This window comes from Urocitellus parryii, chromosome 7 (genome assembly GCF_045843805.1).
Source record: "Urocitellus parryii isolate mUroPar1 chromosome 7, mUroPar1.hap1, whole genome shotgun sequence".
NCBI lineage: Eukaryota > Metazoa > Chordata > Mammalia > Rodentia > Sciuridae > Urocitellus > Urocitellus parryii.
This window is the reverse complement of record NC_135537.1, coordinates 147329070-147399845: the sequence shown is the minus strand read 5'-3', so window position 1 is coordinate 147399845 and position 70776 is coordinate 147329070. Positions and strand designations below refer to the sequence as shown.

General features: G+C 42.3%; 4 protein-coding genes and 1 pseudogene across 4 annotated transcripts; 4 read left to right on the top strand and 1 right to left on the bottom strand.

Moving 5' to 3' along the window:
• Positions 1 to 31314: 31314 nt before the first annotated feature.
• On the bottom strand, positions 31315 to 32814 carry LOC113175899 (C-C motif chemokine 4). Its single transcript, XM_026380265.1, has 3 exons — positions 32679 to 32814; positions 32058 to 32172; positions 31315 to 31472 (listed from the first exon to the last, which is right to left on the bottom strand). The coding sequence occupies exons 1-3, from the start codon at positions 32752 to 32754 to the stop codon at positions 31385 to 31387; spliced, it is 279 nt and encodes a 92-aa protein (XP_026236050.1). The 5' UTR covers positions 32755 to 32814; the 3' UTR covers positions 31315 to 31384.
• Positions 32815 to 39559: 6745 nt separating this feature from the next.
• LOC113175897 (C-C motif chemokine 3-like 1) lies at positions 39560 to 40862 on the top strand. The gene is made up of 3 exons (XM_077800957.1): positions 39560 to 39635; positions 40317 to 40431; positions 40772 to 40862. Exons 1-3 carry the CDS (start codon positions 39560 to 39562, stop codon positions 40860 to 40862), a joined length of 282 nt encoding a protein of 93 aa, XP_077657083.1.
• A 3682-nt stretch (positions 40863 to 44544) lies between these two features.
• Positions 44545 to 45840, top strand: LOC144255898 (C-C motif chemokine 3-like). Its single transcript, XM_077800967.1, has 3 exons — positions 44545 to 44617; positions 45297 to 45411; positions 45750 to 45840. The coding sequence occupies exons 1-3, from the start codon at positions 44545 to 44547 to the stop codon at positions 45838 to 45840; spliced, it is 279 nt and encodes a 92-aa protein (XP_077657093.1).
• A 12618-nt stretch (positions 45841 to 58458) lies between these two features.
• On the top strand, positions 58459 to 59737 carry LOC144255902 (C-C motif chemokine 3-like 1). Its single transcript, XM_077800988.1, has 3 exons — positions 58459 to 58534; positions 59193 to 59307; positions 59647 to 59737. The coding sequence occupies exons 1-3, from the start codon at positions 58459 to 58461 to the stop codon at positions 59735 to 59737; spliced, it is 282 nt and encodes a 93-aa protein (XP_077657114.1).
• An 8554-nt stretch (positions 59738 to 68291) lies between these two features.
• Positions 68292 to 68780, top strand: LOC113175903 (succinate dehydrogenase [ubiquinone] cytochrome b small subunit, mitochondrial-like; annotated as a pseudogene).
• Positions 68781 to 70776: the final 1996 nt, after the last annotated feature.

Below are 70776 nucleotides of genomic sequence, written 5' to 3'. Positions count from 1 at the left end.
CTTGAGTAAGGTGTCCCTGCTCAAGGACCAGGGTGGATCTGGGTTTAGGGAGGATCCTGCTGGATTAGGGTGGGTGCAGGTTTAGGGTGTATCCTGCTGGTAATAGGGAGTATCCTGCTCCTTGGTTTTAGGGCGGTTCCAGGTTACTGGTGTACCCTGCTGGGAATAGGGAGTATCCTGCTCCTTGGGTTTAGGGCGGTTCCAGGTTTCAGGTGTACCCTGCTGGGAATAGGGAGTATCCTGCTCCTTGGATATAGGGTGGTTCCAGGTTTCAGGTGTACCCTGCTGGGAATAGGGAGTATCCTGCTCCTTGGGTATAGGGCGGTTCCAGGTTTCAGGTGTAACCTGCTGGGAATAGGGAGTATCCTGCTCCTTGGGTTTAGGGCGGTTCCAGGTTTCAGGTGTAACCTGCTGGGAATAGGGAGTATCCTGCTCCTTGGGTTTAGGGCAGTTCCAGGTTTCAGGTGTACCCTGGTGGAAATAGGGCGTATCCTGCTGCCTCAGGCGCTCCCACTCCTTGAGTTCCCCTTGAGTTATCACAGGATTCAGAGAGTATTTTGTGATACAGAGCCCTGGGGAGACGTGGATTTTGCCCAGAACGTGGATTTCCCCCAGAACGTGTTTGTAGAGTGCCGGTGTGAGTTCGGGAATAAAGAATTGCTGTTTGAATCTACAAGGCTGTGAGTCGCTCGTGATTTTGTGCCCAGCCAGACTGCGGCATTAAGGGAAGAATGAGAGCAAGCCTGGGCTGGAAAGTCCAGATACATCTTATCTTGAAGGACTCTGGCTTTCTCTTATGCATGCCAGGAACTAGGGTGAGTTAGTGTTATCTGTAGAAATCTACTTTCTTTCATGTACCTCAAGACAGTTGCTCCTTGATGCTGGTCAGACAGCAAACTAAGGAAGCTGATGATATTGCTGCAGCCTACCATACAAAACCCCTCTGTGAGTGGGAATGGGTGTGGAGCTGAGAGCACTGTGGGAAGGATACCTATCATTCATCCAGCTGGCCACCACTGGACACAACACAGTAAGGGAGAGGAGGCACTGCTTGGCAAAGCACCATGAGGGACTGGGGTGTTATCTGTCAGCCTGTTGCTGCTGAGCTCTTCTTGGAGCAGTCTGTGATCTATGTAAGCATTTCCAAAATAAACTGTATACCTCCCATGCAGTCTGCAGGTATTTCTTTTGGCCTGTCAGCAATGTACCCCATTGCTTGGTCATGACTGCACTGCATATGAGACAGACCCTTTATAGAAAAAGTTCCCCAACTGTTGGTTAAAGCAAATAAAAGAGAATACAGAAAGAAAAAGAAATGGAGACAGACCTCAGTAAATCAGCAATGCTTTATTAAGCAGCAGAAGGACACATTTTCAAGAGGGAAAATGGCAACTGGCTACAATAAAGGTCTGAGTTTTATACGGTTTAGAGGAGCTAAGTCGTAGAAGGAAATGTGTTGGAGGGAGACCTTGGGCAGTCGGGGGAATGGTTGTAGATTAGGAAAATTGCAACATGTTCACAGCCCATTTCTCCCTTTCTCCTTGGGGGTTGTTTTTCTCCATATCCTTCCTTCCAGACTCTGAAGGGGGACAATGAATAGGGACATCAGTATCATATCTGGATGCTTCCTGCTGAAAAGGGGTGAAGTAGGGGGACCTAATCCCCTTAAGAAATCCAGGAGAGAATACAGAGGGATGGGGTGTCTTATACTCTTGTAGGATCCAAATGGTTGAGGCTGAAGAGGAGTGTACATGGAAGGAGCCTTGAGGTCATCATAGGCGCCTTTTCTTTGTTGTGGTTTCAGGAACTCAGATTGTGAGCGCAGAAGGAGAATGGCTGGGAAGCAGTTTGAGCTAAATGGGTCACCTAACGAAGAGGCTGTATGAAATTAAGAATACAGGGAAGAAAGGTTATTATTAAAAAGATGAATATTAAGGGGGATATAATAGGAAGTTACCAGGAGATCCGTTGTTTTAGATCCCCCAGTGAGGACCACCAAGAATCAGCTGGTTCTCATCTCTGCTGTTCCAGGCAGTGCCTGAGCTATTGAACCTTGTCTCTTACCAATCCTGGTTGGTTTACATAGAAACAGCATTCTCCCTGAGGAAGAGGCAGAGTCCACCATGTTTGGCGGTGAGGAGACCTAAGCCCCAACATTTTTGCAGTACAAAGATGCCAAAGAGTCCAATTGGTTTTGTAAAGTCAGTACTGAGTCAGCCACCTGCTGGATGTCTTCAAAACCTGTTTTAACAATTTTTCTTATAGTAGTGAATAGAGGTTCTTAATCCAGCTGCTCTTGTGCCAATTCCAGCAGATATCTCTAGCCCTATGAATAAGGGAATACACTGAAGGACTCTCTTGTGTCTGGTGTGCACTTTTATCTGGATAGGCAAATTTTGGTTGTTAGGTAAAACATCCATTTGAGGAGTGAAAAAGACCAAGGTACAGAGGCCAGTCCAATTTTTGGTAGGCAGGGGTAAATATGAGTCTTGCAAAGAAAAAATGCCTCAGATTTTGGGGGACAGCATAGCTATGGGAAGTGTGTGTCTTAAGTTCTATTAAAAGAGCTATTGTCTTTTCTTTTAAATGCTCAGGAATGGCTGTACGTTTGTTATAACTGTTTTTGTTAGGTGTTTAAGACCAAGCTGGTCATATTGACCTTGTTCCTACTGAGTTCCCACAGGGGGTTACTCTTGGGAACTGGAGAGCAGCTTCTTATCTCCTTTACTGCCATCTTCCAGGATGGATCAGGGTATCCTTGACCATGTGGCTTCCCTTGGAACCATCAGGGATGTTGCCTTCTCCAGCAATCCTCCTCTTTGCAGCATGTGCACTGGTCAGCCTTCTGTTCTCTAGGGTCTCATTAATCTCCCTGATCAGTAGGTCTTGTGGCCCAGAGTCACAAAACCCTTAGAGAAGTCCCCTTGTTCCCTGGGTTCAAGCTGACCTCAGAGGGCAAGACCAAATGTTGCCTATTTTCCTTGTTGGCCCGTTTATTTCTTAACTTTACTCTCCAAGTTTTGGTCTGAAATATCCAGCAAGTTGGTTTCACCAGTCTTTAAGTAAGAGTATTGGGTTTTACATTTAATGTCTACAACTTTACAGTTATTTACTTTTTTAATTTAATTGTGGTCAGTAGTAGTGCTGAAAGGACAATGATGACAGCCATAGGAATAGCTGCCCCCAGTCAGAAGCCCTCGTGGATGAAGCCATGGGGCCCTACTTGGGGGGAAGAGAAGGGGTTTATGGAGGAAGTCCAGCCAGCCATAGGAGGCCCATTGGGAAGAACGTGCTGACCCTCACTGGACTTTGCAGAGAGCAGGAAAAGGTGACTCTTGGCAGAAAGAAATGGACCCAAATAGAGTGTGGCTGTAAGAATGAGTCAAGAATGGTCAGCAGCCACCTGCCTGGACACACACTTGTGGTCTCTTTGTGCAAAGATGCCACGTGCTTTTTTCTTTCTTTCTTTCTGGTAATTGGTTTAGAAAAAAATATTCAGAACCATGTAGATAGTAGAAATTCATTATTAGTTCAATTGGGAGACAGCAGGTTTGCTAGAAAGTGTTTTGGCTTTGGAGGCAGAGACAAGCTTTGCAATTTTCCAACTGCCTGATGTGAAACAAGACGTTACCTCTCTAAGACCAAATTCCCATGTATGTTAAATAAGGATAATAATTATTTCAAAAAGGTGCTATGAAGATTAAAGGTAAAAGTATGAGATTTACAGATACTTACTCATCTGCTCTGGCATGGATTACCAGTATGAGTGGAAAGGTCATGCACTGGAGAGTGGTAGCCAGAAGAAGGCGCAATGGGGCAGGCTGCCATCTCTGCTTTGCTCCTGAGCCAATTGCCTGAGTTCTGCTGGAGGGAGTGGCTGGCACCAGTTTAGCACAAATTGAGGGACATTGTTAGGTAGGGTTAAAAAATTTCAGGGAGAAGCCATTGATTTGAACTAAGATCCTACGCTAAAGCTAACAACCAAACCATTATGGAGTTTAGCTATAGTGAATTGCTGGAGACTCTAGAAACAAATTAACCAAGGAAGTTGTAACCAGTTATATTGTTTCTACATGGTGCTTCCTGCTTCCTATAAATGCTATCAGATCACTTTTGGGGTTGGGGTTCTCTGAATCCTCTTTAATTTGTGAATTCTTTATTTTGTTCTAGTTTGTTTATAAATGCTCAAGTAAACTTTATTAGTCTAAGATTTTTCCTGTGGACACTACAGTGTTCTCCTGGTGTCAACATTTGCAGTGCAGACCAGGTGAGTCCGGAAAGAGGGTAGAATTCAATGATAACAATGTAAACAAAAGGAAATAGCATTATGCTTATTCCTCAGTTTCCTCATCCGAATAATGGGGTGATATGAATATCCACATCATAGAATGTCCTCAAGGTTAACAAAATAATGTTTTCAAAAAGATGTAGCACAAAGAAGTTGCTTGATATGTATTCTGTCATACTTTTCCCCATCTAGGGGTGCTAACTTATTGCAAAGGATTGTTGAAACATTCCCTAAAAACAAGTAAGTATTTCAGGAATATAACTGAAGTTTTTTTTAAAGCATGTGATTTAAAACTGTAAACTTATGTAAAATTATTATTGTCATTAGTGAAAATTAAATTTTATTCAGCACTTGAGGGTTGAGCAAACTTTTGGCATGAAAAATATATTCTCTTAAAAAACATTTAGGCAGTTTATCTTTGGATGTAAAACAAACAGACATGCATGCTCTTGAAGCCAGAAACATTTCAAGGAATATTCCCTGAGGAAACAATCAAGGATGCATGGAGATATTTTAGTTCTATGAGAATCTCTTGATACCTAAGTTATTAGAGAAGCTTAAATGTGCATTGGTTAAGAATGCACATAAAATCTTCCATGATATTTTTTTAGGGTAATGGGGATTGAACTCAGGAGCACTTGACCACTGAGCTATGTCCCCAGCCCCATTTTGTATTTTATTTAGGGACAAGGTCTCACTGAGTTACTTAGTGCCTCACTTTTGCTGAGGCTGTCTTTGAACTTGCAATCCTCTTGCTTCCGCTTCCTGAATTGCTGGGATTATATGTGTGTGCCACTGTGCCTAGCCTTTTCCAGGATTCTAATACTTGAAAATGTTGGGTAAGAGTCTCATGAACAGGAAGTGCAAGAGCAGAAGGAGATCTCAAGCATTTGGATATATTTCTGTCACATTTTTGCACGGTCACACAATTGTGAAAATTCAGATAGCACCAAACCCTTAATTAGTTTCAGGTGGGTCTGCCTCAATGGACAGGGGAACGATGAGGCCATAGTCCTTCCTGTGGTTCCATTTCTTTCCCCTACAACCCTGATTTTTCTGGACTAGTGCACCAGGTGCCTGACACAAGGAAAGTTTTTAATTTCATTAAAAAACTTTTAAGTCTTTTCTTAAGTATAAAATAAAAAATTTCAATATGTTTTATAATAACGCAAAACCCATCTATTACCTAGGAATAAATTAGCAAAACTGTGCAGATTTGAAGATTCAATACTATAAAGATTTTGGTTTTCCCAAAGCTGAACTATAAATTTTGAATAATCAGCCAAATCTTAGAAGGATTTTTTTCATGAAGTTAGGCTGATTCTAAGATTGAAATGAAAATTCCAAAAGGCAATAATAAGACAATCTTAAGCAAAGTTGCAGGACTCAAGTTACCCTTTACTAAGACTAATAATGAGACAGTTAATGGGGACAGTGTGGTGTTGGTGCATGATGGCAGACTAACCAATGTGTCAAAAACATGCAGTCTCCTAATTTATGACAAATGAACCACTGCAAAGCAAACAGATGGGGAAAGAAAGCCCTTTTTAATCAAGGTGACTGGATTAAGTGCATTGTCCACATAAAGTATATCCACCCAAAAGAACCTTGACTCCTATGCCAAACAAAAATCTGTTCCCAACAGATCATGAAACTAAATGTGAAAGATAATATAATCTAGACGATAGTGTAGGCAATAGTTCTAGTCTTAGAATAGGCAAAGATTTATTAAATATTACAGAAACACTATTGACCATAATAATAGATAAACCAGATCTTATTAAAATCAGGGGATTTTTCTTCATTGAAGGACACAATTAAGAGAATGAAAACAGAAGACCCATTGGGGAAGTGTTTGTGATTACAGGTAGACTACACTAGTTGTATCCAAAATCCCTTTTAAATCAGTAGGAAAATTATAGACAACCTAAGGAAAAAAATGTGCAAAAGGATTGAATGGATACTCCATCAAGGCAGAAGGTGGAAGTTGTTAAAATACAGAGAGTCTGGGAAGACAGTTTTGATTCTGCAATGTGGGCATGATTTTTGAGCCTTCTAAAATCCCCCTCCCCCATTAAAAACATGTAAAAAAATTAAAATAACAAAATCCAGAACACATAGACAACAAAATTAGAGGCATAGTATCTTCTCAAACTCCAAATTATGAATGGGTGGGCAGGGACAAACCACCAGCACCCATCAGAGCCAAGAGGTCTCTACTCGGGGGAAACTTGAGTAAGAAATGAGGTGGTATTGGAGAAGACTGGATAATGTTCCCATGAGAACTTCCTGAAGAATCTACTGGAGACTGAGCTTCAGCCAACCAAAGCAACTGGTGGGAGATCAAGAGGGAACCAGTAAGGCCTTCAATTGTATATTTACTACAAAAGTAAGACCAAATAATGTTCTAAGCACAAAGTATATGCAACATCTGTATGTTCTGACTATCTAACTGCAACATACCTATCAAAAGGTGGGGGAGCCAGGCGTAGTCATGCACACCTGTAATTCCAGCTACTAGGGAGGCCGAGGCAGGAGGATCACAAGCTTGAGGATAGTCTTGGCAACTTAGTGAGACCTATCTCAACGTAAAAAATAAAAAGGGCCTGGGCTATAGCTCAGTGGTAAATCACCCCTTGGCTTAATCCCTAGTACCTGAAAAAAATATTCTTCTCACCATGATTTTAAGAGTATTAGCTTCCCCTGTTCAGGTTTGACCTCTGGACACAGCTGCTGGGAACTCCCACAATTCATGGTGACTTCGACTGACTCCATTTGCCTCCGTCAACTGTTTTGTTGCACATCTTTCTTGACCACATTTGGATGAGAAGGGGCATGTGTTCCTGCTGCAGGGAAGAAAAAGTCATGGGGTGAGCTAACCTTGTGACAGACTCTTGGGAAGTTCAACTCTATTTTTCCTTTTAACAGAAGCAAACCCCAAAGAAGGAACTGTTGTTCTTTTCTGCATGTGTGTTGGGGGTTACTAGGGATTAAACATGGAGCTTTGCACTTGCTGGGAAAGCACCCTACTATTGAGTTACATGCCCAGCCCCTATGCCTATTTCTTATATGAGGAATTTAAACCTTAGGAAATATGTTCAAACTGACCATGATATCAAGAAAGAAATACCAGAGCTAAGATTTTCATTTTTATTTTATTTTTTGAAATTTTTAATCGTAGATGGACACAATACTTTTATTTTATTTATTTTTATGTGGTGCTGAGAATTGAACCTGGTGCCTCACACATGCCAGGAAAGCACTCTACCACTGAGCTTAGATTTTATCTCTTATCTGTATAACTCCAAAGTCCATGTAACATGGCCTTTTGAGTCCAGTTGAGGAGTAGTTATGGGAAATACCTGCCCTCTCAATAGATATTTTTGATTAAACTTTGGATATAGAATAGTTTTAGATTTACAGAAAAGTTACAAAGACAACACAGACATTTCTCAAATTCCCCACACCCCATTCATAGATTTTTTTTGACAAATTCCATAAAGCAATTCAGGCAAATTTGATTATAAATATTTTTATTTTATAATAACTCAAAATCTCAGATAGGCATATCAATGTTCCCAAATTGTGTGTCTTGGAGCATACACTGGGGGTAACAGTGACCAGGAACTTGAAGGGTGCTGGATGGAGAATTCAGTTTGACATGGCAGTTTGACTTCCAGATTCTTCCACATTTCAGGTTTTCTTTTTAAGAATTTTTTTAGTTGTAGATGGATATGATACCTTTATTTATTTGTTTGTTTTGTATTTTATGTGGTGCTGAGGATTGAACCCAGCATCTCACACGTGCCAGGCAAGCACTCTACCTGGCACTCTCCCAGCCCTCCCACCTTTCAGTTTTTAATGAAAAGCTTTCAATTGGCCTTTTCCTTTTCCCCAGGGCCTCACTAACTCAGACATGGTCCACAAAGGCTGGGACAAATCCAAGGTGCAGTCTTCAAACCTGCTCAGTGTCCACCTCTCTAACCTCAAGGTCTCATTGCTGGGCTCAGCTTATCTATGGAAATTTCCTTGTTCCTTTGGGGTAGATCTATTCCCATTTGCTCCTCATTTCCTCAAGTCTAAACAGCACCTGGCAGAACAACTTGACTGCCTACTTTGAATGAATTGGGTGAGGCTTCCTGGGAGAAGTAAAGGATGACTAGGTTAGAAACAGAGAGAGATGGAAGACGTGGTTTTCTGCCCAGGGTTCTCTAGTGCATACCTCACCCCTCAGAACTCTGTCATTTTGTCTGTTTCAGGCTGTTTCTTCCCAGGACATCATGTGACAAATAGAGTGAAGATTGATGACAATCAGTGCCATCATTGCCCTTGAAAGGTCTTGCATGTTGGTGGCACCTGGAAAGAGTGTGCTGGGCTTGAGCCATTTGAGCAGACCACATCAGGTCGGCCATGTGGGAAGAACATGGGTTGGTCTGTCGCCTTCCATGACTAAACACTCAGGGTCACTCCAGGTGAACTGGGCTGCATGAAATAACCACGCAGAGACAGACAAATACCTTTTTCTCTGAGTCCTGTGATGGCTTCTCTGACTTTAGGGGTCCATAGAAAGAGAGAGAGACAGAGCATGTGCTGAACCCTTTTATTGAGGAGAAGCCATTCAAATGAAGCAAGGGGTCTGGTTTCAGGGAGTTGAGTCTAGCTTCATGATGTCTGCTGTCAACAGATTGACTGACATCTAGGGAGGCCAAGACCATCTCATGAGCTGTGTGGAGATCATGGCAGAGCAAGTGTAAAGACCACAGCAAACTCACCCAAACAGAGGAGCAACGTTGTTCAGTCCACTTTGTGTGCTCAATGCTCATATTTCAGATACACACAGCCCATGGCTGGCTTGCCACATCTCCACAATCTCATCACTCAAGGCTAAGGGGTGCTTGTTTCCTATGTGGCCTCTCCCGACATTGGTCTTGTTCTTGAACTGTCCTTAGAGATGCCCAACATATAGGTGTAAGAGAAAGGAGTTAAGGAAGAGTCTGAGCTGGTATGAGATGAGAACTAGTAACCACAAAATGTAAGTGTGAACAAATAGAATGCAACTCATTTTTTACCCAGTCTACAGAAGCAAAAGGACATTGGGGTTACATAGATGTGCATGCATATGTTGTTAAGAGAAAAAAAAAGAGATGAACCCTGGGACTTCAATCCCCACAATTACATATGAGAACTTGAGATGGAGAACTTGAGTATGGAGATTCCTCAGAAAACTTGGAATGGAACTACCATCTACCCAATTATCTCACTCCTCGGTATATACTCAAAGGGAGAGAAAGAGAATATAATGGAGCGGGTATCACTTTTGAACATGCTGGTTAATCAATGCCCAGAGTACATCTGTTGAAAATCCAAAAGGCAGAGAGCACAACTCCCCAGGTGGAACTCTGTAATGAAGACAAATTCTCTGGCCACCAAACTGTTCTCTCCTATTCACAGAAGTCAAAAGCACCTCAGATAGATAGAGCATTAATCTCCAGGATGTATAAAGAACTCAAAAACTTAACACCAAAAACCCCCCAAATCCAACAAATAACCCAATCAATAAATGGGCAAAGGAACTGAACAGGAACTTTACAGAGGAAGAAATATGAATAGTCAACAAATAAATGAAAAAATGTTCAATATCTCTAGCAATTAGAGAAATGCAAATTAGAACTATTTCAAATTAAACAATTAATTTAATACAAATCAAACTATTGCATTAGATTAGATGGAATCTCACTCCAGTCACAATGGCAATTTTCAAGAATACAAGTGACAATAAATATTGGCAAGGATGTGGGAAAAAAGGTACATTCATACATTATTGGTGGGACTGCAAATTGGTGCAACCACTCTAGAAAGCAATATGGAGATTTCTCAGAAAACATGGAATGGAACAACCATCTGGCCCAATTATCTCACTCCTTGGTATATACCCAAAGGAATTAAAATCAGCATACTACATCCAGGCAGCCACATCAATGTGTATATCAGCTCAATTCATAATAGCTAAGCTATGGAACCAAGCTAGGTGCCCTTCAACAGATGAATGCATAAAAAAATCATGGTATATATGCACCATGGAATATTACTCAGGTATAAAAAGAATGACTTTATGACTTGTGGGTAAATGGATGGATCCAGAGACTATCATGCTAAGTGAAATAAGACCATTTCCCAAACTAAAGGTCAAGTGTTCTCTCTGATATGCAGATAATAACACACAATGAGGTTGTGGGGAGTAGAAGAAGAGTAGTTTGGTGGATTAGACAAAGGGAAATGAAGGGAAGAGGGGGATGGGAATAGGAAAGACAGTAGAATGAATTGAACGTAACTTTCCTATGTTCATTTAAGAATACACAACCAGTGAAACTCCACATCATGCACAACTGCAAGAATGGACCCTAATTAGAATAAGCTATACTCTATGCATATGTCAAAATACACTCTACTGTCATGCATATCTAGAAAGAACAAAAAATAAAGAGGAAAAAATAAAAAGAGAGAAGGAAAAAAGAATCAGAATTTTAGAGTCTGTTTGAAAGTCTCATGTATTGCCTTTTGCGGGGGGGGGGGGGGCAGAAGAATTCTATTTATTGCCATGTCCTCCTTTCTCTTCAACCTTCAAAACTTTATGCCATCACTTCTAGTTGTCATTAAACCCAAAAAACTAACAAAAAATTCTAGGAAAAATAGATCCCAGGCTCCTCCCCTGTGAACCAGGAGAAAACTTAAAAAAACAACGAAAACAATGTTTTTGTTGAAAACAATCTGGAACAGCCCACCCACAGTTAATTCACCATATTTGTATTTCATTGAATCTAAGAAGTAATTATAAGATGAACCATTAAATTCTTGTGCAATTAATAAAGAAGAGATTTTGCCAGTTACACTTTCAATTGCCATTTATTGTATTTTACCCTGATTTTAAAGGCATCCAAATGTGAAAAAAAAGTATGTTTAAGTAGGTGGAATGCAGTAATTTCCAAAATGTCAATAGTAACCACCACATCACACTTCCACCTGACACTGTGATTATCCATTGCACAACTGTAGATAAGGATTGCTTCTCCCAAAAAGGGGAAAACCCAAATCCAACTGGGAACCACGTGTAACTCTGTAACTTTCATGTCTCTTTGAGTCATTCTACCTTTATTAATCTACAGACTAAATTGTGAGGGCAACCATTATTTTTAAGCATGGTTGACTTGCTTTGGCCAATGGGACAGTGAGAAATGTGAAGCAAACAAAATCGAACAGGTCATGTGCACTTGTATCTTACTCTTTGATGGCTCTTGGAATCCTGCTACTGATATCTAAAGAGGCTTGGCCTAGACTGATAGGTGACAAAACACGTGTGGCCCAGTCATCTTTTTATAGCTTTGTATCTTCCTCAAACTCTGGTGTGAATGCAGGAATGTTCAGAGGTGTGATAACTGGATTGCAAGAGCTGTAACCTAACCAGTCTATCCTAGTTTAAATGGAGGGACTGGGTGGTAACTGTAGGCAGGTGGAGCATGGCTGGAGGAGGTGAGTCACTGGGGCATGCCCTGGAAGCATTCATCTTCCCTGCAGCCCCTTCCCCTTTCTCTCTCTGCTTCCTGCCCACATGAGCTGAGTAGATTTCCCCCACTGTGCCCTCAGCCATGATGCTCCATCTCACTTGAGTCCAGAGTGATGAAACTGTCTGATCATGGAATGAACTCCTGAAACCATGAGCCAAGATAAAACTTTTCCTCCTCTAAGTTGTTCTGGTCCAGTATTTAGGTCACAGTGATTAAAAAAAAAATGAAAAAAATGACTAACGGATACCTTAATGATCAACTCATCAACCACCAGACACGTAAGTAAAGCCAACCTACCTTTCATCTGCCGTCTGAAAACCCAGGTGACTCAAGATTCAGGAGTGATCCATTAGAGATCCACTTACGTGGATCAAATCAGACTTTCCAGCCAATCCACAGAGTTTTGAGTTAAATCAGTGTTTGGTTGTATTCTTTAAGTCTTAAGATTTGGGGTCATTTGTTATATAGTAGAAACTAACTCAAACCCAAACAGGTACTGGCAGTGGAGTTGCTGCTATACTCAAGTCAGAAACACATGGTGTTAGCTTTGGGAACAGGAAGCAGGTGGAAGCTGGAAAAGTAGCAAGGAAATTGTTGGAAAAGTCTAGAAAAACAATGGGGGCACTAATAGGATGGAGAAATAACAACTCCTATTATGTACTTATGAAATGTTTGGCAAAACTGTTGCCTGTCATAACCTGGAAGTTTTAAAATTTACTTAATGACCTTATAGACTTCAGCAAGGTGATTTTTAGAAAGTATATTGAAAATGTCAGTTGGCTTCTTTTAGCTGCTTGTGATTATTTATGGGAAGGGTATGATCTGAATGTTCACGTCTCCCTAAAATTCAGGTTAACATCTAATCACCAACATGACCATAATAGTAGATGAGGAATTTTAGGAGGTAACTATGAGGGTAGAGCATATATGAGAGGGACAAGTTTCCTTATAAATTGGCCCAAAGGAGCTAGTTCATTCATTCATTCCACCATGTGAGGACACAGTGAGAAATCAGAAGTCTGCAACCTGAAGGACAGCCCTCACCAGAACCTGATCCAACTGACATGTTGATCTTGGATTTTCCAACCTTAGAACTGTGAGAAATCAATTTCTGTTGCTTGTAAACTACCCAGTTTGTGATATTTTGTTATAGAAGCCTGAATGGACTAAGAAAGAAAGAGAGATAAGTAAAAGAAGGAATTGTTTCATTTTTAAGCAGTAACAGGAATACAGAAAGACTAGGAATTTTGAGGTTAGAAAATAAAACTTTCTCATCTGTGATCTCTCAGACCAGTAAAATATTCTCAAAATAATAAATAGCTTCAGAGTAAAGAGCTAATAAAAACATCGCAATAAGATGTTTGTTAAGACACTTTGTTAAGACCTCTGTAAAGGAATGTTTGATAGAAACTTTGAAGTATATAAAATAGCTTCTAAAATTTTTATGGGTCTTCTCCAACAGAAATGTAAAACACTCAAAGTAGAGATGGACATGTTTGCAAAAGGGTTGTGGTAGAGGCTTTGGAACAGAGAAGAGATTTGAATTAGTTTCATTGGAAACCCTTGAGGTTTTTAAGAGAATTGCATTGTTAAAAGCTCTACCATTTGGACATTAAGGCATAAGATGTGCCCGTATGAGAAGCAAGAGCAGTGTTAGGGATAGAGACAACAGCTATGGGAGGCCAAAGCTGCGCAGGCTAAATGGGGGGATCTAGGAGTAAAGAGAACAGCAGTGAACAAGAGCTCTGGAGGTCAAGTGTTTTCTGGTTGGATTTTCCCCTGAGAAGTGTTTACTTTTCTAACACTGATTCCTTGCATGCTGGCCTCCATAAAAACCAGCAGTTCTGAGAGCTTCAAGTAACCAACTCTGAGCACCACTGGGATCCAGACAGCTGACAAGACCAGGGAGTGGTGGTAGTTCCTTCCAGACATCAATGCTGAGCTGGAGAATAGGGTTGGAGTCTAAGTTCCTGCAGGTATTGCTACTGAATCCTAACTCCTAATCACTCCTGGCAGGATCTGGTGTTCCCAATTCATGCCACTTTGAAAGCCCCACATGTCAAGGGTCAGGGATGCCCTCCTGGAGTCTGGTATATAGTCTTGCTGTATTTTGTTATGTTGTCCTAGAATTTTATGTTGTCTTAAAATGCAATTCCTCTGGTTTCTCTTGAGTCTTCCCCTTGGTAATCGCTGCCCTTGCAGGCCTGCTCTGTGGGACATGCTCATTTAATTTTGTTTCTGCTTGACCAAACTTATGTTGACAGAAGGTCCAAGAAAAATATTGTTATGCCCTTTGTCTTGTCTGGAGATACAGACGTTGCAGGGGAAAAGACCTGGCACTGGGACCTCGTCTCTTACCTACAGGTGTCCCAAGGGCTTTGCTTTCATGAGCCATGCTGCAGTGTACGAAGATGGTGCCGATCTGGAGGGTGGAGGGAATGCCTAACTGTGAGAAGAAAGACCCAGCCTGACTCATGCACAGATTAAATTTATTTGGGACACAAGAGCTTTAGAAAGCAGTCACCCCACCACTGTAGATCTTCCAGGGATAGGGAATAGCCGAGCACAGGATTCATGGATTCACAAGAAATCTTCTGGGCTGGTCACCAGGTTCACTTGTCAATCTCCATTCACCTTTTGAGATTCCTTTAAAATTAAATGGGATTCCTTTAAAATTAAAAGCCCCACATTATTATTTTTCTTCCCCATTTCCTCATAACCTGTATGTCCATCCCGACTTCCTCATGCAAAGAATGGAAACTGAGGAATTGCTCCCAAATCCTGAACAGGCATCAGCAGAGGTTAAACAACCAGAATAATATTCTCAGGCTAGTAAGGCCTGGGAACTCCCTGGCTTTTGTTCCAATAAGTTGTGTTTCTGTAAGACAAACGGATACAAAGTAGCTGCCTTCCCAGTTTTGGCTGAATGGTGATTACATTCATTTTTTTTCTTTTTATGTTTCCTCTTATTTCTGATGCAGGTGGGCAACTGAATCCAGTGTACTAGAAACCCAGCAGGGACTCTGGCTGGGGAACCTGTGACAACATGGTTGCCAGAGCCACTCTTCTGAAACACAAGTTTGATCAGGACATTTCCTCTGCTTAGAAACAGCCGGCTGCTTAGCACTGACACTGTGGTAGGCAGCTCACTGCTCTTTGGACGAGGACTTGTAGTGTCCCTCCCCACAACCTCCACCCCCACGGTGACATCTACCCATTACCATCATTTTTCCATCTTCCAGGAAAGCTCCTTTCTCCCACCAGCTGGACTGCCCTTCCATGTCTAGCAGATTTTGTGCATCTTCAAGCTCTCGCTTCAATGTTCTCCACTCTCTGATGACTGCCCCACACACCCCCACACTCTTTGCTCCCACAGAACTTAGTAGAAATCTAAACAAAGCACCAGGTTGTGATATGGGTTTGTTCCCCGACCTGGTTTACTTTGGCCTTTTTATCTCAACTCCAGCCCATGCCTGCCTGACCTAGGAGGTACTCAAATACACTGGTGTTCCCATTTCTTCCCTTCTTCCTCCTAGGATCACCTATTTTCCTGGAAGAGATAAGGTACTTCGGTTGGGGTAGAGGAAAGAGAGTGAGAAATCCTGTTTCATGTCTTTGTGTATCTAAGGTCATGGTTACTTGTCTCCCTTGAGCTCCTTGGGGCTGTCATTGAATAGGGCTTCTCTTCTAGGACAGGGCTATAGATAACGCAACCAGGTTATCTTTCTATCATTTGCTTCCAACTTCTCCCTCCTGGAGTCATGCAGACTTTTGAGAGCAGTGGACAAGGTGGCATCTGTCTGCCCTAGAAAAGCCCACCAGGAACTGGTCTGCCCGCATGGAGCCCTTGACTGGTTTATACTCACTTTGAAAACAGCTTTCTGGCAGGTATGACCACAGCCATTGCTGCAGCACTTCATTCCCCTGGGACATGAATCATCTCCTGTGCACCTTTCAACACAAATCCCATAGGTTCCTTCAGGCAATTCAGGGCATTCTCCATAGTCTTGCAGTCCTGAAATGAACAATGGTGTTTTTGGAACCTGGAGCGATCACAAGGACAGAGAGGAGAACCGATGCTGGAGGTCTGAAGCCCTCGTCACCACAGGACTCAGGCTTCTTCCTTCCCTTCCTTGGTGCTCCTGGACCCCCTCAGATTCATCAGCACCACTGTCACTCTTAAGTCCTTATGCTCACAGTCTAGCCCTTGAGAGAATGTTCTTGGAGCTCTAAAGCCTGCAGAGACTCAACAGGAAAGGAACCTGCACTGTCATCCTGGAAAACCTCTGATGTAAGATAGCCACCTGCCTACCCTGCAGGAATCTGCAGTCACCCCAGAGCAACTGCCCCTGGGAATCACATCTAGGGTACATCTCCTAGTTAGGGAGACCCTTGCCCCATTCTCTACACCCAGCTTCTGTTGAACTCTACTCACTCTCATAAGGATGGGAAATGCAGGGTAATCTCTCCTACAGGTCAAAGGAAATAAGTCTGATCCATGCAGTGGGCATGTGCCTGCCTACCAGACTACCTCAGGCTCCAGACTGGGCTCCCAGCCTTCTCTCCTCTCAACTGGGATCCCCCCAGCATGCTCACCTTGGGAAGGAAAATAAGTCTGGGCACAGACCATGTCCATTCCCAGGGCGACAAAACCCACCAGAACCAAGACTGTGGCTGCCTTCATATTTGCTTCTGCTAAGCCACGCACATACACAGCAATTTATACTGTGCCACCTGAGGGGAAGGCCATGAGGGAGGCAGTGCAGCAGAAAGTGTGGAAAAACACAAGCTCTCCAGGGAGTGCCCCCAGGGGATCTAGTTCCTTTGTTCACAAGAACTTTCAAATTAAAGTGTTGTTTCTTGGCAGGTGGAAATGCCAAACTTGAGATACTCAAGAAGACATTTTGGCAGGTGGCACTGGTTTTCCCCGTGACAGGAAATGGTAACAAAGAAAAGAATTGTGTAATTTAGAATCTTCAGAGTGAGATCTTAAACTCTGAAACCAGGTGTGGCCTAGAAGGCTCATCTGGGGCCTCCTGGAGGTCCAGTTATGTTAGAATGTGACCAGGATCCTCCTATTGACGTCTGAACCTGGAGGGCCCCCCAAAAGCCAGATCTGGCCACTCTCCCCCTCAAAATAAACAGGAAAGGTAACAGTGAAAAGCGGGAAAGGAACATTAATAGATCCAGCAGCTCAGCACTGTCTTCACATTGTCTTTAAGTCTATAGCTCACGTGAGTCTATAGACTTAAAGAGAGTCCGATTTGGGCCCGGGTGAAAGGGATGCAACATTCAGCAGATGTGGCCAAACTGGGGTCAGGCTCATTGTTATTTCAGTTCTGGTTCTGCGTCTTTACTGCTTGAGGACAGTTTCCACTTATTACTCAGGATGTTTATCTGTCACACCTGTGACCCAGGAAGGTCAATTCTGTTTCTATGAGATGATTGTTCCTGCTTAGCCGGGCAGCCCGATCGTGGGGTGATTTCCTGGCATGTGTAGAAGGACAGCTACTGAAGACTTCCAAGGTGCCACATCAGGGATCTGAAACAGGATGCTGTAAAAGGTGACAGCTGAATGTCCCTGCAAATCATGAATTGGTCTTAAAGGTCGGGGGGCGAGCTAGGTGAGGCAAATTTAGGGTTAACAAACCTTGTATTGCTAGTTTTTAGATGAACAGTCCTTAGATGATTAACATGCCCTCATGAAGAGCTGAGCAGGGATCTGGCCCAACATTAGGGTAATGAAGGGGACGGATATTAAAAATGAAGGCAGAGATGCCAAGTTTTATCCTGTTTTTAGTTACTCATTGGGCAGGTTTTCTCAATGAAGAATTGAAGCTTTTAGCAAAAGGCAGCCTCTCCGAGCCTAAGTCCCTGTTATAAGAATTTGACACGTTTCTGGGAAATGGGAAAGGTGTGCTTTGAGCCATTGACAAGCCACAAGGCCGAGTTCACAAAGCAGGGCTGAGTGGAATACAAGTCACCTGCGGAAGAAGTGACAGGAGGGAGTGAAGTCAACCCCGGAGGGGATGGATGCTCAAAGATCACAACCTGGCTGGACCCTGCCTACTGGTTGGTGTTCTCTGACCTACTCTGCCCTGTACTGAGAGGTTCCTAAGGAGAGGGCTGCACAGGTAGCTACCAGGGGGCTGAGCTACAGGAGAATATAGAATGTCCCTAAAACCTGAGGAGCAAGCTTGTTCTTTCCTACCCCAATTATAGAATCTCAAAGAGCTGTAGAAATCCCCATGGCTGTGGGAGAAGGGAGTGAATAAAGTTGGCTTTGTCCTTTGTGATTGGAACTTGGATAAGTACTGATGACCACCAGTGGACAGCCACTGTTGGAGCAGAGAAATACTAAGCAAACCAAAGGGAAGAGCTCTAAAGGCCACTTTTGAACCCCCATGCAAACAAAAGGCCACCAACTCCAATTTTAAATAAAATTAAAGCAAGCTTGTATTTGTATACACAAAGAGAGATGATCAGCAGCTGTCTCTCCTAACACAGGCTAGAGACCAGCACTCCAGCTCTCCAGGAACAAGGTTTTATAGCATAAAGTTGCAAAGGGGGTGTCTTGAGAACTTACAGCTAACAGGATTTTGACAAGCATAATACAAAAGCAGATAGTGTAAGAGTCCGGCGAAGCGTCGGAGGAAGAGACCACAAGAGACTGGCTTCATGCAATAAGCAGGAGGGAGTTTATTGAGGATCCAATTCAGCGCGCTGAGGCCCCAGGCAGGCTCGCTCAAAAAGTGAGAGCAGCCCAGAGCCCAGAGCAGAGGTCAAGCAGAGCTTAAGTACACTTTTTGGGGAGGGCGAGGGCTTTGCATATATCAGAACAAATCATCATGAGGCAAGGGAAAATTGAACAACAACTCTTAGACATGATTAGTACATTCATTGGCGGGAACAGATTGGACGGGGGTGATTGTTCACTTCTAAGCGGGGTACACATTCAAACTGATTGGTTTTAGGGCCTAAATGACTACGTGACAAACTACACAGAGTCCCAGGTTATTAGACAACCAGGGAGTCAGTGGGAATATTTACTGGGCAGTTCCAGTATTGTCCTAACAGAGGATTTTAACAATACCTGGTCCTTCACTTTTTAACTCAGGCCCTGCAGCTTGGAAACTTTACAATGCCTGGTCTCTTACACTTTAACTCTTTGCAGTTCAGAAACAGCTTAGAAATTTTACCTTTACAATAGTAGGCTAATGATCTACATGGCATGATATTTCGAGGTAAGGAGTAAATTCAGATCCCAACATTAGAATTTATGAGGCACCACTGAGGTTTCAGAAAGGGTTGTTATCTGGTCAGGGGGAGCCAGGATTTAGGAGGCAACACTAAGGTTTTAGAGAGGGTTGTTATCTGGTCAGGGAAAGCCAAGCATGGGTGAATTCAAGGCATGGACAGGAATTCCAAACAAGTTTAGAAATCTCAGTAATTTATAGTAAAACAGAAATTAACTTTTCATGACTTTGTGACAAGATGCTTCCAATCCTAAAATGGAATTAGGCTGGGTTCATCACCACACCCAGCACCTCAAGAACTTCGCAAGGGCAAAAGTTGCAAATACCTGGGCATTCCTCACCAGGGCACAAGGAGAGAGGCCCAAACAGCTCAGCCCAGGATGGAGAGCAATGACCTCGTACAGCACAGAGGCCAGCAAAGGGCAGGTCCGAACCCCAGCCCAAAGTGGCTGGTTGGATTTCAGTTGAAGAGGAGCATGGCCTTGATGACAGTGACTAGAGCAGGACAGCCCAAAGAACTTGCAGGCTAACCCTCTGGGAATTGCTGGCCAGGGAAACACTCCCAGATCCCTCTCTCAAAGTTGACCTAAGCATGACTGTCATAACTCAGCTAATGTGATCTTTAAAAGGTCATTTTTTACAACAAGTACTGAATCAACTCTTAGGATCAATAAATGACACGGACATGCAGAGCAACTTTTGGGAAGGTCATCAACATTAGCAGTTTGTTATGTGTTTTTCTAAGGCCCTTTCCTATGCCTTTACATGCACATATGTGCATATATAAGTATACAGGGATATTTTTTGCAGAAATGAAGCTATATTTTATATATATTATTTCACTTTATTCACTTAACAATATGTATTGGAGAGATTTCTAGGTTAGTATATGTTTTTAAAAACTAACTGCTATCTAAAATTCCTTTATATGTATAGTTCATAATTTATTTAGATTCCAATAGATTTTTTGCTATCATAAACAATGCTGCAATGACCATATTTGTATATGGTTCTTTTTTATGTACATCAGTATTTCCCCAGAATGGATGTGTGTACTATTAGAATTAGAAGATATTGCCAAACTGTTCTCCAAAAGGTCTATACACTACTAACTTACACCTTCACCCCCAGGGAAGGAGAATGATTTCTCATACTCTGATCCAATACTTTTTATTACTTTGTTTTGTTCAGGCCTGGTGGGCTCAGAGGAGCTTAGGGTGGGACAAAAGGTATGGAGCCACAGACCTGACCTGGGAGGTAATAGCAGAATAAGTGACACAGCAGTCATCTATGACATGGGCCAGGGACCTAAAAGACTGAGATGCACCTCATCAGACACTAACCAAGGGTTGCGAACATCAGCAGGGAAGACCAGAGAAGAAAGAAGGATGCAAGATGGAAGATTCTCAGAGAAAAACATCAGGAAGCAACTGTGTTCATTTTGTTGGACAGATGAAATTTTCTGCCACCAAAATAAACGGTGACTGGGGAGTTGTGTTCAATTGGGGAAAAAATGAAGTTACAGTTTTGCACATCAAAGTCAGTGTCTATGAAATGCATAAGCCTCTCAAGAAACAGTCAGTTTTTATGAAGCTTGCTTAGGATGTTTCTAGCAAGCCCTTGTTTTGAGAATTGAATAAAGAAAAAAAAAAGATAACATTTTTAAATCTCAAATTAGATTTGTCCCAGAGAAGGACAGGCAAGAATTTTGTAAATCCAAGCTTATGGGAGGAAAGGTTTCATGCTGTTATGGTTTAGATATTAGGTGTCTCTCAAAAGCTCATGTGTGAGACAATGCAAGAAGGTTTACAGAAGAAATAATTGGGTTATGAGAGCCTTAACCCAATGAGTGAGTTAATCCCATGATGGGATTAACAGGGTGGAAAATGAAGGCAGGTAGGATGTGCTGGATGAGGTGGGTCACTGGGGGCAGGCATCAGAGGTAGATAGTTTATATCTGGAAAGTGGAGGCTCTCTCTGCTTGCTGATCATCATGTGAGGGGCTTCTCTCCACCTCACTCTTCTGCCATGATGTTCAGCCTGACCTGGAGCCCCAAGGAATGGAACCGGCTGTCCATGGATTGAGACCTCTGAAACCGTGAGCCCCCAAATAAACTTTTCCTCCTCTAAAATTGTTCTTGTCAGGTCTTTTAGTCACAGCAGCAAAAAAAAAAAAAAAAAAAAAAAAAAAAAAAAAAAACTAACTAAAACAAATGTACGTAGGCATCAACTCTAAAAACCAATCAAAGGCCCTATTGTTCCAGTTCCTGACACTTTTTAAAGGCCAAAAAATGAGTTCATGACACTCTAAATGAGTTCATGAAAGAGACAAAGCTGTCAGTTGTTGCTTCTGGGAAGTAAACTGGATAAATTGAGTGATGAGACTAGGAGGGAGGCTTAATTTTGAATTTGAATATCTTTTTTATGCCTTTTGCATTTTATATAATATCCACTGTTCAAAAGTTCTTAATTTTAAGACCATCGGGTAGACGACATCAAACGACTTAGTGAGTGTTTTGTCTGTTGGGAATTCCAACAATTCCTCAACCAGTGGGGAAGTTGAATCAGCAGACCTCAGAATCCTAGATGCAACAACCTCCTCCACTGCCAACCTAAAAAATTCAAGGATTTGTTCTTTTCAACAAATAATGGGGAAGAAGAGGACAAGGTCTTCCAGCTTCCCAAATCAAGGAGATACAGAAAGGCAGGATGGGAGGGGGAGGGGCTTAACAGTTCCAAGGTCAACACTTAGGAAGGTTGTAGAAAAGAAGAGCTAGTATAAGTTTTTGCAAAGGTTAAAGAAGTCTATTCACTAAAACTCATGTGGTATGGTGCCTGTTGAAAGAAAAGTGATCACAACACTCAGAGCAACTAAGAGATCTTTATTGCGGCAGTGCAACAGAGGAGAAGAGAGAGAGAGAGAGAGAAAAAACACGCACAAAGGGGACAGAGAGAGGAAGAGAAAAGAGAGAGAGGGCCCCAGCAGGAGGGAGTTTTTATACCCCAAATCTAATGGGGTCTCTGGGTCTGCAAGTTGCCTTGTTGGTACACAAGGGGGTTAAGTGCTTAGCCTTGAGCAGGGGCTTGGGTGTTCAGGCTTGAAGCAAACAAGTGATTAAAGAACCAGACAGAGGGTTTGAGTGACCAGATCATCCTGCAGCTAACTTTGTTTGGCATGCCCTGCAGACAGCTTACTCAGCCTGTCCTGCACCTAACATTCCTCCCTTTTTAGTTGTTCTTGTCCTTCATTACTCCCAGGAATGACTGTGTTTTGGCTTAACTATTTTTGGTAGGTGTTTAAGATCAAGCTGGTCAAAATTGACTTTGTTTCTATTTTTAAGAGTCAGCGGAGTTCCCAGAGTTCCCATATGGGTCACTCGTGGGGGAACTTGAGAGCAGCTTCTTAGTTCTGCTAGTGCCATTTGCGCTAGCATGGGTCCAGGTCTTGCTTGACCATATGGCTTCCCTTGAAAGCATCAGGGATGTCACCTGTCTCCAATGACTCTCCTATTCACAGCAAATGCCGTGATTGGCTTTTCATTCTCCAGTGGTCTCAATAATCTCCCTGATCAGGAGGTTATGTGGCCCAGAGTTGCAAAGTGCTTTAGAGAAGTTCCCTGTTCCCTAGATTCAGTCTGACTCAGAGGGCCAGAGCCAAATATTGGGTTTTTTGGCCGTTTTAATTTAGGTATTGATCGTAAACATCCAGCAAAGTCAGTTTCACCTTAAATTAAGAGTACTGGGCTTTAGCTGAAGTCTGGCCGACTTTGGAGTCATCCTGACATGTAGTAAGATGGGAGGCACAGCCTTATCTCAGGTAAGGCAGGGCTCTTTATAAATCTTAGATAAAGTGTTCTAGTATTGAAGCTGATCTTTGTTTTTAAATATCATTTTATAAAGTTTATATATTGTTGCTTGAGGTCACATGAATACTAGCTAACACAATATGATATTACATTTAAATTGTACCCAGTATATAGAACTTTATATTAATCTTATGGATAACAGGTCCAGTTATAGAAAATTAAATGATATAAATAAATTTCCAATATGTTATTTTTATAAGCCTAAAATTACCATGCAACCTTTTGGAGAACACCAGCTTGATATACTTTTTTTAAAAAGCTTCTATCTTAAAGACTTATATACCTGGAAAATATGAACACATTTAATACACAAAGAAAAGTAATAGTACCACAATTACATTGATGTTTTTATATTAATCAAGTTTAGCTCTTAAAGAAATAACATATTACCAATATTGCAAAATAACAGTTGTTGTTTAACTGTAGTTGTATAATGCTTAATTCCTTCAAGATTACTTGCTCAAAAAACTTACATATATAGCCAATGTATACAGACCTTCTTTATCGCTTGCTTAAACCTTCTTATTTATAGACTCTCTTATCCAGAAACACCTTTTCCTTCTATTAAATCCGTACTTAGAACCTTCTAATTTCTCTTTCCCATCTGTTAACTCATTTTTTATTCACACTTTGAACCAATCCTTGTAAATTTCTGAATTTAGGCAAGTTATTCCATTTCAATAAGAGATATTTTGTTATTTGCAGTACACAATTAATCACATCTGTTGACCATTTCATGAAAACATGAGCAATGTTTAAGTATATAGAAGTATACTGTTGTAGGGACGGACAAGGCAGGGCACCTAAGATAGCACTGAAGGTAGGGAACAGTCTTATTTGGTTGCAGCCAGATTCAGAGCGCACAGCTTCTGCTGTAATCAACCAATCCCCTGAACCCTAAGTTTAGGTAGTTTCAGAATTTTGCACCCAGCATGTTAGGGGAGGGGCTCAGAAGTTCACAGTCTGTGGAAGTTCACAAAAAGTAGGTTTTTTTTTTTTTTTTTCCTGTTCTGGGCAAGTTATTAACCCTTCAAGGACACCTGGGAAGGGGGAAGCTTCTTTTTCTTTCCTCTCCCTGCCAGCTGTTACCATGGAGCCCAGTTGGTAACTCCCTTATCTTAGAAATGTAGCCTTCTCTGTGAAGCCCAGTTCAAGGCCAGAGGCCTTGTTTAATATTTTTGTGAAAAACTGGTAAGGGGGTGTCCAGCACCTGGAGTGCTGATTTTTCCAGCCAGTGGCCAAGTAAAACAGGGCAATATGAAAAGAGGAAGTTTATCTACGTTAAACTCTTTTATAGAGATTCTTTTGCTGAAAGTCCTAAAATCAGCCATGGTGAAGATTTCTGGAGAAGGTCAGTTAAGACTTTTCTGTGGGCCTAGGTAAGGAGGGGGAAGACGGGAAGGTGGGGCTGAGAGCAGCTCTGGTGGATCTGAGAATGAGGAAGGAGTGATGTAAAAGAATAGGATTTTCCCTAGCAAGGAAAACTTGAGCAGTAGAACAGGTAGAGCAGAGGGGAAGATGGGAGTGATATACTTTTTTTTTTTAAAGCTTCTATCTTAAAGACTTATATACCTGGAAATGAATATCCCAAAAAGCCTATAAGGGGCTTTAATTCTTAATAACCTGTTTTTAGTGATGACAAAGCAACTTTAAAGGCCATTTTCACCAGATCTTGGATAGGGGGTCTGAGGGCTCTCTTCAGCTCGAGTGAGCTTTCGGTTAGCTGGTAAAAGGACCTGGTGGGACCCGATGTGGGTGCTGACAGTAGAAGAGAGGAGTGAGTGGGTGGAGGGATTCCTTCAGTAACTGCTACCTCAGCAAGGGGGCAACAGTCTGAGGAAGGGTGGTGGTGTAGGTTTTTGATCTAGTAATTGGAGGGGAGAAAGCAGGTTATTGAGGTGGGCGAGACGGTGGAGGGGCTGGGGCAGAAGGCTGAGGGTGAGGACCTATTCCAGCCAGGTGATAGGGTGGAGGTTCATTAGCAGGGTCAAAAGTAGTGGATGAGTCCGGAGGAGGAGAAAGTTGGGGATGGGTGGTTGGGGGAGTTGGTTTGCAAGCTGGAAGAATTTGTAGAGGTTTGCAAGAGGTGCAGAGAGCAGGATTGGAATGGAGCAAGAAGAAAGCCTGGACATAGCAGCTCTTTACCCATTTTTTCGAACACTCACAGTAATTGTAGAGATCCCATCCCTTAGAATGGAGGGATCCAGGGACCCAAAAGGGGGCCATCTGCTTTGGTTGTCTAAGGGATAAGTGGGCCAGGCCTGGGTGCTATATTTGATCAATTTTAGGGGTTTGATGTCTGGTGTCAAGGAGAGGGTTTTGAGGTTATCCAAGAGGCATTGTAGGGGAGAGTCAACCGGCAGAGAGGACACATTACCCATGTCGCAAACATAGTATAAGGAGGAGGGAAGAGGACGAAAATGTAGCATAAGGGAGAAGGAAGGAGATGCAAAGATAGTACAGGACAGAAGGAGGAAACTGATTTATTGGCAACAGGGGCGTCCCCGCTACAGCCAAAAATCAGGAGTGCCTTAGTGGCAGGTTCGAGCTGCAGAGATTGGTCACTACTGAATCCTGACAGTCGAAGCTCTCGTCCTGGACAGAGCCGGAGCCATGGGAGATCTTGGCCAAGGCTTTTCGGGACCCCTCCTGGAGAGGCCAGATACTCCCAGGGCTGGAAAAGAGGGGAAAGAGAGAGACAGGGGAAGAGAGAAGAAGGAAAGGGTAAGCGTCTCTCTAGCGGCCAAGTCTTGAAGGTATGAGGACTAGGACTTTAGGGGAGCCACTGAAACTGTGAAGGTCTGGGTGGGGTGATGTTCAGTTCTCTGTTGTGTGTCCCTGGAGGTTAGTCAGTCCTTTGAGGGAGACCTACAAAGCCTATGCTGGGAAATTACCAGCTGGGAAGGGAAGGGAATAATTTTGAACCCAGGAATCTATTCTGCCCTAGGAAGGAGTCCCTGAGGGCCACCATGGCCTTGAAGGCTGTGGTGGGGTGCTTTCCTCCCCGCAGGTGGGCAAAGAGGTTTGCCGAACAATCAACGGCCAAATCCTCCTGACAGCACCATTGGGTTTAGGACTCCAGGAAGGGGAAACTCACCAATTGAAGACCAGTGGTGGATGGAGTTCTGGCAGTCAAGAAAATGGGTTCATGCCGTCTGGTGAGTGGCACTTCCGAAGGAAGAGGGACCCAAAAGTGGGTTTTAACCCTCTCCCGGGTTTCGGCACCAATGAAAGAAAAGTGACCACAACACTTGGAGCAACCAAGAGATCTTTACTGCAGCAGTGCAACAGAGGAGAAGAGAGAGAAAGAGAAGGGGAGAGAGAGAGAGAGAGAGAGAGAGAGAGAGAGAGAGAGAGAGAGAACTCAAAGGAGACAGAGAGAGCAAGAGAGAAGAGAGAGAGGGGCCCAACAGGAGGGAGTTTTTATACCTCAAATCTAATGGGGTCTCTGGGTCTGCAAACTGCCTTGTTGGCACACAAGGGGGTTAAGTGCTCGGCCTTGAGCAGGGGGTTGAGTTTTCAGCCTTGAGCAGGGAGGGTGAAGCGCTCAGCCTTGAGCAGGGCTTGGGCATTTGGGCTTGAAGCAAACAGGTGATAAAGAACCAGACAGAGGGTTTGAGTGGCCAGGTCATCCTGCAGCTAACTTTGTTTGGCATGCCCTGCAGACAGCTTACTCAGCCTGTCCTGCACCTAACACCTGTGACATTCTTCCATCCCATATAGAAAGAAGAAAGACCCATGAAGGAGATGAACTAGGAATCACTATAAGTAACTAGGCTCTTTTTGAGAAGCACGGGGGCACATGCATCCTGAGATTCAGAAGAAGTTAATGCAACCCAAGGGAAGGATTTTCCTGTCCTTTTCCCAGTTGGGAGGATTTCCATAGAAAGGGAGGGTCCCCCAGATGATCCCATTACATTAAACCTATGTTCCCTGAGGGAGAAAATAATGATTTTCTCTTTTCTTCTGAATTTATATGTTTTACACAGGTATCATATATCTAAAAATGAAAGTATTTAAACAGGACAAAAATGTAGTCACACTATTCTCTCTCCATTTCTACACATTTTGCTGTTTTCTCCAGGAGGAATTTGGAAAGGAGAACAGGTGGGGACAAGTGGAAAAGAGGGTGAAGGAAAGTCCTTCAGGTCCGTGGAGGGTTGGTGTGAATGCAGCTCAGGATTGTGTGACAAGGTTGCTGGTCTCGATCACCAGGAAGAACTGTGGGTTTGTTTTGTTTTTAAACCATCTTCACTTAAACTTCCTTTCTTAGTCCCTGCTCAGCTCCTGGCCCCCCAGAGAAAAATGCCCGTGTCAATGGGAACATTAAAGAAGGTTCTAAGCTGGGGTGGGATAAGGAGAGAAGCATAGAAAGTTTATATGCATAAGGAAACAGGCTTCCTCCTATCTAGAGAGTAAAACATGGAAGGAAGGCACTGCAAGAGAATAGAGACCCAGACCTGGTGTCTAGATCTTGCTCCATAAACTCCCTTTGTTACTCAAGTCCTAGGGCAAAGGTCCCTGCTCCAGGGATTCCATCAGGCCAGGCTTGGTCACCCATATCAGTATGTCAATCAAAGAGATGAGCAGTGGTGAAGGGTAGGAAGGGAGCTGTAGTCAATGTGTCCCTTCTGGGAAGAACAAAGATCTGTCTTTAAGTGGCTGACAGAAGCTGTCAGATTTTATAGAAAAGGAGAACAAAGATAAGGGTTGGGGACTTGAATGGCTGTGGGGTTTGCATAGCTAGCAGAGCAGGTCATTTTGGCTTTGCCTGGCCTGGTTGATTGTTATCTCAGAACTGGTCTCAAACTCTGGGAAGTCATCATTACTTGAGGGCATGATTCTGTTCCCCTCACAATATGATTGCCTCCTGCCTAGGGTGCAGCCTCGATTCTGTCAGGGGGTGATTGATTGTTCCTGCTTGGGAGGGGCAGTCTCATCAGGGGTTGGTCTGTTCTGTCAGGCTGGTCATCGCTTGGTGGTAGATTTGATCCCTTATAAAGATGCTTATCGGGCTGGGGATGTGGCTCAGCGGTAGTGCGCTCGCCTGGCATGCGTGCGGCCCGGGTTCGATCCTCAGCACCACATACCAACAAAGATGTTGTGTCCGCCGAGAACCAAAAAATAAATATTAAAAATTCTCTCTCTCTCCCTCCTCTCTCTCACTCTCTCTTTAAAAAAAAAAAAAAAAAAAAAAAAGATGCTTATCAATGAGGTCTGTTGTTCCTGGAACCCAAGGGAACTACAGAAGAAAGTGGCTCAGAAAAGAAGAGGCGAATGGAGTCAGAGAGGGACAAAATGGAGTTGGTTTGGTCGGTGACTGGACCTTCCTTCACCTTCGCTTGTCCTGCCTCATTTCTTCTGGCTCTGTCCCCCATCCAGAAACCAGGAGAAACTGCAGCTGAAAAATCAAGTAAGCAGATACCAACTCTCTGACCGTAGTGTAAGAAAAGGAAGTAGTGTGGCAAGAGGAGAAAGGGAAAAACACGGTTTCACATTGTGCAATCCACAAAGTCCCACATTGCCCCACGGCCAGAGTTCCACGCTGTCGTTTGCAACTCCTGGGTGAAGCCTTTCCTCACGAGACCATCCGGGCTTCCTGCAGCATTTCTCATGGTCTTGCTCCTATGGAGTTGACTTCCTCCCGACTTGTCCAGGGGCAGGCAGATGTGGGGAAAAGGACTTCACCTTGAGTGGAGCCAGATTCTGCTCCTACCCCAGCTCTCACTGATGATGAAATCACAGCAGGTCAAGGGATTCTTCCAGCTAGAAATCTAGGACCCCTGGAGGGCCATACCAGTCTCCAGAGGAAGCACACTTCCTGGGGGTCTTGTACCCTTGGTGAAGCCTCAGCCCTCACGCTCAGCTGCTGAAGCAGAGCCTCTGCTTGAGATGCCCGACTTTTTTATGGTCCATCACTCACTCGAGGTGTCTCCTTGGGGAAGTCTGACGTCCTTTCTAGAATCTTCCATTCCTTTCTGCACTGACTCTTCAGTCAGTGATTGTTTTTGCTTTCTAGGACTGCTGTAACGAATGGCCACAGACCACCCATCTTAAAACAACGCACGTTTGGTCTCTTAAGTTTCTGGGGTTAGAAATCCAAAATCATTTTCACTGGGCTGTACTTCTCCTGGAGGCTCTCTGGGAGAAAACTGTTTTTTTGCTCTCTTCCTTTTCTAGCTTCTAGAGCTGCTACCTCACATCCCTTGGTTCATAGACTCTTTCTCCATCTTCAAAGCCAGCAGATAACATTTTTGCTTCAGTTGTCACATTCCCAACCCCTCTTCTATTGTCCTATGTCCTCCTGCATACCTGATATGGACACATGGCAAGATTTAGGGTTTGGTCAGATAATCCAGGATAATTTCTTCATCTCAGGATCCTTAAGGAAAGAGCCTATCTGCAAAGTCCCTTTTGCCATGTAAGGTAGTGCCCACAGGTTCTGGGGATTAGGATGCAGACACCTTGAGGGACATTGCTCAGCCTATTACGGTGACGTGCACCTTGTTTCAGGCCTGGGGATCGTCCATTCTCTCCCATTCCATCCCCTCAAAATAGAGTTGTGTATCTTTCTCCAAATCTTCTAGGCCACCCCAACTCTCCCTCTATTCACTTCCCTTGAGACGATTCTAGGATGATTTCACATCCAGTGGAACTTTCTGTGATGACAGACAATTCTATATTTGCGCTGTCCAACCCGATAGCTACCATTGCATGTGGCTATTGAGCACTTGAATGTGATTTTGTGTGACAGAGAAACTGAATTTTAAATTTTATTTCATTTAATTAAATTTAATTGAAATTTAAATAGCCACTCTGGCCAGTAGCTAACATATCAGAGAGCTCAGATCTAGACAAATAAAAACAGAAGGTAAAGCCAAGAGGGTCCTTTGCTGCTAGACTCTCCTCACACCTGTTTCAGATCCGCTGTGCTCTGACCCTCCTTCTCCTGGTTCCTGCAGAATCTGAAGAGGTTTCCCCAGGGGCTCTTGAGTGATAGGGTGACAGAGGGCAGAATGGGACTGTGTCTACTAACCCAGAGAAGTAAACAGCCCTGATTCTGCTTTTTCACAGAGCTAAGAACACTCAAATTATTTTCAAGGTAGTCTCTTCCTGATCTACCTTACTCAATGGTCACCCTTTTGGGGACCACAGAAATGTCTCACTAGGAGAGGTGCACAAGAAAGGGTACTAACCTGAGAACTGACACTGGCTGGAGTTCTACTCTGCTGACTGGCCTTTGGCAAGTTACTTCCTAGCCCTTGGCCCTGAGTTTTCATAAGCTGAGAGAGTTGGAACACATGGTCTAAGGGTTCCTCTCAGCTTTAACAGACTGTGTCCCACAGATCAGTGTTTATTGTGTACATAATTCCACTTCATATCCAGATTCTCTTTGACCCATATGGTATTAAGTTCTAAATAAGCATTATTAAATACCCATGACTTTAAGTCACTCCCACAGCACTTCAGAGCCGAACCAGACACATATTCTTTTGTCCTCACGATGCCACTTCACATTGGCTTTGGATTCCAGAGTGTTGTTCCTTGAACTGATCTGATAATCCTCGTGACAAGGACAGACACTGAGGCTCAGAGAGGGAGGGAGAGAATCTTTCACAGGCCAGGTCCCATGATGGGCACTTTGTACATTGTCTTACAACAGCCCAGGGAAATATTATTCCCCATTTCCCAGGCAGGAAAATGGAGATCCAGTAAGGCAAAACGATCTTCCCAATGTTTTGCTGAGAATAAGATGATGAAGTTGCTTTTCTGATTCTGAACGACTTCCTGTTCCCCTCCAGTGTGCTGCTGCCCCTGTCCACAGTTTCCCCGTGGGTTGTTAAACTCCCAGCCCTGAGCATCACAGCTGTCCTTTGTGGTCATCCTTCCTTGGTGCTCCCAGAGCTGACCTCAGCAAGTCACTCTCCCCTCTCTGTGCCTCTCTGTATTCACTTGTAAAACAGAGGACAACAGAGCCTTAGACTTAGTAATTGTTAAAGACTTCATAATGGCTCAGACTGAATTATTTTTTGAAACTATAGTTGGTCCCAGCTAACAGTACCAGGCAATCCCCTTCACACCACAAATCAAATCAAAACCCACAAAACAACTGCTTATATTTTTTTTAAAAAAAGTTTTATTATGAAAATTCATGGAATCAACTGTATCATCCATGTATCCACAATAGCAGAGAAGTGACGGTGGACCGTCCCCACGGGGGACATGTGTCCTTAAATAATAGAAATAACTCCACATACAGTAACAAAGCATCCAATACAGATTAAATTAAGAGAAGGGACAGGGGTTCCTGAGAGGAGTCAGGAGCATGGAGAATAAGGTGCATCTTGCTGAGAGGTGCTGGGGCTCAGGGGATCTTCCCTGAAGACATCCTGCCCCTGAGACTGGAGCAGCTCAGTTCATTTCCAGGTCATCCATGTACTCCTGGACCCAGGACTCACTGGGGTTGGCACAGACTTGCCTGCCCTTCTTGGTTTGGAAGCTGTAGAACAAAGAGTGGACACATTAGAGTCCTGTGGGACCATTAAGGACATCTGATAATACCCGCCCCCCTTGTCTGTGGTAGGAATCTTTCTCTGCTTGACCATGGCTCACATTAGGCATCTCTAGTGGAATGGATCTCTCTAGAATGACGCTGGAACCACATTTCTATAACTTCCACCCACTGGACTTATCTGTGGCCTCAAGGATTTCCCAGATTAGGAACCAGTCGATTTTGCAATCAATATGGTTATATCTTTGCTTTTCCTAGCAGCAATGACTTTTCCATGTTTTTCTGGTCTTCTTCAAGAAATCTGCTTCTATCTCATGGTATTATTGATTTTTCCTGACTTTCTGGCCTCTGGATAGGTTTTTCCCCAGGAAGCACTTTCTTGTCCTTTGTCTGCCACCCAGCCACTTCCAGGACTTAAAAAAGTGACCTCATGACCTGCTTACTCACTACCCTTGACAGAGCATCAGCCCTGAGAACCACTTCCTCCTACTTGATCACCTCCTGCCCCAAATGGCTCCCTTTTTGCCTCCCCTCACCCTTGCCTCCCAGAGCAGCCCCGGGATTGATACTCACACCACGGCAGGCTGGGAGCAGAGGCTGCTGGTCTCAAAGTAATCGATCACAAAGTTGCGTGGAAGCTTCCGCAGGGTGTAAGAGAAGCAGCAGGCAGTGGGAGGGTCTGAGCCCACTGGAAGGAAAGGTCCATGTGAGATCAAAACTTGAAACTACCCAGGAGCTATTCATTTTTCGATCCTACTTCTGGATCTGCATTGAACTTCCCTGGGGAGCTATCAAAACCCCAATTATGGTCCAATAAATTCATGCCCACCCACACAGAGTGGGACTGTTATTCTAAACAGAATCCTGAGCAAAGGTAAGAAAGAATTCTAGCGGATTGGGACTGGATTGAGTCTCAGAACATGTCTTACTCCCTTTGTCTTACAGATGGGGAAACCAAGGCATAGAGAGGGACAGGCTTAAACCAGTAGTCAGAGACAGAGCCTGTTCAGCTGTCTGACTTCTACCCCATCCTTTTCTGTGTTGGCTGTTAATTCTTAAGAAAATAGGAGCTTAAATATTATTGGCTGTCTTCTAGACTCTACCTTTAATAGCAGGCTACTTGGAAATTTTCCTAGTTCCCTTTCGACCCCTCCGCAGCTCCTACCTCGACCCTAGTAGTAACAGTGGACTTACTTGGTGCAGAGAGTGCTGGAGAGCAGAAGGCAGCCACAAGCACAAGGAGAGGGAGGACAATCCCACAGAGCTTCATGGTGTTGGTGGAAGAGAGGTTTGCCTAGGGCTGAGACTGCAGAGCTCAGAAGCGTCAGAACCTGGCTGTGTCCTGTGCTGATCTGAGTTGCAAACCCATTTTTATAGGGACTCTGAGGCCTGGAACGGAGGTGGAGGTACAGAAAAGCAAATGGAATTTCCAGGGTAGAGATGATGTCATGGCACCAGTAAGGAAACCGAACCTAGCTAAGAGTGGAGTTCCTCACAGCTTCTCTTCCCCAGGGCTATGTCATCACGGAATAAAAGAGTTGAAGGGGAGAAGAAGTGGGATGTGCCTTAGAGGGAAATGGTACACCAGAGACAGAGACCGAGACTGGAGAGAGCTGAAACCAGAGAGGAAGGATGACACATTGACACTTGCTAGAAAGGGTTCAAGGACAAAAAAAAAAAAAAAAAAAAAAAAACCAACGCTGCTCTGGGTGGTTTGCCCCTGCAGAAGCTGTTCACATCAGTCTTTCCAGGTTGGCAGTGGTCTGCAGAACAGACATAGGGTGTGAGCACAGAGAGAAACCATTGTCTCCCCCACCCCACCATGGGTTCTTCCATACATATCTGATCAGAACTTCATTCAGGAAAGGGGTCAGTTAGCCAGTCGTAGAACAAGGAGGGAATGAAAAAGAAACCAAGATTTCAGGGTATTTTCTTGGACCAATAAGAGAAAGAAAGCAGTAAGAATTAAGTTTGAAAGACCCAGGCAAAGACTGTGCCAGTGTATGAATAGGATTGATAACCTAACAATGTTTACCTGTGTGACAGACAGACTATGTCACCTAGGCATTCCTGGTCCATAGGGAATGCCTCGTGTCCCTGTGAACCCTGGCTGGCTTCACAATGCTGGGACCTGTACATAAGAAGCTTACCAAGGGAAGCGATGCAGAGATGCACATAACATGGCAAATGATGGGAATTTGGATGAGTGGACAGAGATCTCACCCACCCTTAGCTCAACTGCTCTGACCCGCCTGCTCACCCCTAGCACACCACTGCCCTCTGCTCTGCTCTGAGAAAGTCAAAAGACAGAGCCCAGCCCCCTGGATGCTTTTGATTATGGGACAGGAGCAGCATCCTGGGGCACTTCAGGGTCATTTGATAAAGTACAAGGTCATTTACTTTATCATTCTCTCCACCCTCTCCCCTCCAAAATTACACTTAACTCTTTCCCTCTGGGCTTTCTGTGCTTGCCCTTTTATTTTTGGGATGGAGCTTGCCTCAAGTGTCAGAACACTTGATTTTCAAAATGAAGTCTGCAAGACAGTGAGCTGGTTGGAGCAGCTTGTCTGTGACTGTCGCACTCCAACCAGTGAACCCAACAGCCTCATTCTTTCTAAAGTGAAAGTGGACCTTCCTACCTGCCACAGTCTGCCCTTTGGCTGTTAAGGGCACAGGTAGTGACTTCTGGGGACATTACATTCTGGACATGTTACATTCCTGAGGGAAGCATCAAGCCTCACTGGGCTTTGGTGGGTCTGAGAATATGTTCAATCTTCCTTATGAAACATCTTTCTTTAATAATGCTTTTATGCTTGTTTATAGCCTCTTTCCAAGCAGGTCACAGGGAATACTTGAGCAAAAGAAGAAAATAATTCTGTAAAGTGTTTACAGAATTATATTTCTTGCTATGTGACAGTCTGTGTCAGATATTGGGGGTTCATGATGGTGGGCTCAAGAAAATCTCCAAAAAAGATAAGGCTTTAATTTCTTTTTCAAAAATATTTTTATTTTATTTTTTATAGGAAATATACATGGCCACTGTATAAAAATTAGAAAATATAGGAAAGTATAAATAAAAATTTAAATTATGCTATCATTCCTTACCCAAATTTATATTTTACTATTAGTATATAACATTCCTTCTTGAATGAACATATTATTGTTACTTAATATTCTTCCATGTTATTAAAAACCCAAACATGAATCAAAGATAGCATTAATGAATGTGTGAAATTCCATTGTATGGATTTAACTATTCAACTGTTTAGATTGGTCCATTCTCTAAGTTGAGCTGAGACTTAAATAAATGTGTACAATTTTTATATGTTGATTTAAAAATTTTCTTTAAAATTTTTGAAAATTAAAAAATATTTCAATGATAATGATAAAAGCAGCTAGCGTTTATCACAGCACTTACTATGAGCTGGTTATTTTTTAAATATGTATATTTATTTTTTAGTTGTAGTTGGACACAATGCCTTTATTTAATTTATTTTTATATGGTGCTGAGAATTGAACCCAAGGCCTCGAACATACTAGGTGAGCGCTCTACCGCTGAGCCATGACCCCAGCCCCTGAGCAGGTAAAATTCTAAGCACCAATGTTAATGTATTTAATCCTCACTGTGGCCCTCTGAGGTAAGTATTTTATCCCCTTTTACACGTGGGATGCTGAAACATAGAGAAGAAAGTAACCAAATAAAGAGCACACAGCTGACAGACAGATTTGGAAATAAAACCAAGCAAATGTGGCTCTAGAGACTAAATAAATCAGAAAGGGAAATGTGCTTTATTATAAATTTAAAAGCCAACCAGCCAAAGTCCTGTGATTATGATGTAGAATGTATCTCGGTTTTGCATTTCATAAACAAATGTTTTATTTTTGAGCAATAGAATCCAGGGACTTCCCTTTTATTTCCTTTAGAAAATTTGGGGAATTAAATAGTAATTTTTCATATTTGTTCTAAATTTTAACCCCTGTGGCTGCCACAGGATGTGCCCATGCATAGCTAGCTGACTCTGCCTGTGGTTTGCACCAAGGGGAAACTGCTTTGTCAAGTTGACACCTCATTCATTAACAGTGGGGGAAGAGTCGCTTTTAAGGAAACACAGGTAGCTCAGAGGGACTGGAGTCTTGGTCATCAGGAAGTCTGAAGGAGGCAAGCTGTGGGCCAAAGAAGGCAGTGGGCATCAGGAGTCAGGTCACAGAGAAGCTTCCAGTTCTTGCTGGACACAAGGCAAAGTATTTGAAAAATGTTAACAGAAGGAGACAGAGACTGATTTGCACTTTGGCAAAAATCACATTGGATGCTGAGTGGTGGGATCAAGTAACAAAGAGGAGAAAGTGAAAAGAAAAACCAGTTGCTAGGACAGGAACATGGTCATAGTGAGAAACGGAGGGTCTAACCTCAGACTGCAGCAGTGTGGGGATGGTGACAGGTGGATGCACCTGATTTCAAATACAAACTAGAGCTGGAGATGGAGCAGATGTAGGAGATGCAGGGAGTACGGGTGGGGAGTACCGGTGGGGAGGTCAAGGGCAACTCCCAGTTTTCTGGCTTGGAAACTCAATAGGAAAGGATGCTTTCTACTGGGTAGAAAACACAGGAGACAAGGGAAAGAACAAAATCAAAATCAATATCAAGATATTCGCCCTGAGGTACTGCTCACACACACAAAGTGGAGAAAATGACAAGGACTCAAGGCAGGAAATAAAGGACTGACTCCACAAAGAAGGGCTTCGTGATAGGATGTTGACTATTGAACACCTAAGCAATCTGGGGTGTTCCCCCAAAGAGCCAGACCTGATACTGTGGCCTTTCTCAGCCTTCCCTTGCCATTAGTATTTCAACTCTGTAATGACAGGACTGGACATATATTGTAAGTTGATAGTCAAATCTGTGATTTATTCTTTTACCAAATATTTGTCAAGCTGTACTGTGTTCTGGGCATTATGGTTATGCTTGGAGATACATTGGTAATAATTCAGTCAGTGAAATATCAAACTGGTCATTTCCATCTGTGTAACTGCGGGCAAATCATTTTAAACCTGGGAACATCCATTTGTCACCAAGGAATTTTCTAAGACTCTTCCAATTCAGCCATAACCCAGAGCTTCCTTTCTTTACTCATTCAACATGTGTATTAAGCACATACTCTGCGCACAAGAGTGTTATGTTCCAATCCAAGTCCAAATACATGGCAAAGGGCTACTTCCTGGCTTGGGGACTGACATGGAAAATCTTACCAATATATAAACACATGGAATCATATATCCGACTATCACTTTTATCGAAAAAAGACTGTGACGAATGGAAACTGGATAGAGATTCTTCCTGTAATCATTATGTGCTAGGATTTGTTTAGCTAGGAACAATCAATAAGACATGGTCTGAATTCGGTTGAAAATCAACAGGAGGATGTCATCTAAATTTTTGAAATAGAGCTTACATAGATGACTAATCATACACTGGTGAGTGCTGTAATCCTGGAAGTAGATAATGCCCATTATCAGAAACATGGTTGATTCAGCAGTTTCCACTTCCTCTTCTCACCCTCCCCAGCTCATAGATGCCAAACTTTCAGAAACTTAATCATGAGTATGACTGTGATTCCCCGCTGGACCGATGGCCGGCAGGGAGGATGGGCTGAGTCAAGCGCATCCTCTATGATGTTGTTTCTAGTGAAAAAAGGGACAGTGACTCCCTTTTTGGAATTCATAGCAATTTGGGGAAATACTGGGTTTGCCGCCTCCATTGAGAAACCTCCATCGCCCTTGATCTTTGCTTCACCTCCCTGGCTACCTGCATTAGCATCACAGGGAAGGAGGGTAGAAACAGAGCCCAGAGCCCATGTGTTTTTAAAAACGTGACTCTAAAGACAGTGAGGAAGGACAGAATTCCTGAGGTGTGGTCTTTCTCTGCATAGGTGGGCTGATTCTTCTGTTCTCTGGCTCTGACAGACCAAGTCTGATTCCTTTGGGGAAGAATTCAGGACCCTTCCTGGTTGGGCTCCAGTTACACATTCCCTGCCTGTCTCGCCGCCCCATCAAATTCTGCCCTTAGAGCTGAGGAGTCCTCAATGTCACACCTGTGACTTTGTATCAGTAGAACCTCCACCTCCCCTCCCATCTGTGCATGTTCAAATCCTGAAGAGTTTTCAAGATCCAACCAAAACTCCATCCCTTTCATGAAAACTTCCCCTGTCTTCCCCTGGAGGTTTATTTTTCCCTCCTCATAACTTTTATTTCCTCTTCTAAGAGTCCTGGCACTTTCTTTTTTCTTCTTCTTCTCCCGCCACCCTTTGGTACCAGGGATTGAACCCAAGGGCGCTTTACCATTGAACCACATCTCATTAAGTTGCTTAGGGCTAAGTTGCTGAGGCTGGCCTTGAATTTGTGATCCTTCTGCTTCAGCCTCCCCAGCCGCTGAGATTACAGGTGTGCACTGCTGTACCCAGTCTAGCACATTCTGCTAGTGCTGTGAGTACCTCTCATGTATCTACCTGCTCCTACCAGACTGGGAGTATCTAAGGATAAAGGCTATTAAAAAGAACTCAACCCATTTCTCATAAAAGATGATGTGTGCTTTTGAATTATAAAAGAATAAAGAATGGAAAAGAAAGAATAGGTTTGGCTGAGAGGGAAGACTCTTTTTTATATCACTCGTTTTTTTGCATTGAAAGGAATATAAAAACAAAACTGCTTCAAGTTTGGTGATGTTTATCACAGTTTGGTGAGTATCACACAGGATGCTGCAAACTGTTCAGAGAAATGACAAACCAAGACTGTGTTTTAGCAAAGGTCCTTGGACAGAAATGTCAGTATATTTATCAAAATTTATGTTAAATTTAACATAAATTTCGATAAATATACTGACATTTTTAACCAGAGATTTAAACATTTTTAAAGCAAAATTTTGGGCTGACAAGCAGGTAATCCAGTCTTGCTGAAGAAAATGAGAAAAATCTGAACAAAGAAAAACAAAAGCCAAGAAAATTAAACGCCATAGGCCCATCACACAAATATAAGCGTTATTAATTCTTTAGGACTTTTAATTACAAGGTTTTTAAAAATTTTATGATAATTAGGGTAGGCACAAAACTACAGATACATTTCCATATATTCATACAATTCTTCTTGAACAATTGTACAATTTTTTTTATCTTGCTCTTTAACACTGATGTAATATTTACGCTCCTTTGCTCAGTTTTAGGGCTTAATAATAAATAATCCAGTAAACACGGCATAACTTACTTAATCATTTCCTCATAGAGGAAAATTACAAATGATGCTGGTTTTTTTTTTTTTTTTACTATACCTCCATATCTGGGTTGTTTCTGTAGAACTCTTTCCTAGAAACACTTTTCCTTGGTTAGTGGGCATAAATATTTTTAGGCTTCTGACATATTGACACCCACACCTCAAGGAACTTCATAATTCACAACTAGAGTTTGTGACAGAGTCCCCTAGTCATTCTATGACTGTTCAATGAATGGACAAATGAAACATGACATCATACTTTCCTTTCCATTCCTCTAGCCGGGGATTCCTTAATTCAGTACTAGGATTTAGGGGTGGGGGTGTTGCTGCCATCCACATGTCAACCCCATGTAGTTACAGAGACTAGGAAAGCACTGAGTTTCAGTTCTGTAAAAAGGAACGGCACTGGAGGGGTCATCCATAAATAAGTTCTTATGAGAAGGGATCAGCTAATAGCAGCTCTGGGCAGACACACACACATCTCCTCCCTTACACAGGGAAACCATCTCCCCTAAAACAACCAGAGCAAGTCATGAGTCTAGAGCTGAGACCTACAGCTCAGAGATGCTATTCTTAGATACCCTGAGTTCCTGTGGTCACCAAGGACCCCAAGTTGTGTAACATCATGACAACATTGCTATGCTTAAAAATTTCCCCGTGCACCCCCAGATTCCACTTCCCCACTTGCCAGGGCTGCCTATAAAGAGAAGGGCAGATGGCTTCAGATGCCAGAAGGACACAGGCAACAGGAAGGACCCAGGCTCTTCTTGGATCTGCTGATACTTGAGACCACACTCCATCATCCACTGAACATCATGCAGGTCTCCACGGCTGCTCTTGCTGTCCTCCTCTGCACCATGGCTCTCTGTGACCAGGTCTTCTCTGCACCATGTGAGTCCACCCTATTGTGGTGAATGTCCCCACTCTCTGGCCCTGGGGAGACCACATCAATCTCTTCTTGTGGTCTCCAGAACCCAGGAGAAAAGAGAAAACTTATTAAAGAGCTACAAAGCACCTTGTGCTTTCTCTTAAGAACTTTTCAACTTTTCAAGGGATCTTAGCTCCCCTAGTCCCCATCCTGAGAGTCAGGGTTGGGGCAGGGGTTCCTTCTTTCTATAGATGGGCGGGGATCAAGCCCTAAACCACTGAGTTTTCAAGAGGCAGAATCCAGACCTGGTTACTTCCTTCCCAGTGATGTGGTCGATTCCCCAGCTCACTCCAGGCCTCCCAGGAGCTCTGCCCACTGGATCTTATGATACGTGTCCCAGACCTCTCTTTTTACTGAGGTGTGACATCTTGAACCAAACAGAATTCCCTGAAGGAAGAGAGGAGAACAGTCTTCTTGGATTTCTGAATCACACAGACAAAGAAGAGTCAGGAAGCAAGGAGAACAGAGACAGAAGGAAGACAGAGACATGAGGTTTCTAGGCAGAAATGCCCAAATGCCTTCCCGAGGCCTGGTCTCCAGTCCCCACCCTGCGCAGGACCCTACCTCAGCCTCTGAGGATGTGACAGCTGGTGGCCTTTCCTTCTGGATGATGACCTGGACTCATTCTGTCCCTTTCTCCACAGTGGGTGCGGACACCCCGACGGCCTGCTGCTTCTCCTACGTGGCCCGGCAGATTCAACGCAAATTCATAGAGGACTATTTTGAGACCAGCAGCCAGTGCTCCCAGCCAGGTGTCATGTAAGTGCCACTTCCCCTGCCCACCCTTGAGGACAGCCCCACATGGGCAGAGACAGGCCAGGAGAGCAACCCTAGACAGGCCACGTATATAGGATTCAGCTCTTAAATGTGACCTGACTTGGTCGTGAAGGTGGGAACCCCAACTCAGAGAGGAGGGACAAGAAGAAGGAGGTGGCAGGGTACCCTGAGACACTCTTGAGTTGGTGGAGAGACTCTCTGGAGTAACATAGGCAGAGCCTCTCTGAGCTGCCCAGGGCAGGGGGTGGAATGGAGGGACCACCGTGGACCCCAGATCCCCTGTAGGATTCCTCAGTGTTTGATCCTCTGCTTCTCCCCACAGCTTCCTAACCAAGAGAGGCCGGCAGGTGTGTGCTGACCCCAGTGAGAACTGGGTCCAGGAATACATCACTGACCTGGAGCTGAATGCCTGAGTGGCCTGGAGGCAGCAAGGAACCCAGTGACCTCCGTGGGCCCTGTGGGGAGCAGGGGCCTGAGTCTTGGAAGCATCCCTGTGTCTCCATAGCTACCTCTCCTGTGGCTGGTTGTTGCTGAACAGCCTCACTCTGAACTTAGATTTTATTTATTTATATTATTTAATTTTTATAATTTATTTTTATTTTCATTTCACTTTGTAACTGTTCCAAAATATCCCAGGACAAATTCTTTGCCACTCATCCCCTCCCACTTTGCTCACACTGGTGACAGTCGAGTGGCTGTCATTAGCTTATTCTAGGCAGACATGGTATCAAAGCCACCAAACTGACAGATATGGAGTGGGTCCTTTTGCACTGACCCACACATAGCGGCTCCTTGTGCTCTGAGCTGTGTCCAGCCTGGTGAAATAATAAAGATGCACTTTTTAAAAGAAAACTGGCATGGAGTTTGCTTTTGTTTGTCCATAAAAATCAGAATCACTGGTTAAGAGAAATAAGGGCAAATAATAGGAAAGTGTGACATGGAGGGACTTGGGGGAGAAGAACAGAGCTACTGCAGTTACCCCACTCTACACGGGAGGTGCAGTTCTGGAATATTCCAAGCTACAAACATTTTATGATTCTTAATGTACCTGGTCTAGGAAAATTCCCTTCTTGAATGGATACCATAAGCAAAATCAACCTAATGGTTTTAGCACCAAATTGAAAGTACAAATAACCGGTATGGAGGCCGACTTCATGGACTAGCCATGCCTTTTAATTAATAGAAGAGTCAGGCATCAGAGGGCTCACTCCCTGGATGGAAAATGGCCCTGATCATGGGGGAGGTTTGGGTTTATATAGGTTACACACTGGGAGATGAGTTAACCATTGAAGCCTTTATCAGAACATATCAGTTTGCACATTCAGGAAACAGGTGTGAGAATTTCAAATTTGTATTTTCTGGGCAAGGATGGAGGGTCCAGAGTACAGCATTCAGCACTTACCTCTTTCCCTCCAGGATCTATTGTACTGTCACAGGGAAAAGATCTATTTGGGGAAGGATCAATGTTTTGGATTCTTCCCAGAAACTTTCATTTTAGGCTTGGGGGAGATCTCCTTCCAGGGGATTGTCTTGTCAATGGGAAAGGATGTATTGGGAAAGGATCAATGACATCAATGTGATGGCTTCCTCCTCCCTCCCTCCTGTCAGGCCACACTGTTTTGAGGGTTGTCATTTCCATATCCTTAAGATACCATTAGGCAGAGGATTCTGTAGTGATTACTTATGATAAATAAAGCTTTGTTAATAAGAAACTGCTAATGTGTTTGAGGCTTACTCAAATCTATGTGTTTTTTATATATCATCTATTCAATCCTACTAATGCAATAATATAGCTTACGTGGTACTATTAACATGTCCATTTGACAGAAAAGTAAATCTGGGCTCGAGAAGGGTAAGCAACTTGTCTAAGATCACACTGCATGTAGATGGCACAACTGAGTTCCCAAACTAGACCCTCATTTAACTACATACTGTGTGCTATTAAACACTGCCCAAGTGATTTCCCCGGTGTGATCTACCTATACTCAAGTCACAGGCAACAGTTCAAAAGCCACTCCCACCAGAATGCTCTGGATGGAACCTGAGAACTGATGTTTTCATCAAGTTTACCAGGAGTGCTGCATGCAGGTTAGTGGCTAAGAACACTGACTTAGGTAACAGGATTCACCACTCCTTCCAAATGTGGTGTATATCTGCATGGGGTAATAGGTGTACCATACATTATTTCTCTAAAAACCATACTCCACCAAATAAATGGATAAAGTTGGTGGGGAGTGGGTGTGGAAATCAGGCTCTAGTGGAGCTAAACTATGTTTATACGTTTGCTGTGAAAGGTAAGTTATTTAACAGGTGGATTACTTGGGTTGCAGTTATAAGTACAAGAAATATACACTGAGCCAGGGTCCTTTCTTCAGAAGAAGGGGACATTCAAAAGATGTGTAGAAATCAAACCTGTTTTAATTTTAAGGAGCCACAATTATTTCATCTTCCAAATAATCTGATTTTTGTATCTAAAATTGTTTAGAAGCCAGGCATGGTGGCACACACCTGTAATTGCAGCGTCTTAGGAAGCTGAGGCAGGAGGATCACAAGTTCAAAGCCAGACTCAGCAATGGCGAGGTACTAAGCAAATCAGTGAGACTCTGTCTCTAAATAGGGCTGGCGATATGGCTCAGTAACACAGTGCCCTTGAGTTCAATCCCTGGTAGAAAAAAAAAATTGTGTAGAATCGTAGTAATCAAACACTTTGAGGTTTATTTAAACACTATACTTGGCAAATACTAAACCATACATACTAAGGTTGGGGATGCAGCTCTGTAGTAGAGCTCTTGCCTAGCATGACTGAGGCCTTGGAGTCAATCCCAAATACTACAAAGACACAAACCAACCAACAAACAAACAAACAAAAACTGCTGTTTGACCTGATTCCATTTTCAGGAATCTATTTTATTGAAAAACTCCCAAAGAATAGGAATATGTAAACACAAGGAATTTTTTTTTTTAACCATATGGCTAGTTAAAAAAAAAAAAAAAAAAAAAAAAAAAAAAAAAAAAAAAACATCATTAGGGGAGTAAAGAAAAAGGGAATTAAGATCCTATCTTATGGAATATTCTGCTGCGAATTCTGCACACACCTCTGTCTATGCAATGTGTCCATCATATTAAGTGTAATAGGTGTACTCATTTACATCTACTATATGCATATACACCTTATGTATATGATACAGAACTATACGTTATTTATGTTTTTAATCCTAAAAATTCATATATATATATATATATATATATATATATAAATATTCAAAAAGATGGACATCAAATAGTTAACTGTAATTGCTAGAGGAAAATTACAAATGATGCTGGGTCTTTTTTGTTTGACGATGCCTCCATATCTGGCTTGTTTCTGTAGAACTCTTTCCTAGAAACACTTTTCCTAGGTTAGTGGGCATAAATATTTTTAGGTTTCTGACATATTGACACCCACACCTCAAGGAACTTCATAATTCACAACTAGAGTTTGTGACAGAGTGCCCTAGTCATTCTATGACTGTTCAATAAATGGACAAATGAAACGTGACATCACACATTCCATTCCTCTAGCCGGGGATTCCTTAATTCAGGTCCAGGATAAGGGGGTGTGGTGTTGCTGCCATCCACATGTCAACCCCATGTGGTTAAAGAGACTGAGAAAGCACTGAGTTTCAGTTCTGTAGAAAGGAACAGCACTGGAGAAGTCATCCATAAATAATTTCTTATGAGAAGGGACCAACTAATAGCAGCTTTGAGCAGAAACCCACCCGTCTCCTCTATCTCACAGGGAAACCATTTCCCCCCCAAAAAACAGAGCAAGTCATGAGTCTAGAGCTGAGACCTACAGCTCAGAGATGCTATTCTTAGATATCCTGAGTTCCTGTGGTCACCAAGGACCCCAATTGTGTAACATCATGACAATATTGCTATGCCTAAAAATTTCCCCCTGCACCCCCAGATTCCACTTCCCCACCCGCCAGGGCTGCCTATAAAGAGAAGGGCAGATGGCTTCAGATGCCAGAAGGACACAGGCAGCAGGGAGGACCCGGGTCCTTCTTGGCTCTGCTGATACTTGAGACCACACTCCATCATCCACTGAACATCATGCAGGTCTCCACGGCTGCTCTTGCTGTCCTCTGCACCATGGCTCTCTGCAACCAGGTCTTCTCCACACCATGTGAGTCCACCCTATTGTGGCGAATGTCCCCACTCTCTGGCCCTGGGGAGACCACATCAATCTCTTCTTGTGGTCTCCAGAACCCAGGAGAAAAGAGAAAACTTCTTAAAGGGCTACAAAGCACCTTGAGCTTTCTCTTAAGGACTTTTCACCTTTACAAGGGATCTTAGCTCCCCTAGTCCCCAGTCCTGAGAGTCAGGGTTGGGGCAGGAGTTCCTTCTTTGTATAGATAGGGGGGGATGGAGCCCTAAACCACTGAGTTTCAAAGGCAGAATCCAGACCTGGTTACTTCCTTCCCAGTGATGTGGTCGATTCCCCAGCTCACTCCAGGCCTCCCAGGAGCTCTGCCCACTGGATCTTGAGATAGATGTGCAGACCTCTCTTTTTGCTGGGGTGTGACATCTTGAACCAAACAGAATTCCCTGAAGGATGAAAGGAGAATAGGCTGCTTGGTTTTCTGAGTCACACAGACAAAGAAGAGTCAGGAAGCAAGGAGAACAGAGACAGAAGGAAGACAGAGACATGAGGTTTCTAGGCAGAAATGCCCAAATGCCTTCCCGAGGCCTGGTCTCCAGTCCCCACCCTGCGCAGGGCTCTTCCTCAGCCTCTGAGGATGTGACAGCTGGTGGCCTTTCCTTCTGGATGATGACCTGGACTCATTGTGTCCCTTTCTCCACAGTTGGTGCGGACACCCCGACGGCCTGCTGCTTCTCCTACCTGGCCCGGCAGATTCAACGCAAATTCATAGAGGACTATTTTGAGACCAGCAGCCAGTGCTCCCAGCCAGGTGTCATGTAAGTGCCACTTCCCCTGCCCACCCTTGAGGACAACCCCACATGGACAGAGATAGGCCAGGAGAGCAACTCTAGACAGGCCACGTATATAGGATTCAGCTCTTAAATGTAACCTGACTTGGTTGGAAGGTGGGACCCCCAACTCAGAGAGGAGGGACAAGAAGAAGGAGGTGGCAGGGTACCCTGAGACATTCTTGAGTTGGTGGAGAGACTCTCTGGAGTAACATAGGCAGAGCCTCTCTGAGCTGCCCAGGGCAGGGGGTGGATGGAGGGACCACCGTGGGCCCCAGATCCCCTGTAGGATTCCTCAGTGTTTGATCCTCTGCTTCTCCCCACAGCTTCCTAACCAAGAGAGGCCGGCAGGTGTGTGCTGACCCCAATGAGAACTGGGTCCAGGAATACATCACTGACCTGGAGCTGAATGCCTGAGTGGCCTGGAGGCAGCAAGGAACCCAGTGACCTCCGTGGGCCCTGTGGGGAGCAGGGGCCTGAGTCTTGGAAGCATCCCTGTGTCTCCATAGCTACCTCTCCTGTGGCTGGTTGTTGCTGAACAGCCTCACTCTGAACTTAGATTTTATTTATTTATATTATTTAATTTTTATAATTTATTTTTATTTTCATTCATTTTGTAACTGTTCCAAAATATCCCAGGACAAATTCTTTGCCACTCATCCCCTCCCACTTTGCTCACACTGTTTGGTGACAATCCAGTGGCTGTAATGGGCTTGTTCTAGGCAGACATGGTATCAAAGCCACCAAACTGACAGATATGGAGTGGGTCCTTTTGCACTGACCCACACATAGCGGCTCCTTGTGCTCTGAGCTGTGTCCAGCCTGGTGAAATAATAAAGATGCACTTTTTAAAAGAAAACTGGCATGGAGTTTGCTTTAGTTTGTCCAGAAAATCAGAATCACTGGTTAAGAGGAATAAGGGCAAATAATAGGAAGGTGTGACATGGAGGGACTTGGGGGAGAAGAACAGAGCTACTGCAGTTACCCCACTCTACACGGGAGGTGCAGTTCTGGAATATTCCAAGCTACAAACATTTTATGATACTTAATGTACCTGGTCTAGGAAAATTCCCTTCTTGAATGGATACCATAAGCAAAAACATCCAAAATGGCTTTAGCACCAAATTGAAAGTACAAATAACCCATTTGGGAGCAGACTTCATGGATCAGCTATGCCTTTTAGTTAGTTGAAGAATCAGGCATCAGAGGGCTCACGCTCTGGATGGAAAATGGCCATGATCACAGGGGAAGTATGGGTTCATTTTTTTTAATTGATTTTATTTTTTTAAATACGCAACAGTGGAATGCATTACAATTCTTATTACACATATAGAGCACAATTTTCATATCTATGTATATAAAGTATGTTGACACCCAATTCGTCTCTTCATACATGTACTTTGCATAATGATGTCCATCATATTCTACTGTCTTGCTAATCCCTTGCCCCCTCCCTTTCCCTCCCTCACCTCTTCCCTATTTAGAATGCATCTATTCCTCCCATGTTCCACCTCCCTACCCCACTATGAGTCTGCCTCCTTATATCAGAGAAAACATTATGCTTTTGTTTTTTGGGGATTGGCTTACTTAGCATTATCTTCTCCAACGCCATCCATTTACCTGCAAATTCCATGATTTTATTCTCTTTTAGTGCTGAGTAATATTCCATTGTGTATATATACCACATTACTTTTATCCATTCATCCACTGAAAGGCAACTAGGTTGTCTCCACTGTTTAGCTATTGTCAGAACCCGCTGACAATCTGTAATTCCTGTTACAGCAGAGATGCTTAAAAAAAGACACATGCACACACGCACACATCGAGTAGAAAATGAGCACCGTCTTTACTTTTTTCTCTCCTTCTTTTATACAGCATTGTTAATTAAAACAAGGGAAAAGAAAAAACATCCTTTCGGCAGCTTAATCCTTACAAGCATGGATAAACATTCTCAGGAAAACTTTGTTTATGGTCACAGTGCTCCGTATTTCTTATCAATTAACTTGTGGTTAGTTATTCCCAGGCAAACACACACACACACACACACACACACACACACACACACACACACACATACACATATATATATATATATATATATATATATATATATATATATATAAATTTTACACTTGGCAGAACATTCTTTTCTCGTATCTTCTTAAGACAGCAACAAGGACACAGTTCAAAGAGTTCATACTTTCTCACAGAACTCCTTGTTTTGCTAAGCACAGCAAAACTTAACTGTTTGTGTGCATGAGCACACAGTGCCCCCTTAAATAACAATGATGGCGATTGCGCCTGTCTTAGGTTAGGAACCATACTGCAACATTCTTACCCGTCATGGAGGACTTCCACTGATGGAAAATGAAAGCCTCTGTCTTAGGTTGATATGTGCAGTGATTCATCCTACCCGACCGTGGGGGGCGCGTATGAAGTCACCACAGGAGGACGAGATAAGAGACTAGTAATCATACAACGACCAATGACACAAAGAATAGACATGCCAAGTATCAAAACCACACATATCATTAATTCTTTTAACCAGGAAATATTAGGAAGCCAAGATGTTAACCATGAAAATAATTCTTCATTTCCTTCATATTGTCGGATATTATCAATCATTTCTTTCAAATGATGAATTTCTGTATCAATAGGAACACTGTTATCAGTCAGATTAAAGTAACACATATTTTTTACTTGAATTCATTTTTTATGGTGTAACAGTAGTAAATAATCTATAGCAGCTCTATTATCCAAAACTCCTTATCATAAAACCTGCTGTTCTTCATTCAACAAGGCTAGAGCAGTAGATGTATGATTAATGTTTTTTGCCATTACACATGCCAATTTCATAGCTGTCTTATAAGCCAATCCAGGGATCCCCACAAGGGAAAAGGTCAATGCATCAAACTCTGCTTTGGATAATAAGTTTATATCGTCCATACAGTTTGATGTTAGCGTAGCCATTCTTCGTAAGTGATGAGAAGGATGTTCAGAAAGCAAATCACCAATGGAGGGAAAGAAAACTGTGAGACGACTAAGACAGCAACGTGTTTCATGAGTCATATTTCCTGGTATGCAGTTGAATGTATAAGTTCCACAGGGGAAAAAAAAACAGCCCCTTGGAAGTGGCACATGTCCATAACTTGAAGGAACCGCAAAGGAATTATTACATGCAAAGGAAGGTCCCACAGATCTACATTTAGTTGCACAATTGTGAAACTCAGGACAGGTGTCATTATCTGTTACAATAACAGTAGTGGTTATAACTTGAACTGCATTTTGGAGTAGGCGATAAGAAGGGGTGCCCCAAATAGAGTAATCAGCATAAGTAATAGTTTTATCAAAATTGGAGAAAAAAGTCACATTTTTTATTTCTTCTGCTGGATGACAGACAGGTAGTAAACAGGAACCAATATTGCTCCCAGATGGACATCTTGTTTTAGGCAGATATTATCAGTCCCTGCCAATGGAGCCAATCTCAGCCATACATTGGTATGATTGAAAGAGGCAACTTCCACAGCTCCGAAAAGGAGAAAAAAAAAATTAGGGACAGCATCTACAAAATATATAACAAACCAAAGAGGTAAAAGCATTCATGATGTAGTTTTAGAAGAGTCAAATCGTATCAAACGAGAAGGGATCCATCAAGGTCCAGGATCATTTTGCGGAAAAACACAGGCAGCTCCTTTTCCCTACATTAATACAAGATCAGGACCCATCCATTGTCCTGTTAAAACATCTTTCCACCTTACAAGTGGATGGGCTGTTTGTCCCTTAGCATACCATAAGTGATCTGTAGCTTTCAGTTTTGTAGCTGGGTCTACAGTTAAAAAATTTAAAATAAATAATACATGTGCTAAACGAGAGGGGGGACGGCTGCTACTCCCCCCTTTTGTTTTTGACAGATATGCTTTAAGAGTTTGATGAGCTCATTCTACTATACCTCGTCCTTGAGGGTTATAAGGAATACCTGTCATGTGTTTTACATCATAAGTGTAAAGAAATCTTGCAAATGATGTACTAGTATATGCTGGTCCATTATCTGTTTTAATATGTTTAGGGAGACCCATAATAGAAAAAGCTTCCATACAGTGAGCAATTACATCTTTGACCTTTTCCCCTGAAGGAGGAGAAGCATAAATGAAATGAGAGTAATTATCTATAGACACATGAATATACACTAATTTGCCAAAAGAAGGATAATGAGTAACATCCATTTGCCATAAATGACCCAGTAAAAGGCCTCTAGGATTAATGCCAAAATTAGGAGAGTGTATCCGTGCGGAGCAGAGGGAGCAATCATGAATAATTTGAGAAGCTGCTTCATGAGGAATTTTACAATGATGAGCTAAAGAAGAAGCATGAAGGTGAAGTTGAGAATGTCAAGTTTGGGGATCCATAGATAGAAAGGCAGACATTTTGGAGGCTAAATCAGTGGCAGCATTTTTCTCACTAAGTGGTCCTTGTAGAGTTGAATGACCTCTTATATGTTGAATAAAAAGTTTGTGAGTTCTTTTCCATAAGAGCACTTGTATTGTTTGAAATAATGAAAAGGCAGCCGAAGTGGCAGGAATCTGGGCAGCCATTTCAAGATGTGGAATTGCATTAGCAACATATTTGCTGTCAGTATAAATATTTAAAGATACATTGGAAAATGTTTGAAGTACAACTTGTACAGCAAATAATTTTACCAATTGAGCAGAAGTAAATTTTGTAGGTATAGTTAGTTCTAGTTTCCGATGAGGTCACATGAACATTAGCTAACACCATATGATATCACATTTAAAACATGAATTAAAGAAAGGTTGAAAAATTTTAACCATTTGTGGAAAGGTAGCAAAATACTTGGTGCTTTACAATATTAACCTTTACATAGATTAGGCTTTCATTAACTTAAAAATACATTCTAAATTGTTTTCCAATGTAAAAAGTAATATAAAACTTTACATATCTGATTGATAACAGGTAAATAAATCCCCAATATGTTTTTTTAAGCTTAAAATTACCATACAACCTTAGAACACCAGCTTGATATAATGCTCTTTTAAAGCTTCTACCTTACAGACTTGTATACCTGGAAGATATGAGCACATTAATAGCATCGAAATTACATTGATGTTTTTATATTAACCAAGTTTAGCTTTTAAAGAAATGACAGTACAATGCTCTAAAATAATAGTTCCTACTTAACCAGTTGTTTAATTTTTATGGTTGCTTATTCTAGAAAAAATAAAACTTAATAAACACAATGTTATGGGTAAACTTATGTTTTAAGAGATTTTTTTTTGTCTTTTAACACATATCTGATTGTAAAAACAAACTTATACAGACCTTAGTAAATCAATCAGGTATCTAACAAAAGTATTTATGAATGAGTAATCCCATATTAAATTTACTTTACTTATTTTATCAAAATATTAGATAAGTATATTGAACAGTGTTAGTTATTTTTTTGAAGGAAAAGTCCTAAAACCAAGGCATATTAGACATTTTATAGACATTAATATTTTATTATTTTTTTACACCTAGAAAAACTTATAAGTTTAAATTTAAAGACATTTATTTTTATGTTTATCCAATTTAAATTGAACCATTTTAATTACGTGAATTAAAGATCTTTTGATCCATTTTTAAAAATTTTTATGAGTGCTCCTTATATATGTTAATTTGTATGTCATATATATGATATATGGACATATGGACATATAGACATACAACACAAAACACAAGTGTGCACACATAACACAATAGTAAAGGCCTTGTAGCTTTTCGCGGGTGAAATCTCTATTGCAATATTTTAAAAATTCCATAGTTGGTCAAAAATAGAACTGATCAGAAAAACATTAACCTAAATTTGTAGGATCCAAATCATGAGCTAAAAAAAAAAAAAAAAAAAATACAGAATCTAAGAAAAAGCAAGAGTCCTAGAAAAAATGACCCGCCAGTAATTAGTAAATACCATACAATTTACTTTTTGGTTTAGTCTAGTTTGAGTTCAGGTAAAAGACACCTTTATTCCTTTATCCTTGGGCCTCAGATCAGTCTCCTACTGAGCTCACAGGCTTCTTTCATTTGCATTTTAACAGTTCTGACTGAGGTCTGGAAGGAGCAGGGAAAACTGTTATTCTGAGCAGACACCTCATGCCTAAGGCATTTTAACTATAAGTCATAATTTTCAGGTTTGAATGTTGAAAAATATGATACAAGTTTAAGACACAATTTACAAAATTTTATATCTTTACATCTTGTTTTGTCAACAGATACCATATTATGATTTACTATCCTTGTCCAAATTAATGCACTGGTACACACAGAGACATTTTTTCAGGCTACCCAATTTAAAAACTGGTGAAAAAACTGAATGATTGGGAAGTTACTTGCCAACTTGGAAGTAGAGTTCTTTAGTTTTTCATCCTGAGTATTTAAGTTCTCTGGCATGAATTATCTGAAATCATAAACTAAACAATTACCTAAACCCAACTTTTAACTGCAAGATTGTGTAATGCCTCGAAAACCCATTCAGATTGTAATAAGAAAACATCATCTTTTAGACACACATTTAGCTAAGATAATTCCCAAGAAACAATTTATAATATCAACACATTATTGCACATGTCTTAAAGAGCCAAAAAAAAAAAAAAAAAAAAAAAGACACAGGACAGACAGACAGAAAAGAGCTCCAGACTATGGCTGACAAACAGAAACCTTTAAAACAGAACAGATAAGAGAAAAATCTCCCCAAGTTTTCAACTCCCATTTAATTATGACTCCTACATCAGTGACACCATAGATGTCCCCACAAGGGGACCAGATATTTTCACAGAGGGGCAACCAGAAATGTAAAATCAAGGATCTCGGTGGCGACTTTACTGCATTTAGTGTCCCCTTTTTCTTTCTCTCTTTTTCTTTTTTCTTTTTTTTTTTTTTTTTAAGTAGACAGAGGTAGCATAATCCTTACAGTACAGGGAAGGAAGGCGGGAGTTCCCCGAAGCAAAAAAGGGCTTCGGCCACTGCTGGGAGTCCCTCAGTCCCTCCTTTTACTTACAGGATTAACTCCTCTTTTGTAGGTGGTGGATCCTCTGTTTTTAATTTAGAAGCATCATAAACGGAGGCCTCATCATCTGAGGAATCACTTTCACTCACTGAAACTATTGATTCCCTGTCCTGACCCTCCATCCAAGTTCCCCGCAACTGCTGTAAAAATTCACGCACTTTTACATCTGGAGATAAAAGTGCACCTTTTACCAACTTCCACAAAGAAAAAGTAGCTACAGGTAAACTGTCCAGACCCTTTTGTCTTAAATATTCTTGCAAATCTTCTTTTGCGTGTTCCCAATCAGGAACCATTAAATTCCCTGAGTGCAAAAACCAAGGAGATGCATTTTCAAATAGCATGCATAAAAGCAGAAGCTGTTTTTTTATTAATTACAATTCCTTGCTCCTTAAGCAAAGCCATAATTGATTGTTGCATTTGACTTCTTGAGATTTCTGATCCCATGGTACCTCTCCCTTTCACTTACCTTTGCCAGTAAGGGGACTCTCTGCTGCCCACCCAGGGACACCACCTGTCAGACCCGCTGAAAATCTGTAATTCCTGGTACAGCAGAGATGCTTAAGAAAGACACATGCACACACACGCATTCAGTAGAAAATGAGCACCGTCTTTACTTTTTTCTCTCCTTCTTTTATACAGTATTGTTAATTAAAACAAAGGGAAAGAAAAAATATCCTTTCCGCAGCTTAATCCTTATAAGCATGGATAAACATTCTCAGGAAAACTTTGTTTATGGTCACAGTGCTCCGTATTTCTTATCAATTAACTTGTGGTTAGTTATTCCCAGGCAAACACACACACACACACACACACACACACACACACATATATATATATATATATATAAATTTTATACTTGGCAGAACATTCTTTTATCTTCTTAAGACAGCAACAATAACACAGTTCAAAGAGTTTATACTTTCTCACAAAACTCTTTATTTTGCTAAGCACAGCAAAACTTAACTGTTTGTGTGCATGAGCATACAAGCTATTGTGAATTGTGCTGCTCTAAACATTGATGTGGCTGTGTCCCTATAATATTCTGTTTTTATGTCCTTTGAGTATAGTCCAAGGAGAGGGATGGCTGGGTCAAATGGTGGTTCCTTTCCCAGATTTCCAAGGAATCTTCATACTGCTTTCCATATTGGCTTCACCAATTTGCTGTCCGACCAGAGATGTATGAGAGTACCTTTTTCCCCACATCCTGGCCAACACTTATTGTGGTTTATCTTCCTAATAGCTGCCATTGTGACTGGAGTGAGATGATATCTTAGAGGAGTTTTGATTTGCATTTCTCTGATTGCTAGGGATGATGAGTATTTTTCATATATTTGTTGAGTGATTGTATATCCTCTTCTGAGAAGTGTCTGTTCAGGTCCTTGGCCCATTTGTTGATTGGGTTATTTGTTTTTTCAGTGCTTAGCTTTTTGAGTTCTTTATATACACTAGACATTAGTGCTCTATTTGATGTGTGAGGGGTAAAAATTTGCTCCCAGGATGTATGTTCTCTATTCACCTCACAGATTGTTTATTTTGCTGAGAAGAAACTTTTCAGTTTGATTCCACCCCATTTATTGATTCTTGGTTTTAATTCTTGTACTATAGGAATCTTATTAAGGAAGTTGGAGCCTAATCCACATGATGAAGATTAGGGCCTACTTTTTCTTCTATTAGACGCAGAGTCTCTGGTTTAATTCCTAGGTCCTTGATCCATTTTGAGTTAAGTTTTGTGCATGGTGAGAAATAGGGGTTTAATTTCATTTTGTTGCATATGGATTTCCAGTTTCCCCAGGACCGTTTGTTGAGGAGGCTATCTTTTCTCCAGTGCATGTTTTTGGCACCTTTGTCTAATATAAGATAATTGTAATTTTATGGGTTAGTCTCTGTGACCTTTATTCTGTACCATTGCTCTACAGTCTGTTTTGGTGCCAGTACCATGCTGTTTTTGTTACTATTGCTCTATAGAATAGTTTAAGGTCTGATATAGTGATGCCACCTGCTTCACTCTTCCTACTAAGGATTGCTTTAGCTAGTCTGGGTCTCTTATTTTTCCAGATGAATTTCATGATTCTTTTTCTATTTCTGTGAGGAAAGCCATTGGGATTTTGATCGGAATTGCATTAAATCTGTATAGTGCTTTGGGAAGTATGGTCATTTTATTAATATTATTTCTGCCTATAAATAAGAGCAAGGTAGATCTTTCCAACTTCTAAGGTCTTCTTTGATTTCTCTCTTTAGGGTTCTGTAGTTTTCATTGTACAGATCTTTCACCTCTTTCGTTGATTCCCAGATATCTTTTTTTCTTTTTTGAGGTTTTGTGAATGGGGTAGTTTTCTTCATATCCTTCTCAGAGGTTTTGTCACTGATATATAGAAATGTGTTTGATTTATGTGTGTTGATTTTATATCCTGCTACTTTGCTGAATTCATTTACTAGTTCTAGAAGTTTTCTGGTGAAGTTTTTTGGGGTCTTCTAGGTGAAGAATCATATCATCAGCAAATAATGCTAATTTAAGTTTTTCTTTCCCTATACATATCCCTTTGATTTCTTTCCTCTGTCTAATTGCACTGGCCAGTGTTTCAAGAACTATGTTGAATATAAGTGGTAAAAGAGGGCATCCCTGTCTTTTCCAGTTTTTAGAGGAAATGCCTTAAATTTTTCTCCATTTAGAATGATGTTGGCCTGATGCTTAGCGTAGATAGCCTTTACCATCTTGAGATATGTTCCTGTTATCCCTAGTTTTTCTAGTTTTTTGAACATAAAGGGATGCTGTTTTTTGTCAAATGCTTTTTCTACATCTATTGAGATGATCATATGATTCTTATCTTTAAGTCAAGGTACAGGTTTATATAGGTTACATACTGGGAGATGACTTAACCATTGAAGACTTTATCAGAACATATCAATTTGGACATTCAGGAAACAGGTTGTGAGAATTTGAAATTTGTATTTACTAGGCAAGGATAGAGGGTCTAGAGTTCAGCATTCAGCACTTATCTCTTTCCCTCCAGGATCTATTGTACTGTCCCAGAGAAAAGATCTATCTGGGGAAGAATCAATGTTTTGGATTCTTCCAGAGACTGTCATTTTACGCTTGGGGGAGATCTCCTGCCCAGGGATTGTCTTATCACTGGGAAAGGATGTATTGGGAAAGGATCAATGTCATCAATGTGATGGATTCCTCCTCCCTCCCTCCTGTTTTGAGGGTTGTCATTTCCATATCCTTCAGATACCATTAGGCAGAGTATTCTGTAGTGATTACTTACGATAAATAAAGCTTTGTTAATAAGACACTGCTAACATTTTTGAGGCTTACTCCAATCTATGTGCTTCTTATATATCATCCATTGAATCCTACTAATGCAATATTATAGCTTACATAGTACTATTAACATGCCCATTTGACAGAAAAGTAAATCTGGGCTCGAGAAGGGTAAGCAACTTGTCCAAGATCACACTGCATGTAGATGGCACAACTGAGTTCCCAAACTAGACCCTCATTTAACTACATACTGTGTGCTATTAAACACTGGTTAAGTGATTTCCCCAGGTGTGATCTACCTATACTCAAGTCACAGGCAACAGTTCAAAAGCCACTCCCACCAGAATGCTCTGGATGGAACCTGAGAACTGATGTTTTCATCAAGTTTACCAGGAGTGCTGCATGCAGGTTAGTGGCTAAGAACACTGACTTAGGTAACAGGATTCAGCACTCCTTCCAAATGTGGTGTATATCTGCATGGGGTAATAGGTGTACCATACATTATTTCTCTAAAAACCATACTCCACCAAATAAATGGATAAAGTTGGTGGGGAGTGGGTGTGGAAATCAGGCTCTATGTGGAGCAGAACTCTGTTTATAGGTTTGCCATGAAAGGTAAGTTATTTAATGTTGCGACCCCTTGCCCGCAAGGAAGACGCAACTCAGGAATCTTCTTTCAGCAGTTTATTCAGGCCTTTGTTTTGACATGTCTTTTAGCTTGTTTCTCTCTCTACTCCCGTGTGCCCCAGCCTTAATAAAGCAGATAAAGCCCCAATGCACAACTGCCACGTGGACTTTTCTCATAGGGTGCCAAGTCACAGCGTGCCAACTCATTCTGATAAGGAGTTGTTTGTCACAGACTACAGCGGAAACCAGCGCCATCTTGTAATGGCGGCCACAGTACACAGAAATGGCTCACCACAATTTAACAGGTGGATTACTTGGGTTGTAGTTATAAGTACAAGAAATATACACTGAGCCAGGGTCCTTTCTTCATTAGAAGGGGACATTCAAAAAGATGTGTAGAAATCAAACCTGTATTAATTTTCATGAGCCACAATTATTTCATCTTCCGAATAAACTGATTTTTTTATCCAAAATTGTTTAGAAGCCAGGCATGGTGGCGCACGCCTGTAATTCTTCGTCTTAGGAAGCTGAGGCAGGAGGATTACAAGTTCAAAACCAGACTCAGCAATGGTGAAGAACTAAGGAATTCAGTGAGACCATGTCTCTAAATAAAATACAAAATAGAGCTGAGGATATGGCTCAGTGACACAGTGCCCCTGAATTCAATCCCTGGTATAAAAAAAAAAGTGAATCGTAGTAATCAAACATTTTGAGGTTTATTTAAACACTACTACTTAGCAAATACTAAACCACACATACTAGGGTTGGGAATGCAGCTCTGTGGTAGAGCTTTTGCCTAGCATGACTGAGGCCTTGGATTCAATCCCCAGTTCTACAAAGAGAAAAACCAACAAACAAACAAAAACAAACAAACAAAAACTGCTGTTTGACCTGATTCCATTTTCAGGAATCTATTTTATAGAAACACTGCCAAAGAATAGGAATATATAGACACAATGATTTTTTTTTTTACAGTATAGCTAGTTAAAAAAAAAAGAAAGAAAGAAAAATATCAGTAGGGGATAAGAAAAAAAGGGAATTAAGATGTCCATCCATGGAATATTCTGCTGTGAATTCTGCACACACCTCTGTCTATGCAGTGTGTCCATCCTAGTAAGTATAAAAGGTGTACCCACTTACATCTACTGTATGCATATACACTCTATGTATATGATACAGAACTATACATGTTATTTTTGTTTTTAATCCTAAAACTTCTTATATACATATATATTTATACAGGTAAATATTCAAAAAGATGGACATCAAAGAGTTAACTGTAATTGCTAGAGGAAAATTACAAATGATGCTGGGTCTTTTTTGTTTGACGATACCTCCATATCTGGCTTGTTTCTGTAGAACTCTTTCCTAGAAACACTTTTCCTAGGTTAGTGGGTATAAATATTTTTAGTCTTCTGACATATTGACACCCAAACTTAAAGGAACTTCATAATTCACAACTAGAGTTTGTGACAGAGTCCCCTAGTCATTCTATGACTGTTCAATAAATGGACAAATGAAACGTGACATCATACTTTCCATTCCTCTAGCCGGGGATTCCTTAATTAAGGTCCAGGATTTGGGGCGTGGGGTATTGCTGCCATCCACTTGTCAACCCCACGTGGTTACAGGGACTGAGAAAGCACTGAGTTTCAGTTCTGTAAAAAGGAACGGCACTGGAGGGGTCATCCATAAATAAGTTCTTATGAGAAAGGACCAGCTAATAGCAGCTTTGAGCGGAAACAAAGTCATCTCCTCTCTCTCACAGGGAAACCATTTCCCCCCCAAAAAACAGAGCAAGTCATGAGTCTAGAGCTGAAATCTACAGCTCAGAGATGCTATTCTTAGATATCCTGAGTTCCTGTGGTCACCAAGGACCCCAAGTTTGGTAACATCATGACAACATTGCTATGCTTAAAATTTTCCCCATGCACCCCCAGATTCCACTTCCCCATCCGCCAGGGCTGCCTATAAAGAGAAGGGCAGATGGCTTCAGATGCCAGAAGGACACAGTCAACAGGGAATACCCAGGCCCTTCTTGGCTCTGCTGATACTTGAGACCACACTCCATCATCCACTGAACATCATGCAGGTCTCCACGGCTGCTCTTGCTGTCTTCCTCTGCACCATGGCTCTCTGCGATCAGGTCTTCACTGCACCATGTGAGTCCACCTTATTGTGGCAAATGTCCCCACTCTCTGTCCCTGGGTATACCACATCAATCTTTTCTTGTGGTCTCCAGAACCCATGAGAAAAGAGAAAACTTCTTAAAGGGCTACAAAGCACCTTGAGCTTTCTCTTAAGGACTTTTCACCTTTACAAGGGATCTTAGCTCTCCTTGTCCCCAGTCCTGAGAGTCAGGGTTGGGGCAGGGAAAAATGGAGCCCTAAACCACTGAGTTTGCAAGAGGTAGAATCCAGACCTGGGTACTTCCTTCCCAGTGATGTGGTCGATTCCCCAGCTCACTCCAGGCCTCCCAGGAGCTCTGCCCACTGGATCTTGAGATAGGTGTCCAGACCTCTCTTTTTGCTGAGGTGTGACATCTTGAACCAAACAGAATTCCCTGAAGGAAGAAAGGAGAATAGGCTGCTTGGTTTTCTGAGTCACACAGATAAAGAAGAGTCAGGAAGCAAGGAGAACAGAGACAGAAGGAAGACAGAGACATGAGGTTTCCAGGCAGAAATGCCCAAATGCCTTCCCGAGGCCTGGTCTCCAGTCCCCACACTGCGCAGGGCTCTTCCTCAGCCTCTGAGGATGTGACAGCTAGTGACCTTTCCTTCTGGATGATGACCTGGACTCATTCTGTCCCTTTCTCCACAGTGGGTGCAGACACCCCGACGGCCTGCTGCTTCTCCTACGTGGCCCGGCAGATTCAACGCAAATTCATAGAGGACTATTTTGAGACCAGCAGCCAGTGCTCCCAGCCAGGTGTCATGTAAGTGCCACTTCCCCTGCCCACCCTTGAGGACAGCCCCACATGGACAGAGACAGGCCAGGAGAGCAACCCTAGACAGGCCACATATGTAGGATTCAGCTCTTAAATGTGACCTGATTGGTCGTGAAGGTGGGACCCCCAACTCAGAGAGGAGGGACAAGAAGAAGGAGGTGGCAGGGTACCCTGAGACACTCTTGAGTTGGTGGAGAGACTCTCTGGAGTAACATAGGCAGAGCCTCTCTGAGCTTCCCAGGGCAGGGGGTGGGATGGAGGAACCACCATGGGCCCCAGATCCCCTGTAGGATTCCTCAGTGTTTGATCCTCTGCTTCTCCCAACAGCTTCCTAACCAAGAGAGGCCGGGAGGTGTGTGCTGACCCCAGTGAGAACTGGGTCCAGGAATACATCACTGACCTGGAGCTGAATGCCTGAGTGGCCTGGAGGCAGCAAGGAACCCAGTGACCTCCGTGGGCCCTGTGGGGATCAGAGGGCTTGAGTCTTGGAAGCATCCCTGTGACTCCATAGCTACCTCTCCTGTGGCTGGTTGTTGCTGAACATCCTCACGCTGAACTTAGATTTTATTTATTTATATTATTTAATTTTTATAATTTATTTTTATTTTCATTTCATTTTGTAACTGTTCCAAAATATCCCAAGACAAATTCTTTGCCACTCCTCCCCTCCCACTTTGCTCACACTGGTGACAGTTGAGTGGCTGTAATGGGCTTGTTCTAGGCAGACATGGTATCAAAACCACCAAACTGACAGATATAGAGTGGGTCCTTTTGCACTGACCCACACATAGCGGCTCCTTGGGCTCTGAGCTGTGTCCAGCCTGGTGAAATAATAAAGATGCACTTTTTAAAAGAAAACTGGCATGGAGTTTGCTTTTGTTTTCCAGAAAATCAGAATCACTGGTTAAGAGGAATAAGGGCAAATAATAGGAAGGTGTGACATGGAGGGACTTGGGGAGAAGAACAGAGCTACTGTAGTTAACCCACTCTACACGGGAGGTGCAGTTCTGGAATATTCCAAGCTACAAACATTTTATGATTCTTAATGTACCTGCTCTAGGAAAATTCCCTTCTTGAATGGATACCATAAGCAAAATTAACCAAAATGATTTTTAGCACCATAGTGAAAGTACAAATAACTGGTATGGCAGCAGACTTCATGGACCAGCTATGCCTTTAGGTAGTAGAAGAGTCAGGCATCAGAGGGCTCACTCCCTGGATGGAAAATGGCCTGATCATGGGGGAGGTTCGGGTTTATACAGGTTACACACTGGGAGATGACTTAACCATTGAAGCCTTTATCAGAACATATCAGTTGGACATTCAGGAAACAGGTGTGAGAATTTGAAATTTGTATGTACTAAGGCAAGGGCGGAGGGTCCAGAGTTCAGCTCTTATCTGTTTCCCTCCAGGATCTATTGTACTGTCATTGGGAAAAGATCTATTTGGGGAAGGATCAATGTTTTATATTCTTCCAGAGACTGTCATTTTAGGTTTGGGGGGAGATCTCCTTCCCAGGGATTGTCTTGTCACTGGGTGCTGAGGGCCATTGCCAAGTAGGAATGACGCATCAAAATTTCCTTGCCAGCGTACCCCATGTTGCTTAGAGGACATTCGATGGGACATTGCATGTATGCTTTAGTAAGGTGACCTTCCTCAAAGACCAGGGCGGATCCGGGTTTAGAGCTGATCAGGTTTGAGGAAGTTTCCCTGCTCCTTGAGTTTAAGGCGTTCCCGGTTTTAGACAAGTCTAGGATGTTCCCGGTTTAAGACAATATGGGTTTTAGGGAAGTTGGAGGTTGAAGATTATTGCTGCTGGGATTAGGGTGTTCCTGCTGCTTGTTCCCATTGAGTTATCGTGAGATTCAAATGGGATTTGGAAAAAAGCCTCATGGGGTAGGTGAATTGGGCGGGCAGAACGGGATTTCACCAGAACGTGTTTGTGTAGAGGCCAGTGTAAGTTCGGGAATAAAGAATTGCTGTTTGAATCTACAAAGCTGTGAGTGGCTCATGATTCTTGTGCCAAGCCCAGACATTGGCAACTGGGAAAGGATGTATTGGGAAAGGATCAATGTCATCAATATGATGGCTTCCTCCTCCCTCCCTCCTGTCAGTCCACACTGTTTTGAGGGTTGTCATTTCCATATCCTTCAGATACCATTAGGCAGAGTATTTTGTAGTGATTACTTATGATAAAGCTGTGTTAATAAGAAATTGCTAATGTTTTTGAGGCTTATTCAAATCTATGTGCTTTTTATATATATCATTCATTCAATCCTACTAATGCAATAATATAGCTTAAGTACTACTATTAACATGTCCATTAGACAGAAAAGTAAATCTGGGCTAGAGAAGGGTAAGCAACTTGTCCAAGATCACACTGCATGTAGATGGCACAACTGAGTTCCCAAACTAGACCCTCATTTAACTACATACTAGGTGCTATTAAATACTGCCCAAGTGATTTCCCCAGGTGTCATCTACCTATACTCAAGTCACAGGCAACAGTTCAAAAGCCACTCCCACCAGAATGCTCTGGATGGAACCTGAGAACTGATGTTTTCATCAAGTTTACCAGGAGTGCTGCATGCAGGTTAGTGGCTAAGAACACTGACTTAGGTAACAGGATTCACCACTCCTTCCCAAATATAGGTGTATATTTGCATGGGGTTATAGGTTTATCATATATTATTTCTCTAAAAACCATACTCCACAAAATAAATGGCTAACGTTGGTGGGGAGTGGGTGTGGAAATCAGGCTCTATGTGGAGAAGAACTATGTTTATAGGTTTGCTATAAAAGGTAAGTTATTTAACAGATGGATTACTTGGGTTGCAGTTATAAGTACAAGAAATATACACTGAGCTAGGGTCCTTTCTTCATTAGAAGAGGAAATTCAAAAGATGTGTAAAAAACAAACATGTATTAATTTTTATAAGTCACAATTATTTCATTTTCAAAATAATCTGATTTTTGAATCTAAAATTGTTTAGAAGCCAGGCATGGTAACACATGCCTGTAATTCCAGCATCTTGGGAATCTGAGGTAGGACAATCGCAAGTTCAAAGCCAGACTCAGCAATGGGAAGGCTTTAAGGAATTCAGTGAAACCCTGTCTCTAAATAAAATACAAGATAGGGCTGGGGATGTGGCTCAGTGACAGAGTTCCCCTGAGTTCAATCCCTAGTATAACAAAAATTGTTTAGAATCATACTAATCAAGTACTTTGAGGTTTAATAAAACACTACTACTTAGCAAATATAAAACATACATATTAGGGTTGGGAATGCAGCTCTTGCCTAGCTTGACTAAGGCCTTGGGTTCAATCCCCAGTACTACAAAGAAGAAACCAACAAACAAAAAAACAAACAAAAACTGCTGTTTGTCCTGATTCCATTTTCAGGAATCTATTTTATAGAAACACTGCCAAAGAATAGGAATAGGTAGACACAAGGATATTTTTTTTGCAGCATGGCTAGTTAAAAAAAAAAAAAAAGGAAACATCAGTAGGGGATTAAAAAAGAAGGAAATTAAGATGCCCATCCATGGAATATTCTGCTATCAATTCTGCACACACTTCTGTCTATGAAGTGTGTCCATCCTATTAAGTATAAAAGGTGTACCCACTTACATCTACTGTATGCATATACATTCTACATATATGATACAGAAATATATGTTATTTATGTTTTATTTTAAATATTCACATATATATATATATATATATATATATATATATATTTATCTAGGTAAGTATTTGGATAAGATGCTCATCAAATAGCTAACTGTAGTTGCTTAGAGTACATTTTTTCTAAATTTTTATTTATTTTTCAGTAAGTTGGATTACTTATCTCTCTGGTCTCACCTTATCCTCCCATCTGATGTGTGCTAGTCCCTCTGTTGGAGCCACTCTCTGGTTGGGATCCTGAGTTGACTCCAAGAGGACAGAGCGCACCTGGCTTATGGAGATTTGATGCCATGATGGCTTTTATATAATGAGAATGAAGACAAAAGCACTGTCTTATGATGGAGGCTTTCGTTTCTCTTCTCTCTCTCTCTCTCTCTCTCTCTCTCTCTCTCTCTCTCTCTCACACACACACACACACACACACACACACACAACTCTTTCCTTGCCACATTTCACAGTCTGCTTCCATTATGAGGGGCCCACTCTCCTACACCATTATCGTCTGCACTCCTGGTAAGTGTGGAGTTGCTGTCAGCAGAACAGGAGGTACAGCATTTGTTCCCATAGACACAGTGAAGATGTCACCTTCTTTCAGGAAAAAAAAAATTGAGGTCATACAAAAATCTCTGAATGCACTGAACTATTTCTCGAGGTCCAGAAACCTATGTCTGTATGAGAAGTTTAGCAGTGTCCAACATTCCCTAAAGTCAGGTGTTGTACGAAGTACACAGAATAAAGACCCCGGTTAGGGCAAAAGGAGCAGGGAACTGCACAGGGAGGGAACCAGTTCCTCAGACATTTCAGAGTCAAGACTGGACTGAGATCCCTGGTCAGCTGCTCAGGCACCTTGGCAGCTCTCCTCCCTGGGGGAATGTCCCCCATGGAGACATCAGAGATGTGCATTGAGAGGAACCTGCTTCCTGGGGGCTGTTTACTTCCTGTGGGAGGTGGGTGGTTAGGAGTCTGGGGTTTTCCTTAGTTGTTGAGCAATCAATGACTGTTTGGGGCTGGTCTTGTGGTTTGTGTGGCAATGTGATTCCCTTTCAATGATAATAGGTTTCTACTGTATTTGCTTCTGATCCATCCATGAGCTAGGTAACTGCAAGCAGAGGGGTATCCAGTCATAGGTTTGGCATTTTAGCATGGATTGGGAATGTGCATGTTCTAGCACAGAGCCCAGTCCTGTAGTCGCCACTACCTCCAAGCCCCTGGGGAGAGCTTTGGAGCTCCATCCTGAGCCCTGTGGAGCCATATCTCACTCTATGGAGTATGGGACTGTATATGGAGGTCATGAATATTTGACCTGAAGCCCAAAGTTACATCCTTCTTGTACCTTCATCAAGAGCTAATTGTGTATCTTAAGTAAGGAAGATAATTATTCCACAGGAAAGGGTGAGGAGTGAGTCAGGTCTGCAGTTGGACCCCAGGTGTATCCCCTATGTCTTTCACCTCCTTGGGTCTGCTCAGAGAAACTTTATCTTAGACTAGAAAATTCTGTATGTAGAGCCCTGCAAGTCGCCAGGTTACTGGGTTCTCAGTCAACAGATTGTAAAGGCCGGTGTCAGAAAAGCTGAATTATTTTCCTTTTCTGATTTCAGATGAGCCCATTTCAAAGTAATCTAAACTCTATCTTAAAGAACCTTATTTGTGAATGTTAAGAAGCAGCTATTAAATTCCAAAATTTAGAATCTTCCCTAAAAAATTCCTTAATGCTGCAGCCTTGGTATTTGGCACAGAGCCTCAGCACCAAAATATGACAGGTCACGATTCAACCAGCAGCTTCAATGCCACAGAATGATGGTAGTTCTCAAAAAGTAGTGCCCAGACAGCAGCACGCCCATCACCTAAGGAATATGCTAGAAAAGCAAGTTCTAAGTTACCTTCCAGACTTTAGGGAGTGTGTCCCAACAATGTATAGTTTCTAAAAAGCCTCCAGGTGGTTCTGATGCACCCTAAAGTTTCAAAGCCACTCCTGTTTGATGACCTCCTATTTTCCATTCCACCTTTCAGCCGGAGCCTGTGACTTTTAACAGAACCAGTATCTCTGAACAGGTCCAGGTCTCTGCGTATCTTAGAGCACTGACAGTTTCAAGGAGGAACACAAACAAGTACATCTCATTCAAAGGTTTGAGTAAATGAACCTTGTGGCCCCAAAACTGAAGGGTACAGATATGGCTCTGGCCCCAAGCAAGGGGGCATGCAGCAACCCCATGGGATCCCACAGTTTCTGTTGTCTTCTCTTTCTGGGTCTCCCTTTGTGCTCTCAGTAGCTCAGTTGTGCTAGTGGGCTGGGGTGCCAAGAGATCAAAGAAAACACCTGGAGGTGGAGTGTGAGACAGAAGGTTTACTGAAAAATGCTTACGGGGCAGGGCCAGTGGTGACAGGCTAGACAGATAACACCTCTGTCCCACGTGGTGTTTTGCTAAATAGCGCCTCCATCCCTCATAATGCTACTCCAGAAAGTCCAGTGACAATAGGCTGGACAGATAGCACCTCTGTCCCTGACAGTGTTTCACAAGAAAACAGTTCCTTTGCCCCTCACAACACCTTGTCCAGTGGCAGCCAGCTGGCAGAGAGGCACTTACCTTCGCCACCATGCCCTCAATTCCATACCAGTTACCACAGGGAAAGAGAGTTTGTAAGTCAGACCACAGAAGCAGTAGACGTCATTAGCTTAGCTTACTTTGTGTCTTATATGACCAGCATCAGAAGGATACGCTGGAATGCATGCAAGAAAACAGCTTCCACAGATACTACTGGTGTGCCTTGTTTGCAATATATGTGAGGAAGTCTTTGTCCTTCAAGATAGAATTTATCCGGACCTTCCAGTCTGGGCCCGGTCTTATTGTTCCCTTAACTTGGTTAGGTTCTTGACAATGGAAAGGGGCATTTCAGGGACATGGTATCTTACCATTTTTTTATTCAATTATAATAATCCTTCCATGTCAGAGTCCCAGAGTGGCTGCTAGCACTTACCAGTGTTACGTGAATCATGAAGAATTGCTCTTTCAACATCTCTAGTAATGAGAAATGCAAATCAAAACTACTCTGAGATTTTATCTCATGCCAGACAGAATGGCAGTCATCAAGAATACAGACAATAATAAATGTTGGTGAGGATGTAGGGGAAAAGGCACACTCATATGCTGCTGGTGGGACTGCAAATTGGTGCAACCAATCTGGAAAGCAGTATGGAGATTCCTTAGAAAACTTGGAATGGAACCACCATTTGACCCAACTATCCCAATCCTTGGTCTACACTCAAAGGACTTAAAATCAGCGTACTACAGTGATGCAGCCACATCAATGTTCATAGAAGCTCAATTCACAATAGTTAAACTATGGAAGCAACCTAGATGCCCTTCAATAGATGAATGGATAAAGAAACTGTGGTATATAAACACAATGGAATATTACTCAGAATTAAAAGAGAATAAAATCATGGCATTTGCAGGGAAATGGATGGAGTGGAAGAATATCATGCTAAGTAAGCAAATCCCCCAAAATCAAAGGCCAAATGTTCTCTCTGATAAGTGGATGCTGATCCATAATGGGGAGTGGGGGAGGCATGGGAAAAATAGAGGAACTTTGATTGGGCAAAGGGGAGGGAGGTTGAGGAGGGTGCATGGGGGGCAGGGAAGATGGTGGAATGAGATGAACAACATTACCTTAGGTATTTGTTTGACTGCACATAGGGTGTGATGCTACATCATGTACAACCAGAGAAATAATTGTGTTTTTTTTGTTGTTGTTGTTTTTGTTTTTTGGTGCTGGGGATCAAACCCAGGGCTTTGTGCATGCAAGGCAAGCACTCTACCAACTGAGCTATATCCCAAGCCCACAACCAGAGATATGAAAAGTTGTGCTGCAATTGTGTACAATGAATCAAAGTGCATTCCGCTGTCATATCTACCTAATCAGAATGAATAAATAAATAAATAAAAGGGAAAAGTGAATTCATGTTCCTGTTGCAAAAAAAAAAAAAAGCATTTAGGTTCTTTCAGATTTGACTGACTTAGCAACCCAGTTCCTAACCGATCACTGTGGTTATGAAGATGAGTTTCATAGCTTGTTAATCAGGGCACATACTTGGATCTGTGGGTTGAATGAATGTCACAAAAACTTAAAAGTTTGAGAATTATTAGGGAGGGAAGTGTGCTTTTCTGGTATTAGTAAAAATGGAGAACAGATTCAGGTCAGGAAAAAAAATCTTCACTATAATGTGTTTTGTCTTTTTCTTGATGATCTTTTTTGTTGATGATCTTTTTCTTGAGCTATGAAGGGTGGCAACACTTTGTAAGGAACAATTCTTCTCCTTCACTCTCCTGGTTAGTCCTCCAACCGCCCAAATTACTTGGTTTTTAAGAAGGCTAACTCATGTATTTTATTTTGCCCCGTAAATATATATGACCCAAATCTGAGCTAAACAGACACTAAGCTTTTCATGTTATCAAGGCCACCACCAGGAAGTAGGGCTTCACACCGGTTCTAGAGCATATCAAGTGGGGCAGAACTGGCCACCCACCTCCTCCATCCACACAGAAGGTGGAAGGGGGAAATGAGGGGATGCTTAAAACAAGGATTCAACCAAGTTGAGGAAGAAAGAGGAGTCCTTCAGTATTGGATAGGCAAAGGGGCAGCTAAGAAGGGACACAGCACACCTGCAGCTTTGATTCCCTCTCATTCCTGGGACTAGCATCTACAGAAGATATTTTGTGGGATTGAACATATCCCCAGATCCTGGGTGGGTCTTGATTAAAATAATTCAATTTACATCTTGGGCTTTTAAAACATATCATTAAGGGCTGGGGATGTGGCTCAAGCGGTAGCGCGCTCGCCTAGTGTGCGTGCGGCCCGGGTTCGATCCTCAGCACCACATACAAAGGAAGATGTTGTGTCCGCCGAGAACTAAGAAAAAATAAATAAATATTAAAAAAATTCTCTCTCTCTCTCTGTCCCCCTCTCTCTCTCACTCTCTCTTTAAAAAATAAATAAATAAAATAAAACATATCATTAAAAGTTATGTATTTCCCATGTCATAAAGACTGCCTAATAGTCAATCAAGTGAAAATATAATTTTCCTAGCCATTTTCATCTTGCAACTCATTTAAATCACATCTAATTTTAAATTTTAAATCAAATGTTCTTAAGCATAAGACTTCTTTCCCTAGGAAACTGGACTTTCTTGGTCAAAGGCTAAGAATATTTTGGCGTTCCTTATGCATATTAACACCCAAATTGAATACATATTTATATCCTTTGGTGAGTGCACGTTGGGGTGTTTGATGAATCTCTCTTCAAGAAGCAGATGTCTGGGTGTCCTCTGTGGTGCTCAAGGAGGCCGAGCTCTGTTCCTCCAAACCCCATTGGTCAGACCTGCTCACATCTCAGCATTTCTCCAGGACCGACCTACCCCAGGTTGGACTGGAACACAGCACATTCACCTGTCACCAAACCTCCATTCTGGTTCCAGGGCTGCACCTCTTCACTGGACTAGTGAGAGGGTTGTCAGTGTTTTGCTCTTGGGCCTGCTTCCAGCTGCATATTTGAATCCTTGCTCTGCAACGGATTACTCCTTGGCTGCAGTCCTCACTCTTCATAGTCACTGGGGCCTTGGACAAGTTGTCACTGATTATGTTCATGGGGATGCATCACAGAAAGCTGCCAAGGCAGGCCTTTTGGCACTCTCATCTTTAACCTTTGCTGGGCTTTGTTATTTCAACTATCATGATGTGGGCATCTGCAAAGCTGTTGCCATGCTGTAGAAGCTTTGACCTTTTTGACTTTAGAACTGATTGTATGCCTCTGCCTCTGCTCTGTCATTCAACTCACAATAAGGAGGAAATAACAGAAAGTTCATTGGTGGGCAAACCTTCTTCTAATCACATGGTTATTTTAGAATTTCATTGTTGAGGAAGAGGTTTGGGAGGAAATGTGTTCAAGAAATTCTGAGACCCAGTTCTGCATTCTAGTGAGTTAATGGGGTTGTCTTCAAGTTCATGAGATTCACAGTATGATTAAACTTTACATATGAGCTTTTGCTTTTGTCAGTCTCTTAAAGAGAATTTAGCTTTATTGTTATCAGTATATGATCATTTCTGCATTTGTCTTGGAAATAATGGACAAAGGGAAAGACTGTTAATTCATGACTTTGCAAAAAATTAGATGGTGTTTACTTTTGGAAACTTCTCTGTCTGTCCAGTTGATACCAGCTACTGATGATTTTATGTCCTTAGGGAAACTTTATAGGAGATGCTAAAATCTCAAATTACAGATTTCTGTATCTTAGGAAGAAAAGATTGGAAAGCTTCTGAATATAGAGATGCTCAAGTTAGAGAAGAAGTCTTCCTTGTAGACATATCAGAATATTGCAAATTCCAAACAGATGTAATTCTCCAATGTGTTTTACTTGTCCTAAAATAATCTGTCCACAAATATAAAACTAATAAATTACTTTCCCACTGTGGGAATTGGTAATAAGAAAATGTATTCCATGAAAAGAAATTTTTTTAAAAAAATAAAATATTGTATAATAAAAATGTACTCCACTCTTTAAAAAAAAGAGAAGAAGATGTCTAAAAAAATGTATGATGTACTCCCCTCACTCCCACCATCCGGGCTTCATAATGCAGCTCTGCCCACCTGGGTGTGGTTGCATTTGGCTCCTGTTGCCCAGGACTCAGTGGCATCGCAACACGTTCACATCTGAGCAGTTGGAACAACTGTTGACTAGCACAGAAGTTTCTGCTCTGCCAGGGGAAACTATGACTACTGAGCTTTAGTGAGAAGGAATGAGCTAAGTGTGGTCCTGGGATGACACCAATATCTCACCTCTTCTCGGTGGGGAAACCACTTCCCCATAAACAGCCCCAAAGCAAGTGAGCACTTGAACTGTTCTTGCAAATACCGTGGGCCCTGTGGTTACCCAAGACCCTCCTTGCATGTGCAAGTCAACAAGACAACACTGTGCTTAATAACTTCCTCTACTGCCACCCCTGTCTCCATTACCCAGGGCCCTGGGCTTATCTATTAAAAGAAGAGGACACGGCTTGGACCACAGGAGGAGGCTGGTGACAGAGTGCCCGGCCCCACCTCATTCTTCCTGCACTCTTGAGCCCTGGATGTCCTCTTTACTCACCATCCCCTCTGTTCCAGGTCCCCTCCCATGAGTCTACCTTTTGTAGTTCCCCCACTGTCTGGCTTGGGTCAGATGTGACCAAGTGAATGGATGTCCTCAAGGGAAACAGAACTTCCCAAGGAATTTTCAAAATGCCCTGGGTTTTCTGTTCAGGCATCTTTTTTCTTTCTTTCTTTTCCAAAAACTTTCTATATTCTCTATACCTCATGGTAGGGTTGGATCTTGCCCTATCAGGGAAATGGGAAAATGGAACAAGTTTCAAGAAGAGGCAGAATCCAGCTACACTTTCTTCCCAGTGATCAGCTGAGTCACCAACTCACCCCAGTTCCCATTCACAGAAGATTTACAAAGTGGATCTCTTGCTGGGAAAACAAGTCTCTTTTTAAAGTTCCCCCAGTAGAACTGGAATGAGAGGCGGACTGCTCAATTAGTGGTGTTTTCTGCAGCGGGAGATAGAGACCAACCCTAGATGAAAGCAGAAAAAGAAGTAGAGGGTGGAAAACGGTGACCCAAGAATTCTCCAGCTTCCTTCCAGTTCCCCTCACCCCCAGTTCCTTACCCCTGAAGAGTGCCATCTTCACCTCCTTTCTTCTGACTTTATCACTGGTCAGAAGTAACTGGCTTATTTGCTC

What these genes read in the sequence shown, in the direction of transcription:
- LOC144255898 (XM_077800967.1), top strand. Translation starts at nt 44,545, where the DNA reads ATGCAGGTCTCCACGGCTGCTCTTGCTGTCCTCTGCACCATGGCTCTC. An exon ending in CCAGGTCTTCTCCACACCAT is followed by an intron (nt 44,618 to 45,296) that starts GTGAGTCCACCC and finishes CTTTCTCCACAG; the next exon opens with TTGGTGCGGACACCCCGACG. An exon ending in TGCTCCCAGCCAGGTGTCAT is followed by an intron (nt 45,412 to 45,749) that starts GTAAGTGCCACT and finishes TTCTCCCCACAG; the next exon opens with CTTCCTAACCAAGAGAGGCC.
- LOC113175899 (XM_026380265.1), bottom strand. Translation starts at nt 32,754, where the DNA reads ATGAAGCTCTGTGGGATTGTCCTCCCTCTCCTTGTGCTTGTGGCTGCC. An exon ending in TCCAGCACTCTCTGCACCAA is followed by an intron (nt 32,173 to 32,678) that starts GTAAGTCCACTG and finishes CTTTCCTTCCAG; the next exon opens with TGGGCTCAGACCCTCCCACT. An exon ending in TGCTCCCAGCCTGCCGTGGT is followed by an intron (nt 31,473 to 32,057) that starts GTGAGTATCAAT and finishes TTTGTTCTACAG; the next exon opens with CTTCCAAACCAAGAAGGGCA.
- LOC144255902 (XM_077800988.1), top strand. Translation starts at nt 58,459, where the DNA reads ATGCAGGTCTCCACGGCTGCTCTTGCTGTCTTCCTCTGCACCATGGCT. An exon ending in TCAGGTCTTCACTGCACCAT is followed by an intron (nt 58,535 to 59,192) that starts GTGAGTCCACCT and finishes CTTTCTCCACAG; the next exon opens with TGGGTGCAGACACCCCGACG. An exon ending in TGCTCCCAGCCAGGTGTCAT is followed by an intron (nt 59,308 to 59,646) that starts GTAAGTGCCACT and finishes TTCTCCCAACAG; the next exon opens with CTTCCTAACCAAGAGAGGCC.
- LOC113175897 (XM_077800957.1), top strand. Translation starts at nt 39,560, where the DNA reads ATGCAGGTCTCCACGGCTGCTCTTGCTGTCCTCCTCTGCACCATGGCT. An exon ending in CCAGGTCTTCTCTGCACCAT is followed by an intron (nt 39,636 to 40,316) that starts GTGAGTCCACCC and finishes CTTTCTCCACAG; the next exon opens with TGGGTGCGGACACCCCGACG. An exon ending in TGCTCCCAGCCAGGTGTCAT is followed by an intron (nt 40,432 to 40,771) that starts GTAAGTGCCACT and finishes TTCTCCCCACAG; the next exon opens with CTTCCTAACCAAGAGAGGCC.